A 52,665-nucleotide genomic window follows, 5' to 3' on the forward strand; every position below is an offset into this window, starting at 1 on the left:
GTCCCTATGAATGAGAGACTGCGAGGCAGCCTTCAGAAACACTGCCAACACTTGTGACCACTTATCTGTGAGAGTTGGGGGGTCATTTTGTCCTGTGTCACTAAAATCAAACACAGAAAGAAACGGATCTCCGAGGCTGACATAAGACTACCCCAGCCCCCAATTCAAACGTGTGTTCACTGCTCTTTTTAAAAATATTTTATTTATTTATTTGATAGAAAGCAAGCACAAGCAGGGGAGCAGCAGGCAGAGGGAGAAGGAGAAGCAGACTCCCTGCTGAGCAAAGAGTCTGACTCCGGGCTCCATGACCTGAGCTGAAGGCAGATGCTTAAGCGACTGAGCCACCCAGGCACCGTCACTGTTGTTCTTGATGGACTTTATGCTGAGATATTGAGAATGTGAACTTTAAAAATAAATTTATGTTTGGGGCGCCTGGGTGGTTCATTCGGTTAAGCAGCTGACTTCAGCTCAGGTCATGATCTCAGGGTCCTGGGATGGAGTCCTGCGTGTGGCTCTCTGCTCAGCAGGGAGTCTGCTTCTCCCTCTGTCCCTCCCCCGACTTGTCCTCTCTCTCTCTGTCAAATAGATCAATCTTCTAAAAATAATAATAATAAAGTTATGTTTAAGACATGACTTTTATCTTTGTAAAAATACATACTTGAGTTCCACCTGAAACTTGGTTTGAAAGAACCAACCCCATGGCTCCAAGTGGCCGGGCGGAATAAGGGAGAGAAGGCGGACTTCCGTGCAGGCAGAGGCAGGGACCTGTAGTCAGTTCTTGAGCTGTGCAACACCCTCAACAAGTGTGGTAGGCACATCCAGCTGGCACCTCCTTCCAGAACCACCCAGCCTGGGGACCTAAAATGTCTCATCTGCCACAACAGGCTTCACCCCGCTCCTGCTGAGCGGGGACTCACTTTCCTCACCCACCTGTCAGCCGAGAAGCAGAGTCTGGGGTCTGTCAGCCCCACCTCACGGCCCGAGGACACCAGTCCCCTTTAGGTAGCAGCCCTTCTCACTGCCCTCCCCTGCCCTGCACTCAGGGCCCTTCACCTAGTTCCTCCCCTGCTTAGCGTGAAAGCTATGCAGCTGGGAGGGAAGAAAGCTTGCTTTACATCTGGGGTTTCTGGACAATTCGCCACTTTCCCCTTTGCCTGGTAGCCCAGGTGAGCCTGGCCACTCCCCTACCCACAGGTATGGGAGCCTCTCTGGGAATTGAGGCCCTGGGCTGCGGTCAGCCTCCAGGGCCTGCTCACCCTCTCCCCCTACGCCCCCACACCGGGCCCCCAGCTGGGACACCAGACTGGGTTCAAACCCCACCATGGCCCCTTCCTGGCTGTGTGACTTTAGGCAACTTAAGCCTTAGTCTCTCCACCTGTCTAGCGACCAAGGAAGCCACTCCTGACATGCGGACAGGACTGACGCCAGGGTGTGCTGCACCTGGTACCAGCTGGCACATGGAGATGCCCGGTTACAGCTGCTGGCCATGTTCAGGCATGGGAGAGTGGTCTTCCAAAGCTCACTTCAAGGCCTGCCTCTGAACTCTGCCCCCACTGGTTGCATCTGGATCTCCCGACGCCCATCCATTGCCCAACACTGCCTCTGGGATGTCCTGAGGGCACTCCACACCCTTAAGCTGACTGGCCCTACTCCCCCACGCCCCAGTGTATGGTGGCTCCAGGCACCCCAGGCTCCTGTCAGTCATGAGCCCCACTGTGGCCCAGGCCACTCCCTCCTCCATCCAACCCCTTGGCAATGGTTGCGCTACCATCAGGAGTTTTCATAGGAGCTACCTGAAGAGCTGTATGAAACAGCCACAACGTCCAAGTAAATGACCCCAGGCCCTTGGCAGCAAGGGAGGCTGAGAGCACTGCACCAGGAGTCAGGAGGCAAGTGCTTTGTGACCCTAAGTAACCCCCTTCCTTCTGTTTAGAAAGAGGATCAGGGAGTGGACAATCCACCCCATCTATTACTATCAGGCCCTCAGGGCTTCATCCAAAGCGTATCAGGAGAATCCAGTCTCAGACCTGCCATGAGCCACACCAGCCCATGTCTGGCCTTCCAGTAGCTCTCCCTGTGGCCCCTGAGTTGGGGCTGTGGCTTCAGGAGCCCCAGGCCTTGGCCAGGTGGGATGGCGTCTCCAGAGGCCCTGAGTCCCCTTCATCAGGAGTGGAGTCTTGGTCCTAGCCCAGACAGGGACAGGGTCAAAGACTCTAGTTGGTCATTTCAGCTCTGGGAACCATAGGATGAAAATCCCAGGAATGACTTAATTCTATCTGAGCCACAGAGCCCAGTCTAGGCCTGTAGTAGAAGCTGGGCCCTGCAGGTGGCTGGAAGGAGCCAAGCCCTCCATAGCTTACACATAGCTTACAGGTCCATCAGCTTGAAGTCAGGGACTGCCATGCCCATTTCACAGATGTACCTGCAGCCCAGAGAGGGCAGGGCCCCTGCTCATCCTCACATACTCAAGAGGTGCTGGCTAGCCACATGACTCCACAGGGGCCAGGACCAGGCTCAGATCCATTCCCTGAGATCCTCTCTGAAGGCCACTGGAGATGGACTGTGCAAACCAGCCTCGCTTCCCCTCCCCTGATCGCAGTCCCATTCTCTAGCTGCTCCTGGTGCCAGGTCACCCTCTCCAGGGCCCACCCAGAGCACTATCCTAGTCTCTTCGCTGTTCAGGCCAGCTGTAGCCCATGTGAGACCTGTGGGTAAGGGGCCTGGGTAGCTTAGGTCTCCAGATGGAGGACAGTTCCCCACCCCATCCACCCTGCCTCTCAGAGCAGAGGTATTCAAGGCAATCTATCACACACCGCAAAATTCCTCCAGCACCTGCCCATTGCCAAAGCCACTTCCCTTTTTAAGCATGTTTTAAAGCAGCACCTCACTTCGGGTGCCGTAGTCTGAATTAGTTTCCTATCGCTTCAGTAACATATCACCACACATCGGGTGGCTGAAAACAACACAAATTTGACAGTTCTGGATGTCAGAAATCCAAAATTAGTTTTACTAGGTAAAAATCAAGGTATTGGCAGGATTCTAGTCTTTCTTGAGGCTCTAGGGGAGAATCCATTTCGTTGCCCTTGCCAGCGTCTAGCGGCTGTCTGCATTCCTTGGCTCCCGGCCCTTTTCTCCGGCTGTCTGGGACCTCTGCTACCTCGCATCTCCTCTAACGGACAGTCTGGCCCCACTCTTCTATGCACACTTGTTGATTACACTGAGCCCATTTGAATAACCCAGGCTAATCTTTCCATCTCAAGATCCTTAACTTAATCACACCCACAAAGTTCCTTTTGCCATGTAAGGTAACCCATTCAGAGGGTTGGGGGGGATTTAGGACACAGGCATCTTTGGGGCCATTTTTCAATCTGCCACAGGATGGGGAGGGTTGCTTTGCCAATGCCCAGCCCCTTCCAGCCCCATCCAGAGGGCTGACCCAGGATCAGGACTCTATTCGTGATGGTCGATCAGGCCGCTATTCAGGCCAAGATGCCGGCTGGGGGCTGGCTGGGGCCCAGAGCTCCAGGAAAGCTGGCGCCTGTCCCTAGGGCCGCCAAGGACAGCCTGTACTCCTGGCGCAGCGGCTGGGCACAGATCAGGTGCGCTCAAGCCCATTAGCGGCCGTGGCTCTCCCGGCACAGCTGTCTAGCTGGGGTGGGAGGCCGGGCCCTCGTGCCTTCTCCCTACTGGCCAGAATACGCAAACGCTGCCGTCAGATCAGACATGAGTGACACAGGAAGTCCCAGCTTCATTCTAGAAAACACATAGAGATGAGGGAGTTTTTCAAATGGATGGGGCAGAATGTTATTGGTATTGGCAGAAATGTGGGCTAGGGGCTGGTGGGGAGAACAGAGAGGTCAGGGCGGGTATTCTGGAGGAGGCGGCATTTCCGTTGGAGCCTGAAGGAGGGGATCATTTGGACTAGTGGAGGTGGGCAAGGCACTCCTGACAAAAGGCACAGCTGGTGAGGGAATGAGTTGTGTTTAGGGGATTAAGAGTTCTGCAGGGGGGTGCTGCGGTCTGGGGCAGCAGACTAAAGAATCCAAAGGTGGACAGGGAAGGACATGCTGGTCTGAAAACGTTAAAGCAGTTCTCCAAGCCTGTTCAGCAGTGGCACCCACTGTTATGATGCAAGCTTACTCAGAGCACTGATAGGGCCTTGAAAGGGTCTGCGGGGCCTTTCCCACAGCCATCCTCCCCCAACTCTTCAGACCTGGACTCTGCAGGACACGGCGACCACACTCAAGTCATGAGGAGACAGCCAAGGGTTTAGGGCTGGGATTGGCAGCAGTTAATGGCCCAGGATCCAGCTCCAGGTGGGTGGTGGGAAAGGGTTTGGGGGACACATTTCAACAGAGCAGCTAGATGGGCCCCCATGGAGAAACGCTGGGCAGCTAGGACAAGCATCCAACTGTGAGGCAGAGCCTGTTTCCTCAACTATCAGCAGAAGGGATGGAGCTGCTTTCCGAGAACATCAGTCAAGGACTCCTACGCCCCCGCCATGCTTAGGGCTTGGCTGAAGGAGGCTGGGTGGGCAGTAGGCACATCCCTCAAGACCTCAGGGGCCTGAAGAGCCTGGACTCTACCATCAGCTCTGTGACACATGTTAGAGGGGGCAATGCATCTCTTTCTCTGGCCCCAGGAAGGTGGGACAATATGGCAGGTGAGCCTGGCTTTCCCCAGGCAGAGCCATAGCCATTACGGCCTAGACCGCAGGGCGTTCAAGCCCTGTGAGGAAGGACAGGAGGGGCCTGACGGTTTTCTGGGAATGGTTGTCTCCAAAAGTGGCTCCCGCTTCAGTGACCCCAGCTGTCCCTACACTGTTACTCTCCTCACAATGTTCTCTTAAGGTGTCATATCCACATGTTGGCCAAGACCTTTCCTCAGTGATGGGTCTGAGGCCAGGAGGGTGAGACCATCAGGGAAGCCAGCACTGGCTGAGGAGTGGCCCAGGCTGTGGGACAAGGGGCAAAAGACTGCCGGTTCAGGGCACTTGCCCTGAGATGCTGCTCAAGACAGCAAGAGCAGAAGGGCACAGGCAGGAGGAAGAGGGCAATAGCGGTAAGGCCCGACACAGGCAGAGGTCTAAGAGCACAAGGGGCTCTGAAAGCCGGGAGCCTCACTCTGGCTGTGCCCTACAGCCCCCTCCCAGGTTCCTTCCAGCCAGCCATGACTGGGAGTCTCTGCTCCTCCTCAGAGGCCATGCAGCTGGGGCTGGGATACGGGGCAGGATACAGGAGCCCTGGGAGCCACCATGTGGCCCCTGCTAAGGCACATGTGAGCCTCAGCCACAGTATGTGTGTGTGTGTGTTGGGGGGGGGAATCATTCAAGCCAGGGAGGACCCCAGCAGTATAGACCCCCCAAAGACAGGTACCTAACGTCCCATCTCCACCTGGCTACCTCCCTGCACAGGGTATCAGGCAGGCCCCATCTTTTCCTGGGGAGGGCCTGGCAGAGAGCGAACCTTTGGATGCCAGCGACAGATGCCACCTGGCTGACTCTCACACGAGGCTGCTACCTTGTGCTGCCCCTGGAAAGAGGATAGCCAGCTTCTTGCAGGGAAGGGAGCTACCTGAGGTCCCAGTGGGAAGACAGCCCTAGAACCCAGCAGCCCGGCCCTAGCAAATGAGGCCGCCCACTAAACCACACTGCCTCTGGCTGCTGCGCCACCAGCTCAGGCCCTTGGAAGTGCTAGTGGGGTGAGCCAGTTCGGTATGCCACATTCCTCTGGACACAACGTGATGCACGGTCACACTAGTACCTGCCAACCTGGAGGTTTCCTGCTGCTACGGACAGGTGGGCTGGGCTTCTAGGCCTCCTGGCAGCCACAGGTCTGCACAGACAAGAGCTGGGGTGGAGGTCACAAGCGGGTGCCCACTCTTCCAGGCTTCTCGCTCTCCCCAGCCCCAACCAGGGACAGAGGGGCTATCTGAAACTCCAAGGCCAATTTGGAAGGAATGTTTTAGCCAGAAGCTACGAGAATAAAAAGTAAACATAAACCCTGCTCACTCCTCACTAACACAAGCCTTCCGTTAAATCAGTGTGGACATGTGATACCAGAACAGCGCAGCCCCCACCTACTCCCCTCCAGCAAGCAGGCAACCAGTTCTGAGCTGAAGCTCAGATGACGTTCCTGTGCTCAGAGCCTAGGCCCAGTCAGGGAAGTGTGTGGGAGCACACCCAGGGCAGTGGAGGACTAGTCAATCCCCAGGAGTGAGCTGCTCGGTGCCGAGCCTCCTGGCATCCAAGACCAGGAGGAGCACCCCTGTGCCTTTCTCCACACCATGCTCCCACACCCCCACTAGGTGGGAGACTCATGGCCAGACCTGCAGGAGGAGGCTCTTACCCCCAGCACTGCCTGGGAATGAGTGATCAGGCGACCCACAAATCACAGTAACAAAACATTAGATCACTACTTATTGGTCTCTTGACCTTTTATTGGCCCTATCTCCCAACATCCCCAAGGCAATTCCACCCACAGACACACTGAGTAACCTGCCCTTGGCCATACTGATGTGATGGAACCAGACCAGGAACTTGGATCTGCTCAGCTCTGGGCCAAACTATGGGTGCCCTGGTTCTCTGCCACCCCAGGAAGGACATCCTCACCCTCACTTCTACCTCCAAGTCTTCTAGAAATACAGAACATACAGAAATGTAGAATCACAGAACCATGAGAAATGTCGTAAGCGTCTGGGTTTTAGAAGGTACCATCACCTCCCTCCAAGTAGCATTCCAGGAAGAACGATCAGCCAGGCACTCTGACAGGCAGGGGCCCTGCCCAGGCATCCACAGGGCAGCCACACTGTGGCCCAGACCTCCGGATATGCAGGAACCGGGGCCTAAGGAAACAGGGGCAAGAGGCCAATTATTGCCTGGGTCCCAGGAGATGAACAGAAAGTGGAAACAGCACACTCTTCCTACAGCCAGAGCTGTGGATGTCCTGGGTAGAAAGATCAGTGTGGCAGTTGGGGTAAGGTGGGGTGGGGAGAGCTCACCTCCCACAGAAGTCCCTGCGCACAGCCGCAAGATCAAGGGATAGGTCAGGCCGGCTCTGAAGCCAGCTGCCAACAAGCTCTGGGTGTCTTGGGTCCACTTCTAAGAAGACGCTCCTACACAGGAGAGAAATGTGTCGGCTTAACCAGGCAGGGTTGGGACCTGTCCTTCTGCATTGCCTGGGCTGGGAGAGGTGGGGTAAGAATGTTAGGGCAGGCCCAGTACACACTGGAACAGACCCAGGAGACCCGCCCTATCCATACCCAGAGTCCTTCAGGAGCCAAGGTGCCAGGGCCAAGATCTGGGTAATGATGTCCATGCCCTCCTCCCCACCGTCCAGGGCTAGTGAGTCTTCATAGCTGAAGGGGAAACAGAGGGAGGTGAGCCTCTGAAGAGTGTGGAAGAGCTGAGCAGGGCCCTCCACAAAGGGGCCGTGTGGAACTTACACTCTCAGCTTCAGAAAACCTGAGGGCCCAGAAGAGGAGGCCCCCAGATGGCAGCTCTGAGTCTCCTACCTCCTACAGGCAGCACCCCACCAGGTAGTGCTGGGCTGCTCAGTGAACCCCACTGACTGATAGCAGGGTATGAGGGTCTCCCCACAAGAAGGCTGCTCCTATGCTTGCTCTGGGGAGGCCTGGAGCTGGCCCAGAATACTCCTGAGAACCTAAAAAAGAGGAATCAGCACCCTGACCCACATTACCACTGCCTTGTCCAAGGACTCCTGGGCTACCCCTGGTTCTCAGCCCCTGTTTGAGAATAGGATGGCTCAGTGCAAAGCTTGGGGTAGGGTCTTGGTCCCAGCTTTCATGCTAAGCCCCGCTTGACCTTGACCAGGCACCTTTCTTCTCCAGGCCTCAATCTTCTGTATAATGATGATATGCCCATCTGAGCACCTACTATGTACTCCTGATCACATCTGGTATGTGAGTCTGCTAGGTCCTCCCCATGGCCCTGCAAAGGTCTACTACTCCCCTTTCAAAGCTCAGAAATGAGGCTCAGAGATTATCCAGTAGTCTTCAGTGGGAAGGCAGAAGCTGAATCAAGCAGGTCTGTGGGCTCCAAAATGAGCCTCTCTTTCAACATCGCTGCCCCTTTCAGTTCCTTCTCCCTCTCTGTACCTCCCCAGGACAGTCACATCCCACTAGGCCCTCTCGGGCCCGGCCTCCCTCCCAACACACCCTGCACCTGCGGATCTCAGGGGCCAGCTGCTCCATGTCCTGGTGGAAGATGTAGGGAGGGTTGCTGACGACCAGGTCCACAGGGCCCCAGGACAGGAGGTGTGCCCAGCTCCCCTCTACAGTCAAAGGGAACACAAGCAGGGAATGGGTGGTAGCTCTACCTGCAACCATGTCCCTTGGGTAGTCCCCCTCCCCAAGCCAGACCCTGGGCCCATCTCTGGACCTGATAACCCAGGCTTGCAAATTAGTGCCCAGGGCCCCCAGCCAGTAGACTGCTCTGGAGCGTGTATATTCTGAGATGGCCCCTCCTCACCTAGAGTATCCCTGCCCTCTCTTCTTCCTGTCAAAAAACTCCTCAAAAACCTCCACCTTCAGGAAGCCCTCTCTGATTGCTTGCGCAAAGCAAGGGCCTCTGTCTTCTGCAGCCCCACTGGTCCTGTTGTCCACTGCCTCCTAGCCAACATGGACTGAGTATATGGAGGGCATAGCTGGTTTCCATCAGTCAATTCCTGGCAACTCTGTTTCCTGGTTCCGTCCAGGTGCCATGCACTACACCAGGTGTACCACACTCTAGGGAGGACGTATATAAGGCTCAAAGACCATGTGGATACGTAACACAGCCAGAATCAGAGCCAGAAGCCAAGGACACTCTGCAAAGGTGTGGCTGAGCCAAACCATTCCTGGGCCAGACAAGGGCAAGGCAGGCAAGTACATAAGTATTAAACTATTTTGTCCTAAAGGCTTTCTCTTGAGCTTCTGCTTATCTCCTGACAATAAACAAGCCCTAGTTAAAAACTCCTTAGTTATGGGGGGTTCAGAAAGTAAGAAAGACCCTATGGCCAGTCCCTGCATGGGTCAGGTCAATTCACGAGGCAACAGGGGCTTGCCTTGGTCTGAGAACCCCCGTGTGTGTGCATGTGTGCATGCACGTGGGCATGTATGAATGAATGGTGGGGAAGCCCTCCTTCCATCTCTGCAGAGCACCCATCTATCTCGCAGCACCTGTGCTTAGGGTCCCCACCCCAAGGAAGATCAGTAGGGAAGATACCTAAGGTTACATCGAGGGGGACGATCCGAATTCTGTCCAGCAACTGCAGCCTGGAGAGATGGGAAGTGGGGGTGAGTACAGGGGAGACTCCCGTCTGTGGCTACCAGGACTATGAGAATAAACCCTTCTTGCACTGATAGATCTCTGGTGTCCACTGTCCTTCATAACCCTGTGGGAACCACGCCAGGCCACCCGGCCCCACCGTCCCTTTCTTCAGAGTGGAAAGCAGGTATCAGTGAGTATGATATCTAAACAGGGATTGAGATCAGGCCTCAAAGTTGGACTTCCCCAAACCTGCCCCTTTGTCCCCCTGCCCACCTACCTCTGAGCATTCTCCTGGGTCAGGCAGATGGCAGCTTCTCCCTTATCCACCGCAATGACTCGGCTCTGCCCCAAGAACAAACGAAGGTTACGCAGGAGGCAAGGTGCCCAGAGAAGCCAAGCTTGGAGACCAGAACCCTCCTCCATCCCTCTACCAGAGAGAAAGGGAAATACCCAACAGCTGCTCCCTCTTTGTAGCCAGGGTGTGGCCAGAGAGAAGGGGACGGGAATCAGAGGCTGTGGCTGTGATGGGCTGGGGGCAGTCCCGTCCTCCCACATCTGGACATCTCCCCTCAAATGCTTCTAGCAGAGATGAGTGGGGGAGGGTCAGTGGGAGGGACAATGAGTGGCAGTCCCAGTCCATTCAGGATGGCGCACTGGGATACCAAGGGGGCTCACCTGGGGAAGCTGACTCAGCAGGCTGAGGGCAATAGCTCCCGATCCGCAGCCCACCTCCAGAATGAGGGGGCCACCTCGGGCTCCCACCGCACAGGGGCTCCGGGCCACCTCCTCCAGCACCCATTCAACCAGCTCCTATGAGACAGAGGGGTCGGAATCAGAGTTAGGGCCCCCCGGCCCCCCTGGGGGTCTTGGCACAGAAGCTCAAGCATGGTTAGCCTCTGTGTGAAGGTGGGGCATAGGGGTTGGGGGCGGCTGAAGCCACCTTCATGTCAGGCCATGGGCAGGTCACTCTGCCTCTCCCTGCTTCAGATTCCCCATCTGTAAAAGTGAGCAGCTGACAATAACCAGCCTCGTCGGGGTGGCACATTCATGAAACCACAGAACCACATTCCTGAAACACGGAACCCATTCCCAGTACGTGGTAAGTGTTAAATAAACCCCAGCTTGGCCCTTGACAGACAGCCTCCCGTTCTGGGCTCATGGCAATACTAAGAACCGTACCTGATGGTCCCTGGCCACTTCCTCTGTGCTTGGCCCTGCTTCCAGAGCTTTCTCTCCATTAATCTGTTGGAGCCTCACAACCAGCCACTGAGGAAGCCAAGGCCCCTCCTGGATCCCAACTTACAGCCCACGGTGGCTATTATCAGGAGCCGGAGTGTCCCCAGCTTCTCCGCAGAGCTGAACTTAGGACGGTCCCAGGGAGGTTCCCAGGCCAAAAGGACAGGGAATTCCCTTCACAGGGGTTAGGCACAGTACGGAAAACACAGTCCTCCCTGAGCTTCATATCTGAAGGGGCTACAGTATACACAGGGCATAGGGTAAGTGGGCACGATGTGATGGGAAGTGCCTGACTGCACCCACTTGGGGGCCGGGGGACACTTGTAGACAATGTCAGTTTGGGAACAAGAGGCTTTCAAGTTTTGTCCACCATCTGCCACCTGCAGGGACTGTGTATGGAAGCCAACAGGGGGTAGAGGTAAGAGTGGAAGGCTGCTGCCACCCAGAAGCCAACTGGTTCTAATGAGCAGTGGAGTGAGGGACCAAGTAGCCAGGCATGGAGCCGGGGAAGGGCAGTGTGCTTTCTTCTCAAAGGTAGCCCTTAGGAGAGTCACCCTAATTGGGACTCCTGGGATCCCAGGCATGGGCAGAGGGGTCAGTTTCCCTCATCTATAAAGAGGTCCACTCCCTCCAGAAAGGTTTCCTGACCCCCTGCCAGGCTCTCTCTCATGGATCTCCTCACCATGAGTCTGAAGTCTAGGATGAGGTTTACCTCTCCCACAAGACTGAAGTCTCCATGATGGGAAGACCAGGGATCTAACCCATCACAGTATGTCCCAGAGGCAAGCCCTGATCCTCAGGTGGCCTCTTGGCTGCTTCCCAAGGGTTTGGCAAGCTCTCAGCAGTTCTGGGAAGCCACCCTCTGAGTCTCAGACCCCCCACCAGGTCCCCTCAGATCTCCAACGTCAATAGTCAGGCTCAGTGGCTCCAGATCATTCAGACCCATTTTCCATAGAAGTTCCTCAGTGCTGAATCCCAAAAGGGATTTCATTCTTCCAAGTCCCCCAATCCCCAGAGCAGAGAGCTCACCTGGCTCCAGGGCAGCAAGTTCAAGGCAGGTAGAACTTGGCCAGTGGGTCCACCCTTTTCTGTTCCTCCCCTCTGCTCCCTCCAGGCCTGTACCAGTCACAGCTGGAGACTGGAAGGGCGCCTATGGCAATCTGGACCCTCCACATTGGGACTGACATAGCACAAGCAGCCTAGGGCTAGGGCGGGGACTGTGGTCTCAGCGCTGAGGCCATGTACTGAATGGTTGTTCAGATAGCTGGGACTTGTCAGGGCTGTGAGCCTCTCCTGGTTTCCTGGCCACAGACAGAGCTACTCTGGTTGGAAATGACCTCTTGGCTAGCCTCCTCAGAAACACCCTTGACCTGAGAGACACATACCATATATATGAACAACACCCCGGTGATGTTGTGACGCTGACAGACTGGGCCCCCACCGCCACCAGTGTCCTCTAACCCCTCCGTTACAGTCCAGACCACTTGAGAATCCTCTTGGCTATGGGACCACCTGGGGTCTAAGGGTAGAGACCACCCATAAAAGTCCAGAAACTCTCCTCCTCACCAAGTGAAGAGCCTCCAGCCTCTATCAGCCTGAAATCGGTGGCTCTTTAGGGGAGGCTGAAAGCCAACTGGTCAGAGACCCCAGGCACCTCTTCCAGGTAAGTAAGGGAAGAATCCAAAAGCATGATGGGATGGGGATTGGGGGGTGTGTGTGGGAAACAGGCAGCTTTTGGCTCTGCTAGAGCTACTGTCTCAACAGGACCCCATACCCTCTTAAGAGGTCGGCCCAGGCCTCAGGAGGACATGAGTGATGCCAGCACCCTCCATTAGGATGCTCTGGGTGGGAAGCCCAAGAAGGGTGGCATTGCCTCCCTTGAGTCAATCACAGACAAGGCACTGAGCCTCCTACACCCCCAAAGCCTCAACTCGCTAGGCTGGATAGGAATGGCTCACACTCCCAGCCTTGGCTTTCCCACCATACACACTGCCAGGCTGAGGACTGAGCCACTTTGCCACCCACAGGGAAAGCCCAACTCATTGGGCCACACACCACCTACAGTTTCACATTTCTGACTTCGGCCCCCGTTGTCAGAAATGGCCCTGCAATGGATGGAAAGAACACAGGCACCAAGATCTCTCCCCTGCCCCCATTCTCCCTACTCCCTGCCACAGGCCACGTCCTCTCAAGTTCTTGGTAAAGCACCCCCATGCGGCTTCACATTGGGGCAAACCTGGCAAGTTCTCAGAAACGTCTGTACAGTGAGGTGAGGACCTAGCCTCCCAACCACAGCCTCCCCCCGTCTTCCCTCCCCCGCTTACAGCAGAGCTGCTCTCCTGGCCCAGACCCACACAGGAATGGTGGGGGAGGCCCCATATGGGAGCCGGAAGTCCACACCGGACATTTAGAATTCTGGAGCATATGGCTGGTGCCAGGTCAGCTCTGAGGGGACTCAAAGGTCATCATGGTTGCCTCCTTCCCATGCCCTGACCCTTGGCAGCCTCAGGAGGCAGTAAGTGACCTCCCAGTCAAGGTCACAGGCTTGGGGAAGACACGGGGTGGCCTCCCAAGAGGCCTCAGGTGGCAGGCTACATCCTGCTCCCTGTTCCAGCTTGTCCAATCTCAGATGGTGTAGCCCCATGGGAGGTGTGGGGCCCGGACCCAGAGTCAGAAAGCCCAAAGGCTGCCCCCATGCTCCTCCCCTTGGCAGCCCTGTGACTTCAGGAAGTTCTCAGATTCCCTACTGTCCCTCCCAACATTGGGCTGTAAGGCGAGGACCTGGCTTCTCAACCACATGATGGGGAAGTGAATGGGGCCAGAGGGTTTCTCAGCTGGGGGGGAGAGGCTAAGAAGGTGAGGAGGGGCTCTGAGTCCCTGTTTGGGCGGGTAAATGAAGTCTCATCTTTCCCAAGAATGGTCGTATGCCTGAGTACCTTTTGAGAAACACCCCTCCTCAGAATTCGGTACCCTCCAGCTTGTCCATCAGCCCCCACACAGTTCCATCCACCTGCTCTGCTCTCTCTCGCTCCCTACAAGGTTAGGAGGAAGCCCAAGAAGGGCCACAGAAAGCATCTCTCCCAGAATAGGAGTGCCTCACCCAGGGACAGCATGCTGGGGCCACACAATCCCTAGTCCTAGTAATTTGAGAGACCACAGGTAATTACCTGACCAGACAGTAGATCTAAGAGGAACCCCAATTCACAGATCTCCTCCCTAGTCTGGAGGCCCAGCCCTCTTATCATCCAGGCCCAGAAAGTACACTGACTTGAGGTCACATAGCTGTACCAGGCTTCCGGGTGTCCAGCTGAAACTCTATCCACTTCACCCATGCCTCCTGACAAGGAGGAGGGCATTTTATTCCCCCATGGATTGGGTAGGCCAGGCCTGCATACTGGGGCAGTGGCCTGGGCCATGAGGACAGTCAAGGAGGCCAGCAGGAGACCCCTGCATTCTTGGCCCCACCTACCTAGCCAACCAGGAGACACCAGTAAGGAAGAGCAAGGACTCTGAGAACCAAACATGGGATCCCAGCGCCCCCTGGAGGAAGTCTGGGGCAAGACAGGTGCCCTAAATCCTGCTCTCATCTCCATCCTGCCCTGTCCTGGTGGCACACCTACCTCTGTTTCCGGGCGAGGGATGAACACTGGGGGGGCCATCTTCAGACAGAGCCCTTGAAAGTCCCACTCCCCGAGGATGTACTGCACAGGCATCCTGCAGAGGGGGCAGCTGGGTGATCAGTGACAGAGCCCGGACCAACAGGACCATGACTGAGTTGAGAGATACCACTGGGGAATACCAAAAATGTCAGGTAGGGTCATGCCTCCTGTGCCCCAGGACTCTGAGCCAAGCCAAGGCCTTCCCTCCCTCCTTTCTTCCTTTCTACTCACGTGCTCTCCCTCTCATCAAAACCTCATACCAACAATCCTTAGATACTCCCCAGTCCTTAGATACTTTCCTCCTTCCTGACCATGAATTAATCGGGCTATTCGCCACATAGAGCCCTCAAGTCTGGCCCATGGGTACTCACCTTTGCAGTCGGAGGCTACTCAGCTCATGGACGCACTGTAGCTGCCGAGGGGTCAGGGGCTGGGTGCAAAGTACTGGTCTCAGGCTCTGAAACTGCCCCACAGAGAATGTGAGTATCTGGCTCCCTGATCTAGGGGCCTGACCCAGGTTTATGTGGACACTGTGGGCCCAACACTGGCCATCTCGGTCATCCCTGATCCCCTACTGCCTGATACATACTATAACAGTTCATTAGATGAATAAATTATCTACCTAAGACATTCCTTCAGAAAATTCCCATCACTCTCAGCTCAGCACTCTCTGTGGGGCAGATAAGCCTGGCTGTTATTCCCCAGGGTTCTCCCACCCTGCTCTTCTCCCCTCTTGACAACACTGCACTTAACTGTTTTGGCTCCAAGGACATGAGCCACGATGTACTCACTGGATGCCTGGGCCTCAGGGATGCCCCTCTTCTCAAAGATGGCAGTCCAGTGGCTGACCAGCTCTGTGGCATTCAACGACCCAGCTAGAGGCAGATGGGGTTGCCATGAGCTGAAGGGCCAGCCCCTGGTGCCTCCCCTCCTCCCGGGGCCAGACAGAAAGGCCCAGAGAATTCGGCCCCCAAGCTCCATTCTCTGGGAAAGACTCTCCTCAGAGTTCCCAGTTCCCTTAATCTTCCTCGTGATGTCAGCTGCTAAAGACAAGCACAGGCTCCAACCAGGTGGAGATGGTCACGGGCTCTGGCTCCTCAAGGTGACTCTGGTCCGGATGTGACTGCCACCTTGGGAGAGGAAGGAGAACCAGGAGAGCAGTTGAGCATTGTGTGACCCACTCCCCTCTGACCTGCTGCCTGAGAGAGGATATGCTCTTGCTCTGCTACCTCCTTAACTCCATTTTGGACCCTCGCCCACCTTTTTGATTCTTCTTGTCTTGACCAGTTATGTTTTCTTCATGTTTTTAGCTGAAGTGGGCTGAATGCAAAGCTCAGTCCCTGGCGATGCGTCTGGGCCCAGGCTTGAGGGTTGAACAGATCTGTTCCATCTCAGCGTGTGTGACCTTGGGAAAAATCATCATTTCTAAGTTCTAGCGTCCTCCTCCATGAAATGGGGAAAATAACACCGACTCTACAGCAAGCAGTACATTAGACAATGAATATCAAGTGCCTGGGAGTCAGCTCAACACACAGAAGGGACTCTGTGTTACATGATCTTAACTAACATTACAAGACAGAGGAGGCTGCCTTTGCTTGGGGGCTTTGCTTTTGACATGCTGTGACTGATCTGTATGCTAAAACTCTCCCTCCCCACCCCCATTTGACCTCATAATCCTAAAGGTCAGCATAAATTGCCCGGTAAAAAAAAAAAAAAAAAAAAAACTGACAATTTTTGTTAACTTTATATTTAAGTTGTCACAAACAAGGTTTAACAGAAGGTTTAAAGTAGTCCCTTTAAAATGTCCCTTCGCACAGATCAAGGTCCAAACCAGCATGTACTGAGCACCGGCTAGGTGTCACATCTTCAAAGACAAGCTGGGAGGGAAAGGAGGCTCCAAGAGGAAAGGGACTTGCCTAAAATCACCTACCCAGACCTGCCTAAAATCACCTAGCTAGACCTGTCTGTCCCAGGCAGGACACAAACCCAGGTCCTCCGGACTCGAGGCGGCTCTGTCCACAAGCCAGGGGCGCAGCTTCCCACTCAGCTCTGCAAAGCATCGTTAATGCCCCAAGCTAGGTCGCCTCTCCCCAAGCGCGTTTCCTCATCTACATAACGCGGGGTGGGGGGCGGGGGTCTCGGGGGTGTTGCAGGCCAGGAGACCCCCTCCCGGTTCCCATTTCTCCTCATACCAGCCTGAAGAGTCACCCCGCCAGCCCGCCGAACTGCAGACACCGACCGGATACGCGTGACCCGCGGTGCGCTCCCTCGGACGCCCTGCTTCCGGGGTCGGCGCATCTGAGAAAGGGCTCGGGCGGACCGCTCCCACACCCAGTTCCAGGGTTCCTAGAGCTCCTGGGTTCCACTCGGGAAGAGCCTGCGGGCTTCCCAGCGGGCTGCTGGGTAGGCTGTGAAAGCCGAGCTGGTTACGCCCGCAGCCCCACGGGCGGGGGAGTGCGTGGATGTGTGGAAGGTTGTTCCCTGGGAGCCAGGATCCTCGATTCTTCCTGAAGGTCACGGAAGGGACATGGCTCCAGCCCGCGACGACTACTCGGAGCTGGCTTTTGGGTGCCCGGCCGCATTGGTGTGTTGTCAGTCTGAGCGGGGGCGTGTCACCAGCCGGCTCGGAGGTTGAGAATTGGGGCGCGAGATCCAGGGGCGTGGTCTAGCGTAGCCTCTAGGCCGGCCAAGCAGCACGTGGAAGGATTCCAGTGTTCGGCGGGTAGCAATTTGGGGGCGGCGCCCGGTGTCCAGGACTTGGCCGAGGAAGTGGCCCGAGCCGCGATGGGGGCCAGGTAGTCACCGGACCCCAGGACCCCTCTTGACCTTTTGCTCCCGGGTTTTAGGGTTTAGAGCAGGGGGCTCGAAACTGGACACAGGAGAACTGGGTTCGAATTCTGACTATTGCCAGATCACTCTGTGGGCCTCAGTTGCTCCTCGTACAAAATTCGTAGCAGTGTCCCACAAAGTGTGGCCTGCCGATGCCCTCCCTCACCAGAATCTACTGTTAACTAATAATCAGCTATGCAGTTTCCCGGACTCAGTCCCAGACTCGGTCCCATACCAGGGGGAGCCGCGGGGGATCTGCGTTCGTAACCAAAGCTTCAGGGGTGATCCCCGTAAATTCCTTTGAAAACCCTAGGATTAGAAGGTATCTGAAGGTATCCCCTGAGATGATCATGCCGTAGCTGGAGGCTGTTGTGAGGGGTATATGTAGTCTTACCTGTGTCAGGCTGCTCAATAATAATAGCTCTCCAATAATACCAACAGCTCCCAACTTCTCTGCACTAAGCTACCCCATTTCAAGCCCAGGGTGGGTGTAGTTCACCAAGAGCCCTCTCAGTAGAGCCCATCTGAACAGGAAGCCGAGCCCCAGGGAGAGGAACATCTCGCTAGGTCACAAAGCAGTAAAGGGGCGAGCCAGAGTTCAACGCAAGTCCAAAGACTCCCAGTCCAGTGCTCTCCTGGAGCGTCCAGCGTCCGGCTGCATTTTGGGAGAACGAATCTATCTCCGCGGAGGTGGAGCTCCGCCCGAGTTCTGGTGCAGGAAGGGCTTGGCCACCCACGGCCCTCTACCCGACTTCGGCGTAGGCCACGGGTAGTGAGGGGTGGTCTCCAAGAACCGAGACCCTGTGTCCGGCTCCTGCTGGGGGCGGAGCCAGATCCAGCGACAGGCGAGCGGGCCAGTGCCGGGGCAGGCTGTGGGCCTGACAGCCAATCGGGAGCCGGGGGCGCGGGAAGCGGGCAGGGAGGCGAGGCACTGGAGCGTGGGAGACCCGCGGGGCTACTCGCCTCCGCCCCCCCCCCCCCCCCGCGGTGGGTCCAGGCCCTGCCTGTCCCGGCCCCTGCTGGCTGAGCCGGCGCTCGCGACTGCGGGCGGTAAGCTGTAACGGGCCCAGCCCGCGGCTCCGGGCGCCCTCGGAGGGCAGACCCGGGGTCGGACCCGCTGCCCCCCGCCCTGGCCTCCTGCCGATCGCCACCACCCCTAGCCTCTCCGGCTGAGCTCGGCGCCCCAGAGAGGATTAAGTAAGTGCTGAGGTCGCAGCTTCTGTGCAAGAATGGAGGAATCACCGAGTCGCAGAGGCGGGGATGGGGGTTGGAGCGGGGAGGACTGAGGAACCTGGCAGAGAACGGTATGCGTGTTCTCCGGAGGTCGCGGTGCCAACCCATCTCACCCGTTTCCTTCTCTTGCCTTTTGGACCCTCTGGCAGTCCCAGGCAATGATGAGCAGGGCCTTTTCTCTGCTTTGGACCGAGGAGTAAACAGAGCCTAGAGCAAGAGTTAAGGGTCTGGTCCAAGGTCATGTCTGGGGTCAGAGGCAGAGCCACGGAAGAACCTGGGACTGCTGACGCGTTCAGCCTAGCTGGGGAGAGAGAGGGCAGAGAAGGATGAGCCCCCATATCCCTCTGCCAACCTTGCCCCTTCCTAAGGAGCCATCAGTGTGTACACGCCTCACACACACCCATGCACCTGCACAGGGAGACACCCCACATAACATCTATTGGCTAGCACAGGGATGTATGTGTGCAGCCATGAGCCGTGTACCCCCTCTCCCTAGGCCGGGTCTTCTGCAGTGTCGCTGGGACCCCTTCCCACCTTGCCTTACTCAGGGCCTCTGGCCTGGGAAGGCGTAAGCCACACCCTGGTCTGGGCACACCTCTCATTCTCTGTTCCCAAGGGAGGAGGGAGGAGAGGAGAAGCAACTCAGAATGGGAGCTCCATCACTGCATCTGAGTATATGCTTCCTGCTTACCTTGTTTTTCCTTGTCCCTGCCAGCCCCTGGCTCTCCTGTGGGAGAGCCTGCAGAGAAGCCCTGGCAAGGGACCTGACATTAAGCTCTCTCCCCTTTCTGCCTTCTGGTCTCTCAACACCTGTCACCCACCGCCGGGCTCCCCCCCCCCCCCCCGCTGCAAACACAGCCTGGATCACACGGTGGGCTAGGTCGAGGGGCTCCTATGGCTCCCCCTTTCCCGAGTGGGTTGGCTGGGGGGAAAGTTGATATACTGGGTGCTTACTGTGGGTAGGGGTTACACTGAGCTAAGTCTTTTCTAAGAACTAGTTCATTCTGACATTTCAGTGACTTTATGACCCTGTGAGGCTGTGAAGGGGGGCGTATTTTTTGTTTTTTGTTTGTTTGTTTTTAATCTTGATCTTAGACTCAGAAGAACTGAGACCCAGAGAGGTGGAGTGATGTGCCAAGGGTCATCTGACTCTTGGGCAAGTGTATCCCTCCAGGAAAGGAAAAAGCTGCAGTATTTTTTTGTCTCCAAGCAGGAGGTGAGGGTTATGGGGGGCAGTAGGTGAGGAGGTGGGAAATGCAGGGAGTAGGGTTGTAAGGGTGGGTATTATGCAGGGGAGAGACTTTTTCTTTCAAACTTCCCAACTACCTTTCATATCTTCCAAGTATGATCACTATAATTATTATACCCTCAAAGAAGGGACATTTTTACATGGGACCTAAACTTAAGTAAAGCATATGTCCTAATGTCCCCTGAACTTGCCCTTGCCCTCAAACTTTTATTTCCCCAGTACTTTCAGGTACTTGATGTCACCAGTGATTTGTGTCCTAAGCCTCATGTTTTCATTCCTTCTCTTCCAGCACCCAGGGCACCAGGGAGCTCCCTTTCTCCCTGGAGGTGGCAACCAGAAAGTATAGCAGGGGCCACGGGCTGGGACACTGCTGATGTCAGGAGCAAGTTTGCAGGCCGAGTGACCACAGGCAACCTCTCAGCCAGGGCCCTCTCAGCATCGACATGGACTCCAGGATCCCGTCTGCCGGGGGCTGGCTCAGCAGCCACCCACCCACGTCGGAGCCTGACCTGGAGCCTGCCACAGAGGGGCCAGCCTCCGAGACCACCACTCTCAGTACAGAAGCTACCAGCTTTAATGACACCAGAATCCCTGATGTGGCTGGTGGCACAGCTGGCGTGGGCACAATGCTTCTGTCCTTTGGGATCATCACAGTGATTGGCCTGGCTGTGGCCGTGGTAAGAGCTGGGAGGCTGGGGCTGACCCAGGTGGCTGTCATTTGGAGGAGGGCGGGGTATGGGGGTGTCAGTGTTTTGATTTTAAGGACTCTAATCAGAAGATAACTGTCTGTTAATGATATCACAGTCTCCCTCTTCTTCAGAGATGTGTCTGGGGGCCCAGAGACCACAGGGGCTGCCTCCAACTGGAAAAACCAGAGAGGGTTCTGAGGATGCCTGGCGTCTTGAGCTGGGCTGTGAGGACCACGGAGGACTTGGGGAGGAGGGTGTTCCAGGTGGAGGATCCTGATAGGCAAAAGTCTGGAGGCAGGCAGGAGGGTCTGTGAGCAGCAAGCAGGACAGTGAGGCAAGTGTGGGGGAGGGATGAATAGGAGTAGAGGCCTAAAGGTGATGGGAACAGATCACAGACCAAGGTGTGGGTAGGCATGGCAGGCTGCTGGTGGCCTTCATTCACTTGGCAGGTATTTCCTAGGCCCCTGCCCTGGACCGAGCCTTCAGGTCCCCAGGGACTAGGGAGACGAAGGCCTGCCGGGTGGTTCTTATGGGAATAAGAGACAGATAAAACCAACGATGCCAAGCGAAACCCAGGGGGACTGAGTTGGGGGATTGGGCAGGAGGACTCTCTGGACTGGGTGGTCAGGGACAGACTGAAGAGACAACATTAGAGCTGAGACCCCGAAGTGGAGGCCTGGCCCCAGTACCACAGGAAGGGACAGACTGGTGCAGACGTCAGGACGGAGGTGGACTGGGCTGAAGACTGAAGGTGTTCCCTGATAGGGGATATGATGTTTCCAGGTCTGGTGTCTGTCCCCGCAGATATGGGCCCTGCCTCTAATATGCCACACGGACACTCAGAATGTCACTGAGGGACTGGTGGAGATGGTGCTGGCTAAGACCAGGAAGGGGGGAGGGGCACCTGAGCTCCCCCAGGGGCCTGAAAATGGTGGCATCCCAACCACCGCCCCTCGCAGGCTCTGATGGCCGGCCTTAGGCTCAGGACCACATTGCTCTGGCAAATAGGGCTGCGGATGGTCCATCCGTGATCTGGCTGGAGCTGCTTTTCAACCAAGGTTGCCATATGGGCCCTGTGGGCTCCGGATCACTGCCAGGGAACAAGGGATGGCCGGCAAGCAGGCCAGGATGCAGCACACAGCGCGAGCAGCCTCCCGGGTGGGGGGGGGGGGCGAGGCGGAGTGCCAGTGCTTCCCCACAACACTCATGTGGCAGTGAAGCAAACCATAACAGCCTCACCTTGGGGAAAAAGTGGGATCTGGAATCTGCCCTTGGAACTCTAGGCCCAAGATTGTGTCCCAGGAACTTGGGGGGCCTCCCTGATGCTTCCTTTTGGAGGAACATTCAGAGGGCCAGGGTGGAGAGTCTTAGCCAAACCAGGGAAGTAGGAAGATTATGGGGCAAAGGCAGTGGAGGGCAGGAAACAGCTCCTGGGCATTAGGGGATAGGTCCAGAGGTGCTCCCTGAAGGCTGCTCCATCTCCCGCTGTGCCAGCTGCCAGCAGGGCCAGGCTGGACCAGGAGGAGCAAATCAGTGCCAGGCTGTGTGCCTCATATAGACTGAGTGGTATAGGTGGGCTTCCTGGTGGAGGTAGGACTGCAGCTAGATGGTGAGACGTGGGTAGGTTTGGAAAGGAAGGTATGTGGGAGGGTGATTTTGGTAGCTGGGGCAGAGGGAGCAGCAAGGGCAAGGCTGGAGATTGGATAAAGGCTCTGTCCTCTTGTGAAGATCCCTCTGTAGGACAGGACCACAGGGCTGGGAGGAGAGCTTGGGGCCAGGCCAGAGTGGAAGAAGTAGAGGGAGTCCAGGTGCTGGGGCTAGAGCCACTAGTTCAGGGCAGGTAGGGCCTGGGGTCTGAGACCCAGAACTCCTCCAGCATCCCACCCACAGGACAGCAAGGGTGTCCTCCACATGTGACCTCCTGGAGGGGATGGAGAGCAAGGGACTCTTTGGGTTCTTTTCAGGCCTTTGGGGTTTCCCAGGAAACAAGCAGCAGGAGGAACTCTGGGCCAGGCTGGAAACCAAACCAGATTCAAGCTGTGAATGAGGCATAAAGGGTTTAAGAGCCACAGAAGGTTAGGGACAGAGTCTAGGGACACAGCTCTCCCCCAGGCAGAAGTGGTCATGCTGCTGTCGGTCAGAGATGACCAGTTTAGGCAACAGCCAGATGATGGCGGAGTCCCTGGTGTCCCTGCCCTGGTGGTCAGCCCCTTCTTCCTCCCTCTCAGCACTTAGTACAGGGCTGTCCTGCTCCATCCTGGAGCTCTTGGATCTTGTGTTTCCTCAGGCTGCCTAGACCTTTATCTTCAAATCTTTACAATGGGGGTTAGGACCCAGGGGCCTTCCTACCTTCCTCCAGCATCTGGGTTCTGGCATTTAGTCTGGGCTTCTGTCCAGGGGACTCAAGCTCTCCTCCCCACCCCGTCCACTGAAGGCTATCAGCCGCCCACAGAAACCCCAAAAGCCCAGCCCAGAGTCTTGCCTTGAGCACTGCCCTGCAGAGTCGAGCCACTACCTATCCCCTGTTCTCTTTCCCCATACATGGCTCTGGGCCTGGGGGGGAGTTGAGAGGAAGGGGGGTTGCTAAACTCTTCCCCTCCCCCTTGAAGAGTCCAGGGCAGGTGCTGAGTGGCTGGAGCTGTGGTCTGTAGTGGCAGACAGAGTGCGAGCCTGCTCCCCACGTCACAGCCCAGGCACCGTGGGCATCTGACACGCATCAAAAGGAGGAGCAAATGCAGGATGTGTGTGTCCCTGGGAGGGAATCCCGGAGAACTTGGAGACCCATGGTTCTCCTGTTCATTGGCCTCAGCTTGTCCCTTGTCCCAAGGAACTGTCAGTTAATCAGGGGCTCCTCGCCTGGCCACCTGACACTGCTCCTTCTCTTGCAGGTTTTGTACATCAGGAAGAAGAAGAGGTAACTCCCCAGTTGCTGTGTGGGGCTGGACCCCGGGGTGGGGGGTGGGAAGAGAGGGCCCCACCACCATCAGGGCCCCTCTCCCTTGTCCGGGAGCCGGGTCCTTTCCTGCCCACTGAAGGCTGGGGATGATGACTTGGCCTCTGGGAACACCAAGTCACCTACGCCCCACTGCCCCCAGCTCCAGGTCACTGACTCCCCTCCCCTGTCTGGTGCCCAGAGGCTGTGGCTTACACAAGGGCCTGGCCTAGGCAGTCCCCATGGGCCCCACAGGTGACACCTCTCTGGGCCACGGCCCCATCTGGTCCCAGGAGTGAATAACCATCCATCTGAGGGGTGGAGATGGTATCCACCATCTTGGATGAACTTGGATGGTATCCAAGTTCCAAAAATGCAAAAAATGGCTTTTCGTTTTATCCCAGGGGAAATCCGAACACCTCCCCGCCCCCGCCCCCAGTGTAGCTGTGTGCTCAGGCTTAGTCGCTCAGCAGGCAGGGCCTAGAGGGCTGGCAGGATGGGAAGGGCCTGCCGTGCCCCCAGCAGCCTCTGCCCCCACCCACAGGCTGGAGAAGCTCCGCCACCAGCTCATGCCCATGTACAACTTCGACCCCACGGAGGAGCAGGATGAACTGGAGCAGGAGCTGCTGGAGCACGGGCGGGACGCTGCCTCCGTGCAGGCCGCTGCCTCTGCGCAGGCCGCACAGGGCAAGGTGGGCACTCCAGGCTCCCCCGGCCAGCCTGCTGGCTGTGCGTGACTCTGCCACCCCGCCCTCCCTCCCTCCTCATGCAGCTTTCCAGCACCTGCCATGTGGTCAGGTGGCAGCTAGCCGGTATATGGGTTTTGTCAAGTTTGTTTAGAAACTGGTAGGATTTCTCCGTGGCCACCCACACACTGACTGCACAAGGCCAGGGCAGCCCTGGGAGCCAGCCCAGTTCTGCCCCTGCCAGCCTAGTGACCTTGGTAGCCCCCTTGGCCTCTCTGAGCCCCTGCTTTCTCATCCACAAATGAAAATCCCAATTCTTGCCCTGTGTGCCCCCATGTCTGGGCTAGGAAAGCAGGAGAGGACTGATGGGAGAGATTGCTGTGGGCTAAGAGCCTGGTGCCTTTGCCCCCCTGAGGGGCCGTGTTTCCTGAGTGGGTTGTGGGGGTCAGATTCTGGAACAGGGGCACCTCTGAGTAGACTAGTGGGTCCTAGTATCAGGCAGACCCCAGGCAGATGGTGACCCCAGCCAAACTTGCCTCTTAACATCCAAAGGGTTGGGTACTTGCATGATCACCCAGCCAGAGCCACTGGCTGATTGCCACCACTCCCCCCCAAATCCCCGAGGGCACCATGAGGAGGCCTGGCCTCTCCTTGACCCATGAAACCCCTTTGCGTTTCTCCTTGCCTTGACCCCACAGCTTTGTGGGGGCATCTGGCCCTGTCAGAGGCAGAACGAGGGGAATAGACTCAAGAAGAGTCCACACTGCGGCTCCAGAGAACCCCTGGTCTTGCCGCCAATTCTATGGCCGCTGATCGGGACACATTCCCCATTTGGGGTATTTGAGATATCAGGCTGAAAACCTTGGTCCACCTAGCCCGTGGGACAACTGACAATTTGACAGGTGTTTCCTGGGCGCCTCCCTTGGGCCAGCCAGGGTGCTAGGGCTGGGAGGGGTGCAGAGGTGAGCCCCCTTCTGCTGGGAGAGAGGAGTGCATGCATAATTCATCCACCCTCTAGGCCCACAGAGTAAGTGCCTGCTGGCAAGCTTGTGATGGCTGGGGGGGTGGGGGAGGAGTCATCTGAGCCAGATGGTATTTCCACGCTGAACTTGCAAGGAGAGCATTCCAAGCAGAAGGCATAGTTGTGCCAAGCACAAACAGGCAAACCAGGAAGCAAGGGTAAAAGTAACCGGACCAGAGAGTACATGGCCTTGGTCGAGGTCCTTAATGCCCTTGACTGTCTCTCTGCAGACCACGTTCCCCTCTCAGGGCCCACTGCAGAGGCCCAGCCGGCTGGTGTTCACTGACGTGGCCAATGCCATCCATGCGTGAGTGGCCTGAGGACCGGCCTGGACCTCTGATGAAGACATCTGCCATCATGCCCCTCGAGCTGCCTGCTCCTGATTGTTAAGACCCACTCTCAGGACCTGCCCTGCTGAGGCCCAGCTGTTCCAAGGACCCACCTGCTGGCTCTCCAGGCTCTTAGAGAGGGCCCTGGCCAGGCTGGACATCTGGCTACTGAGGTCTCCTGATCTGAGGGCCCTGGCATAGGGGACAGCCCTCCTGTCAGGAAGGTTGAGAGCCACTGCTGGCTTGCTTGTGTCCTGCCCAGACCCCTCACCCCATGGTCTGCTCCTCTAATGTGGAGGATGTGGGGGGAGACATGGGATAGGAGAGGAGGTGGAGGAGAGTAGGGAGGGGCTCCCCTTTGTCAGGGAGAGACCTGTCTTTGGAATCCGCAGCATCCTCTAGAATAGGGAGGGGCAATCAACCAGGTCTTGGGGACAGGGTGTGGTGACACCCGGGGAGAAGCCCAAGGATGAACCAGAACTGCCTGGTGGGCAAGGACACCGGGAAGAGGACTGCTCCTACCCAACCCATCTTTATTTTGGACATTCAGGAGGCCTCCCAGCCACCCTCCCTGTCAGCCAGCTATTGACTGGGAAAGGTGGAGGGAGATCAGGGAGTAGGTGTAGAGGGCCCTGAGCGGGTCCAGGAATGTGTTCACATGCAGGCATATGTCTGTCCTGCACAGGGTAGGAGGGAGACCCTCTGTATTGGCTCCACCATCCAGTCCACCCCACCCCTTTCTGTGTGCGGGAGCACAGGATAGGCCACTCTCTCTGCCTTCAGCGTTCAGGGACTGAAAGGAGAGGGAAGCCAAGGTGAAGGTCATGCTGCCCACTGCGTCTCTTCGCTGGCTCTACAAGCCAGGTAACCTGCTTCTGAAAACCGTTCCCTGTCCTGGTTTATATTGGGGATCTAGGGTTGTGGGAGAGGCTACTGGACTGAGGGCAGTGGTTCCAGGCTGTGGGCTATCTGGGAACCTTCTGACTGCCTGAAACAGGGTGGGGATAGCCCCACACAAAACAGTTTTCCTAGTTTTTGATAGCACAGCCCACCCACCCGACACCCCTCAGGAATTCTTCAACCAGTTTGGGGCATCTAGGCAAGGCATGGGACCAAGCCAGACCCCAGAAGCTGGACGATCTTCTCCACTGGGCATGCATGCACACACGAGCATGCAGAAAAGCATGCCCACCCCCCTACCCCGGTGCCCAGCTTCGCCACCACTGCTGTCCCCACTGATTGGAAGGGCACACGGGGGAAGCAGCACAGACCTTCTGTTGGGCAAATACCACATGTCAGGAGGGGAGGGCCAAGGAGACCTGTGCAGGGAAGATTTGGGATGTATTCCCTCCTCTTGGTGCTATAAATACATTAGCACTTGAACCAACTGGAGGGCTGTGGGTGATCTCGGGTGCACAGACGCTGTAAGGGAACTCGGGCACCTCCGTGTGAGAGCATTAAAGATGTCATTAAGATGTTTACACAGAGTGTGAGCCTGTGACGCTTGGGGTGTGAAACCCCAGGAGGGACAGGATTGTTTAGGGGCTGTGGGGGGCCTGGAAACAGCTGGGCTGGTTTTCCTTGATCTGTCTGATGAAATACCTCTGGCCCTGAGTTTGGGCTGCTCTGGGGCCTCGTGTCTCAAATGTGGAATTGCTTCGTGTCTCAAATGTGGGGTCACAATGCCTGTCGTCCCCTGAGGTGGAGAGGCCAAGTGGACAGGACCTTGTGGGGCCTGAGGAAGGAGGGGGCTTGAGCCCCAAGGTCCAGGGGGAGGTGGAATGCTTCACTGTCCATAGGAATTGGGTCTGGAAGACAAAAGGGAACAAAATAATGGAGTCTTTCCTGGAGCATAAGGGAGCAGGGGCCTGGGTAGGGGCAGGAAGCGTTAAAGGTTATTTGTATGGAAACCACCGACAGGGTTCAGAAGGGTTTGGGGAGAATGATTCCAGGGTGACCAACTGTCCTGCTTCTCCCAGGACTGCCCAGTTTTTAGCACGGGAAATCCCATAATCCAGGACTCTAAGTGACATCCAGATTCTCCCCTAAAGAGCTGAGCCTTCAGGCCAGCATAGGAAACAAGGACAGGGTGAGCACCCCAGTTCTATGGTGGAGGGCTGGGCTGGAAACCAGGCTGTGGCACAGGGCTTTCGGTAAAGGTGAGGCCCCAAAGCCTCCATGGGCCACCCACACTGGGTCAGACAGCTGGGCATGTCAGTGATGACCCTGGGCTTGCAGAGGGAGTTCCCTCCCCCAGCAGACTAACAGAAGGTTCCCTAAGAACCATGGGGCAAGAGGGGAAGGGGTGGGTGGTCTCTGTGCTCCCATCTTGTTGAGTAACCCCTCAATCCAAGAATGTAGGAGCTACAGAAGACCCAATGTCTGAGGGACCCTAAAAAAAATGGGACCTGCAGAGTAAGGCCAGCACCTAGGGACTAGGGCCAATGTGGAGGCTCCAGAAGGACCCCGTCCCCATTCTCTCCTCATGCTCCTTTCCCATGGGTAGGCCTAGCTAGGTGGTGGGCAGGGCAACTTTTTGTAGGTGATGGGGCCACTGCCTCATCCTTGTCCCCTCACAGACCCCCTCCTCTTCCCTCCTCCCCACCTTCTCCTTGCTAGCTCTCTTTCCCAGCCCCGGAGAAGAACCAAATTCCCAGCCAGTTCCCAGGTCTCCCACAGAGCATGGGATCAACAGTTATCAGGGTGAAAGGATCCGGTTGACATGTCCTTGTGACTGTGGGCCTGGCATGCTGACCAGCGCGTCCTTTACTGCCCTCAGCCAGGCCGACATGGTGAGACAGTCACCTGCCCGCCCTTACTGCTCCTGAAATCGGCTGCTAACGGAGGCCCTTGGGAAACGCCCCCGGGGGGCACACACACATCCATCAGCGAAATCCCTATTCATGACTAGCAACCCGGGGTTTGGGGCAGAAGCGACACCAGCTTGCAGTGGGGGCTGTCAGGGTGGACGTGGATGGGCGCCTTCAGAGGAAGCCATCTTGTTTAATGAAGTGAAGTGTCAACTTCCAGCCTAAGCGAATACAGTAATCCCGTTGCCTGGCTGCCGGCAGATGCCAGGGACGCCTGCGGAATGTGAAGGAAGGGCTCGTGGAGGCGAGCCCGGAAACTCCAGTAGAGCAGCCTGACCTTGTAGTGGATTCCTTCCAGAAACATTACTGAACCCAGCTCTGTGGTCCTGTCAGTGAACCAGTCTGTTGGTTGGTGTCTGCATCTCTGTTTGAGACAGAAGGAGGCAAGTGTCAAAGAGGAAAGAAGGATGAATGTGTGAGTATGTGATGTGTGTATATACACACACTGTATGTCTATATCTTTATAGCTACGTCTTTATGCAAAAAAAGACTGGGACAGGGGCACCTGGGTGGCTCACTCGTTAAGCGTCTGCCTTCGGCTCAGGTGATAATCCCAGGGTCCCGGGATCCAGCCCCATGTCGGGCTCCCTGCTCGGTGGATAGCCTGCTTCTCCCTCACCCTCTGCAGCTCCCCCTGCTTGTGTTCCCTCTCTCGCTGTGTCTCTCTCTGTCAAATAAATAAATAAAAATCTTTAAAAGTAAAAAACAAAACAAAACAAAAGAAGATAGGGACAAGGTCCAGGTGTGCCTGGGGGGCAGTCAGAGCCCGAGGCCAGATGACCCCAGCCCGTCCTGTCCGGTATCACCCCTCAGCAGTCTTCAATGTGGAGGGTCTTAGCTGAGGGTATTCGAGGGAACCCCAGGAGCTGCTGGGTTGGCATCCCACCTGCCCCTGGGTCCGCCCTGAGCACCTCTGTCGCCCCCACCTCAAAGCCCCTTTGGCAATGGCCTCCACCCCCACGCATCACTCTGGTCACTTGGATTCTGCGCGTGGAAGCTCAGGGCAGGTATGCGGGAGCCAGAGGAAGGTGAGCAAGTGTGCAGGGGGAAGGGGCAAGAAGGAGGAAACCCCAGAGTCTAGAGGCTCACTCAGCCCAGGAGGGTGTCTGTGTGAGGAACAGAGGAGGAGATGGGGCAGACACCTGTCTGGGAAGGGGGTTCCTTTTCCCAGCCCCGGGCTGGAGAAATGCAATAAGGGTCAGAGACCACCCACCTCAGCTTTGGACAGTCCATTTCTTTCACAGGGTTCAGCTTGAAAGGTAACTCTCTGGGTGCCTGGCCGGATTCATGAAGGTGGTAGGCCTGGGGTTCCTGTGTGGGCCGGGGCTCAGGGGAGGGAGAAGCTCAGAGTGGTTCTCGCTAGGGACCAACATGCATCATGTCAGATGCCCACCATGGCCGGGGAAGGTGGGCTGTCTCACTCCCATTTCATCTATGAGGACATTGTGCCTGAGCCGCGAGGGGAGAACAGCCCAGGGCTCTGTGTTCAGCTGGTGCAGGGCATATCAGGGCCTGGGTTTGAACTGGGCAGCCTGGGCACAGGGTCCACAACTCGTGTCACCCAGGCAGCCCTCGACATGGAGTCTTTGGGAAGAGCGACACTGCCTGTGCCCACCAGGGGTGGGCCTAAGTGCTCCAAACCCCCACCTCCCTGCTCCTTTAGCCTGGCAGGAGGCTGGGCATGTCGCCAGACCCCTTACACACATGCCTCTCAGGGGAAAGGGCCCCAGATTCAGCCTAGCTTTCTTAGGCAAGGGCTAGGCCTGGTTGACTTCGGAGGCTTTGTGGCAGCCTGGATCCTGGCCCCATGTGCTCTGGGTGTACATGTGTGGTATTGGGGGGGCGCACCCACAGCCTTGCCCGCCAGCCCTCTGTTCTCCTGATACTTGGTCACTGGGGGCCAGCATCTCCCCTCTGGGGCTGCCCAGGCCCTGCAGGGCACTGTCAAGGAGGCCCCAGTCTCCTAGTCTCTCACACCTTTGTGGATCAAGGGTGTCCACTTACTGGGGCTTCCCCAGTGTCTCCTGAGTGAGGCCCAGCCAATCCCCTCAACTTTTATCCCCAGCTGCACCCTGGGGTCTGGCCTGGGAGAATGTAGAGAGAGGACAATGGCAGATGTCCCAGCCATTGGGGCTGACAGGCCTCCTGTCCTCTAGCCACTGGTTGAATGGGAGAGGAATGAGGTGTTCTCCCTGACATTCCCAGTACACGTCCTTTGGAGGCCTGGAGGCCTGGGTTAGGAGGGGCAGTCCGCTCTACTTCCTGGGGTGCAGCAAGAGATGAAAGGGCTTAGGGTAATAACAATGCCAGTGATAATAACAGTAATATTAAATAATAATGACATGTGATCTAAGGGGCTCACGCCATGGGCATGACACAGTGGACCACTCATGGGGGGAGGGTGGGGTCAGACATCCCTGTGCCAGCAGGACTGCCATTCAGCTCACATGTATCCACGGCCCGACAATGGCTGGAATCTGGTCTTCGTAACAATTACCCTGGGTGGGCATGATCCTACACAATCTCACTTTATTTCTCGTGTCCGTGGTGAGGGCCGACCATCACTCATCTTACAGGGGAAGAGATCAGCACCCAGAGACTGAGGTTATCAGGCTCAGGGCCAGGGGCTCCGCTCTTCTTCCACACCATTCCAGAAAGGAGTCTCAGACAAACCCTAAAAACAGGAGGGTGATGGAACCTGACAAGGCACCCAGAAGGCCCTGCCCACTTGGGCCCCCATCTGCTTCCTAGGCTCCAATGCCAGCCCGTGCTGTGACTGGCTGATGGCCGCAGGCATTGCAAGGGGCCTTCCTATGTGACTGCTGGGTAACCACCCCCACCAGGTCACATGTCTGGTGCTCACCACCCCCATCCCCCCGGTTCTCCTCAGACCCCATCCCTGAATCCCATCCCCGCACCAGCCTCTCCCCTGTTTGGTGTGGAGGCCCGCCCTCATACTGTAAGCCCCATGTCAGGGGCTCGTCTGACAAGCCAGGACTAGGGTGATGTGAACGGGAGCCCCTCACTCAGGGGCTGATGTGGCACTTGCACCAAGCTGAGTGTGAGCACCTCCAGCAATCTGTGCCCCGGGGTGCCTCACCCGCCTCATTCTAGTCCTGGCCCTGCGACTGAGGCCCCTCTGGTCAGGGCCCAGCAGGCAGACACTGATCCCCCCACCCAACTCCCCTCCTAGCAGCCTGGAGGCCCCGGTAGGCCATGCATCGAGGGTGAGGGCCTGTGGCCTGGCTGGAGCTCCCGGAGAGGCTCCTCACTGGGAGAAGGCTGAGGACACCAGATTGTGAGAGATTTAAGGGACTTAGGAGCAGCTCCATAACAGGTCAGTAAGGTGGCACTCAACAAGGTGAAACCTTGGCCGAAGGAGGAGGGCAGGACTCCCTCTGTAAGTCCCCATGGGTGGGTCTGACCCAGAGTCTGTGTGTGTGTGTGTGAGAACCTCCTGGGACACCCGCAGGCAGAATCAGAACCCATATAGTCCCCCAGCAGCCCCAGAGCCTGGGCCCCATTTGTGCCCTCATATTACAGAGGGAGAAACTGAGGCATAGAACAGTAGGGTTGCTCGGCATGAGGGAGGGCCTGGATTCATCACAGATGGCCAACCCCTGAGCTCACACCCAGCACTCCCAAAGAAGGAAAGAATGTTCTCTGAAGACAGAGCTGCCCCCTCCTCTGGCCCCTCATTCATTCCCTTCAAATGCCACCCAACTCCCCTGCCTCCCAACTCCCCTACCGGGCCTTCTGCTAGACTCTGGAGCTGAGAACCCCTCCCTACCCAAGGGGCTCGCTGTGGGAAAGAACCACCTGGTGTGGGTGCCAGAACAGTGACTCTGACAGCAACAACAACCTCCTCCCCAGGGAGTGACAAAGACGCAGGCTGGGTGACAGGTAATCCCTTCCGACTGGGGGCGCAGCAAGGCCAGGCTTCGCTGGGCTGGACCTTCTCCCAGGCTTGGACACACAGGCGGGGGGATGTTTCAGGCTGGGCCAGGTGCGGGGATCAAGGGGCTTCCTCACAGCCGGGGCGCTAGGGATGGGAGGCTCAGCAGGTGACCCCGCACGCATGGAGGGCCCACACTGTGCGTGGCCGACCCTGCGTGTCACGCCCATGCCGCCTGCCTCTCTCCGCAGAGGGAACCCCTTGTCCTCCGCACTGGTGCTGGTAGAAGAGTGGCTCCGTCGGACACTGCTCTGCACGAATCCCCGGACGGTGGTGCTGCTGAATGCCCCGCCCAGACCCACTGCGCTCAGCTTCATTTCCTCCAGAGGGGCTGTTCGCTCCCCAAAGGGGGGGACCTTCCCGGGCCTGAGCGGGTGGCGCCCGCTCCATTTCCCTCCCAGAGACGAGGGCGCTCAGTTCGGAGCCCAATGTGACCACCAGGTGGCGGTGCAGGCTCAGATGACGGGACGGTGGGGCAGGGGGAGGTCGGAGGACGTGAGGAGTTGGGGGGGGGCGGTGCTCAGAGTGAAATTTGGCCTTGAGGCGTTTTTTCAGGACTCTGGACGGCTGGCGCCCAGAAGCTGTGTGCTTCCTCCCTGCCAGGAAGAGGTCTGGGCTGGGGCCTGGTCAAGGAAAGGGTTGACAGCTGTGGCCTGAGCTTCCAGAATGGAGCCCCGTTCATAGTAGGTGCTCGCGGGTATTTAACGAGTGGAGGATTGATTAGTGGTTCCTGCCTCACGGGGAATGAAATGAGTTAATATATAAAAAGCGCATGCAGAGTCTTCAATAAATGTGTGTAGTTATTTGCGCTTTTATCAGGAAAGATGTTTCTTCCCAGAGCCTGGGCTCCAGAGGACCCACCCATCTTGGGTTTAGGGGCCTAGGTTGTGGGCCCCACCCCAGGAACTAGTCAGATTTGCCCAGCAGGGGATAAAAACTGAAGCCCAAGACCTCACCATTCCATGCAGCCGTCCTGTGGATATTTGGGGACAGCAGGGAGCTGTGCCAACCACTGAGGGTGGTAGAATGCCTGGGCCCCCTTTGCCTTCACCAGGAGGGTTCCCTGGGGAGGAGAGAAAGCCAGCCTTCTGTCCCTGACAGGGCTGGCCCGCTGGCAGGCTCAGCTGGCTGGAAGTTGGGCAGGGGTGAAGCTGGGGGGACAGACCCTTTGGTGGTCATGGCCCAACCGCAGAGATCAGCAGATTACTCCCTACAGGAACTTTCTCACTGCCCTCTGTGCCTATCCTGACCTCCACTCTAAATGCCCATCCCGTCTTTACCTCAAATCCTAGCTTCTAAAGAGGATAAACATCTCTCTCTTCCCCCGACCATGGAGCTTTTCTCCCCCTGAACTCCTATGAGATCAATCAGCTGTCTGTCCCACTTGCACCTGAGTTTCAGGAAGGTTGAGTGATTTGTCTTAGGTCACACAGGGTTTAAACCCAGATCTGGGGTCAACCTCTGAATGGATCTGGTTTGTTCCTGCGTCCCTCATGGCGGGGATCCGTTCCGGTCCAGGACTGGGGCTGACTGCTGGGTCTACAGTGAGAGGCCCTCTCCTTTTAGCTCTGGTATCCCCATGAGTGAGCACATGAGATGGGGCATTTGCTGCTGGCAGCAGCCAAGCTGTGTGGCTGGGGAGGGCGGGAGGAGCCATCTCCTCCCCATACATCATCTCCAACAAGGCAGATAGCAGGAAACAAGCAGCTCCTGCAATGTGATTACTGGCGGTCAAGTGCAGCAGGCCGACTGACTCTGCGGAGGAATTGGCGATACCACTGGTCCCGGATCCTCCTGCAGCCGTGAAGGGGAGAACTGACTCATGGCGAGTCCACTCTGCCTTCCCCTGTGGGCATGGCTGCCAGGGGTCCCAGAGACCCCGGCCCAGGGACTCTGGGACAACTGGACTCACCCAAATGCCCCTCGCTGCTTGAATGAGCTGGTCTGAATTCCAGCTCAACCACTGTGCAACTCCAGACAAATCTCTGACCCTCTTGCCTCAGTTTCCTCATCTGTAAAGTGAGGCTGGTCCTCCCTATTTGATAAAATTCGAAGTTCATATTTGTAGAGGGCCTGGAACAGTGCCTGACACATAGGAAACACTAGGTAAATAAATAACACACTGAAGATCTAAAGGATGGTGGTGATGGGGCAAGGGTGGGGGTGGTGTATGGGGGCGGGGCTTGGCAGGAGTGGGAGGAGTCTCATAAGCTCAGGCTTCCAGCAGCCCTGGGGTCCACAGGTCCACTTGGTCCAGGTCACACCTCCTAAGGTCTTGCCCTCCAAACCCTCCTGAGTCACCCAGGTTCTAAGTTGCCTCTCCCACAGTGCCTATGGCCCCACCTAGCCCCACTTCTCCGAACCTGACCTGACTTGGGGCCTCCCTGGAACACAGCTCAGCATCTGGGATCTGGCCTGGGAGCGACAAGTGGGAGCAGCTAAAGGCAGGCAAGAAGGAGAGGGCAGAGCCTGAGCTCGGGGGCCAGAGAGCTTTCTGACTGGTCTCTAAGAAACCACCTTGCATGTTTTTCCAATGGGACAGATGTGATCCCTCCTGGTTCCTGACAGGTCCTGAAAAACAGAGGATGAGAAAGGCTGCTTGGCCACTCCCCAGTCACTCCTAACACAAGAGCCACAGCTGTGCTCAGAGCCCAGGAGGTCTGGGGGTCTGCAGGCTGCCAGAGAGGGGCTGGCCCCTTGTTCCACCATGTTCTCTGCCCAGCTGCGGAATGCCAACTGCCTTCCTAGTCCCCAGGGCAGAAACTGGGGCCCTCCTTCAACCTGCAGGCCCCAAGACCAGGTACAGCTCACCCTCGCCAACCCACTGCCAGTTTTACAAGTATGCCCACACAGACTACCTGGTCATCTTCCCTGGGCCTCCCAGCCACCCCAACTAGGCTCCCAGCCATGCCTATTGCCATACTGCCCCTGTGGCCCTTCCATCCTCCATTCATGGGCCAGCAAGGTTTCCAGTGAACTCTGGAACTCTCCAGTCCAGCCCCCAAGGCCCTCAGCCTGCTGTCTCCCCTGCCCAGCCATCCGGTCAGCCCTCGGCCCTCTAGCCCCAAGCCTGGGCTGGGGTTATGCCCTGCCCTGCCCCTGGCTGGACCTTGGCCCTGGAGGGCAGTAGCCTCCCTCCCTGCCCTCCTCCCAGCTCTCTGGCAATTACCCGAGTGATTAATTTGGTAATTAATTTGGTAATTAATCATGTTTTGGCTGCTCAAGATGCTTTTCTTCCGCTGGCCTGGCCTGGAATATAGATCTGCTTGGCTTTAGTTTCCTGGGAAGGGGGGCTGAGCCCTGATGGCAGGAGGGATGGAATTCACTCTGAGTCCCTAGCCTGTCTCCCCCCCGCCCCCCGGGACCGTGCCAGGCACACCAGGGCTGCTTATAAAGGTGGCCCAGATGAGACTGAGCTGAGAAAGAGAGAGGCCCAGGTTCCGCCTCTGGGGAGGCCCTGGGAGTGCTCTAGGAGGCTCTTTATCCCTGCTTCTCAGACCGACTCTTTCCAGTCACAGAGAGCTCACTATCCCTTGGGAACCCCACCCCCAGCTCAGCCTTCATTCTGCCTCCTTCTCTGGGCTTCTGGGGGTGCGGAGTAAGGGATGCAGAGCTCCTGAGAGAGCCATGGTCCTGGTCCTCAAGGAGCTCCCAGCCTCTCAAAGCCTCCAGACAGAGCAGCTCCCCCCATTGGCTGGAGAAACAAGATGGCCTCCTGACAGAGGCACCATGGTAGGACTAGGTGGTCCAGGAGACACTGAGTTCCGGCGCTCGGCGGGGTTTGGGGTGAGTCCCACACAGGGGGCCCTGCCCTTGCTGTGGGCTCCAGTGGGGCTAGCTACCAGACGTGTGGCCCACCAGATGCACCACCAGGACGGGGTCCCTGTGGAGCCAGCCCCGTGGCATTGATTGAAATGGCCCTCTGCCAATTAGGATTTTTTAAAGAAATGTATAATGATTCCTAATTGGCACCCTCATTAGGAGCCAATTAAACACTTAAGCATTTCTTACAAGTTTAACACATTAATAAGGCAGCTCATTACATGTTAACGAGATTTATTTCTCATATTTATTATATTGTTTCACCACCACTGACAGCAGAGTTATTTTTAAAAACATGACTTCTGGTTTGCACACAGTCCTCTTCCTCACCCAGTCTTGACAGACAGCCTGTCCTACCAGCTCTCCCCTGAGTCTTGGTCTCCAGTCCTCCTGGGTGTTCCCTGGCCTCTTTTGGTCCAGCCTCCCATAGGTGAGTCAAGCAGGGCACCTTCTTTCCAGAGTCTGGAATGACCAGAGCTGGGTCCCACAACAGAACCCAGACTTGGAAGGGTTTCAGAGGCTGAGAGCCGTGCGGAACCTCTGTCCATTTGGCCAAACTCTGCATTCTGGGAGCACTGGTGGGGCTCAGGGAAAAGCTCCCCTCATTTCAGCCTCCTGGCAGAGCCCAGCCTAGCAGCAGGCACTACAATGGGGGCTGACACTGTGAGGGCAGGAGCATAGCAGCCAGAAGAGGACAAGGAGGTCCTTTGAGGCTGTCCCCTCAGGTAGGAGGAGTGTTGCAGGAAACTTATGCAGAGACCAGGAGCCTGGGAGAGATTGGGAGGTACAGAGGACTGGCAGCAGGCAGGAACAAATCCTTGGGGATTGGCTCCCATCCAGAGAGCGACGGGGGGGGGGGGGGTCGGGGGGGGGGGAGGACTGAGTGTGAACAGCAAGGGACGTGACCAGACTTCTGTTTAGAAAAACCAAAAGGGGGATGGTCTGAGAGAGTCCAAGGGAATAAACACGACCTCCCCCCTCCCACCTGCTACATTCCTGGTGGCCTCCCTTTGGTCAGACCCAAAACCAGTAGGTGGAGCCAGAGAGATGACCTCAGTATGCCTCAGCTTCGTGGGAACAGGCTGGGAAGACGGGCTGAGAGGTCTGGAGGGCACCGCAGTGTTCCAGAACACTCACCCTCCTTTTAAAAAAACCTGAGGCTAGCATCCAGGACATATACTACCCCTTGTCCTTGCATGCCTACATGAGACACTGCCCGACCCTCATCTGTCCTGATAATTGCATCATCTGTGCAAGGAGGATGCTTCTGATTCACTCAGCCAGGCTCCTGGGGTGGGCTGTTTCCAACCGATTACTCTTAGAAACATCACACAGTGAACATCCTGGGGTATAATTTCACATGCGTGTGAGGGCATCTGTAGGATAAATTCCTAGAAGTGGGCAGTGCTAGGTCAATGGACCTGTGCATTTTTAATTTTGATAGATATTGCCAAGTTGCTTTCATGGAGGTTATACAGTTTCCACTCTAGGAAGCAGCTACAAGTTTCTGCCTCCCCCATGTTCTCCAGAAATGCGGGAATGCAAACCGCCAAACCGCCAAAGAAATGCGCAGTGACCTTTCATGGCTTTGCCTACTTAATTTGCATTTGTCTCAGAGGAGTGAGGTTGAGCTTGGTTTCAGTGGTTGAGTCTTTTGGATTCCCTTTTGTGTGAACTGTATATTCATCTCCTTTGCCCATTTTTCAGTGGGATTGCTGATCTTTTCCTTCTAGATTACAGGAGCCCCTCACATATTATAGAAGTTTATGACTTTTTCCTTGGTTTGTTGTTTGTCTTTAAACTTCTATTTTTTTCACGTGGAAATGTTTGATTTTTTTATGTCGTCAAATGTATCCATTTTTTTTTTCCTCTGGTGACTTTTCTGGGGTTTGTTATTGTTGTTGTTATACTTAGAAAGCCATATCAAATTAAAACTATGCAAAAAATCCCCTTGTTTTCTTCTGGAAATGTGTTCTTCATTTTTGGTTCCTCTAGCTTTGATCCAGCTAGAATTGGTGTTTGTTTTAAGGTGTTTTAAGGTGTGAGGTAGGGATCCAAGTTAAATCATCACCCAGTGATTTCAGCACATCTTTTTTTGGAGGTTTTGGAGGTTATTCTTTGATGAGTTACTGAGATTTGGGAAATGTGCCACTGGGGAAATAGCATGGCCTGTGGGCTGAAGGACGGACAGGGGCAAATGGTGTCAGGAGACCAGCCCCAGTAGGACTGGGTGGCAAGGTGAGATAAATCCCTTGGAGGTTAAGAAAAGGGAGAGGGAAGCCCACATTAGGAGGCTACCTTTGATTTCTGCCTGGACTCCAGAAACTGTCATTTTGGGTACCCAGTTTTAACTTTGCCTGTCACACCATAATTCTGTCAGTCAATTTTGTGACCTTGACATAACCTTGATGCAGGCAGAGTGGGGAATTAAGGGATAGCAGGAAGGGAAATCTGTCCCTTCCTGAGGACTCTTTGAGGGGCCAGTTGGCCAAGACCTAAGGGTCCTGAGCAAGCCTCCCCAGTTCTAGAACAGGGAGGGGGATTATTACAACACAAGTGAGGGACTGCAGGGTGCTGAGGAGAGCCTCATGGGACTCACTCTAGGTCCTGCGAATAAAGAACCAGCTGCTTTTGAGAGTAAGGCAAGGAAGAACAGGCAAGCCTCGGCTGGGCTGCACCCACCTCCCTGCTCCCCCTTCTCCCTCTAGGCGGCTATTCCTCCCCTTCTCCTTTGTCACCAAGACCCATTAGCTGTGATCCTGGATGTCATTCTGGCCCCCTGTCCTCCCTTAACACAGTGGAGGCCAGATGGGCCATCCCTGATGCCAGATCTGCTTTGAAGGCACTCTGGAAAGTTCTAGTGGTACGTGTCTGATGGCATCCGGGATTTCTCTGCGCCTCAAGGCAAGTAAAGGCCCAGGTTCCATGCCAGGATGCTAGTGGGGGGGTGGGAGGAAGAGTGAAGATCCTACCCCCCTGTGCTTCTGCCCCCAACCCTGAGGAGTGTCCCTCCCTCTACCTCCTCCGGGAATTGGAATAGCAGGTGTTTTACCTCTTTCAGACACTTGGTGGCAGCAGTGGAAGCCATAGTGTGCTTTAGTCCTTCCTTTCTCTTTGGAGCTGTAGACTTGACCTCCAAAGAGACCCTGAGGTTATCTGGTGGCCCTGGATCTCCAAGAAGCTGAAGCAATAGGGGGTCACATCTTCTTCAAGGCACAGAAGCCCCTTCCATCTCAGAGGAATGAGGGGCCTGTGGCCCTGACTCCTCTCTCAGCACCACTCCCATAGGGGCTGCTGCGGCAGTAGCTGGGTGTGGGGGAAGAGAAACTGGGAGCTCCTTGATGGAGGCAGTGGGTCTCAGGAGCTTGGCTACCTGACACACCCACAGCCACGTCCTGACCACTCCCACTGATGCCCAGCCAGTAACCAGAGAGGACCCTTCCTGAAGCCAAGCCTGAGGACCCTGGAAATGTGGAAGGAGAAGGAAGAGGGTGGGGGTCAGTGCAGGGAGAGGAGCTAGGACTGCTGGATAAGGTCCCACTGCCCCCTGCTTGGTCCCCTGTCCAGAATTCAGCACCAGAATGGCATTGCCTATCCATGGGCTGAGGCTGAACTGGGCCCGGGAGCCCCTCCCCCACCACCCCACTCCTGGTCCCAGCACATCTCCCTTCTTTCCACTAAAGGATGAGGGACACTGTCTTGGAGGGCTTCTGGATTCTTCCAGCATCTCATCCCCCACTGCCTTGTCCCCCTCCCCAAGCCCTGCATCATTCAGGCTGTACCAGCCTCCTCGTCAACCACTCCACCTCCAGATGCCCCTCGTTTATCTCCATCATGTTGGATGAGAAGGTGACCAGACTTGGTGCCAATCTCCACACACACCCTCTCTTCGTCCCAGCCGAGGGGCCTAATCCAGGCAGGGCACCTGCAGCAGAAGCGTTCCAGATGGGGAAATGACAAGAAGCAAAGGTCTAGAGGTCTGAGGGTCCCACATAGAGGCCTAAGGTCCACGCACGGACCAGTAGGGAAAACAGCTGAAGCCTCGGCTCTTTGGAAGGGCTTGGTGAGGTGATAGCTCCTTTGGGCTCCCCAATACCTGGGAAAGACAGATGATAAACAGACCAACCAATAAACAAGGTATTTGTAGGCTCTGAAAGAGACAAAACAGGACTGTATGGAAATAAAAAGTGGAGGGGGAGCTTCGGATGGGCACTCAAGGAGGGGAAGGCACCAGAAGCACTGGGTTGACATCCAAATGTCAAGAGTTGCTGGCCACGTGTGCACCTGGGGCAGGAAGATTCCAGATGGGGAAAATGACAACAGCAAAAGCAAAGGTCTAGAGGTTTCTTCGAGAAATAGCCAAGAGATGCCAGGGCAAGGGAGGGTCTGGCCTCACTGGGTGAAATGTTTACAGCAGGCCAGAAAGGATACCACGGACAGGCATGAGAAGAAATGAATAGACGAATGAATGAATGAACAAATGAAGCCTGGGGCCGGGCCCTCCAGCAGCCCAGCCCTTGACCTGGGGTCTTTGTGAGGAGGGGTTTGATCTACTTGACAAATATGTCCAGGAAAACCTGCCACTCCCTGCCCAACAGGGCTTCAGCTTCCACACCTGTGACAGGGTAGGGCCAGCCTCTCCACTCACCCAGGCTCTCAGCCCCCAGCAGAGGTGGCCTAGGCAGGCTGTGAACAGCTGGGTCCCTGCTCCATGGGCAGTTCCACTACAGGAGGCCTCCCCGACTTCCTAGCCCAGCCGTTAGTCATCTGTAGGCCCAAGGCCACCTTCCCCAGCCCTGACCCCCACCCAGACAGGGACCCTTTATTTCCATTAGCTGCTCCCAGCAGCCAGGCCCTGGGCTAACAGGTCCTATCTCTACCCCTTGGGGCTGACACTCGGCAGCCCTTCCCTAACTCCTAGTCTCATCAGCTGGACTCCCCCAGGGAGGAGGTCACACAGCTAAGTTCCTGCACAGTTCTACAGGGGCCTGGAGAAGGAATCCCTTCCCACCAAACCCTTGGGAAATCCAGCTTCTAAGAGCTCAAGATTCATCCACTCCAGACATCTGTGAGTGCCCATTACATGCCCACATGAGTTGGGTACTGGGTTCAGCACAAGGAACAAGGCAGGGGTCCCAGCCTCACCCACACAGAGCTGTGTCCCCCTGGCCAGGAAGGACTTGGTTGCCAGGCCCAGCCTGATGACCAATGCAAACTCAAGGAGCTTGGAACTCCAGGGGCCCATAGGTCTCCACAAGGGACCTGCTTCATCCTGCCTCGGGATGAATGTCCCCAGAATCTAGCTCTGGGAATGACAGCCTGCCAGCCAGGGCTCTTACCCCCCACCCACAGGTACTGGGCCCCAGCCCAACTGGGATGGGCCTGTCTCCGCCTGCCCCAGGTGAGGGCCCACAGGCACCAAGCAGAGGATGGGAATCCAAGAAACTGTGCGTGGCCATTAGTAAGGACACAGCTGCATCGGACAAAGGTGTGAAGGGGAGCCAAGGTCCATCAGGGGTGGGACATCTCCTCTTGCCTACATGGCTGACACCCATGCCTGTGAGGGGGTGAGCATACCAGGTTGGCCCAGGGTGGATGGGCCATAACCATGAGTTCTTTGATTGGAGGTGATAGGGTTCGGGGCAGACCACCCGAAAACATGGCATTTTGGCTTACTGATTTCTTGAATTAAAGTTACTTAAGAAGCAGCTTGAGCAGGGACACTCTAACCCTCCTCTGTCCCTCGGAAAGCAGGAATAAATCTCTCACATGAAGGCTACCCTCCCTGTACCAGGAGGTAGAGAGACATCCTTATCACCAGAAATGGGGGATTCAGCATAAACAAACCTCGTTACTTCTTTACCAACTTACTACCCCTGGCCCAAACTTCTTTGTCTTGTCACTTCTTCACAAATGTATTATTTCTTTATCCAAAACGTATAAAAGCTGGCTGCTCTGGTCACTTCTTTGAGTTTCCTATTTTATGAGTTCGTATACTTAGGAAATGAAATGTTTTTCTCCTGTTAGTCTGTCTTATGTCAATATAATTATTAGGCCAGTCAAAGAATCCAGAGGGGAGGAAGGGAAAGTTTTCCTCCCCTGCAGGGGAGGGCCCTGAGCTCAGGGGATCTACCCCAAACCCCCCTCACCCCCCACCCCCACCCCCAGCCCAGCCCAGGTCCAGAGGTCTGCTTGGACAGCTCACTGTGTAGCAGAGATGAGTGGGGGTGGGGCTTTTCTCATTGCTCCCCAAGGGCACAGGGGCCCTCTGAAGTAAGATCTCTCTTTTCTTTCATCCCTTCTCATAAGGCAGCCTCCCTTCTTCCAGAATTTCCACCCACAGGCCCAGGACAGGCCCTTGGAGCCCCTAATCCCTGCGCTCCCATCAGCTGAGTCTTTCTCCCCAACCTTATCTATCTCCTGCAGCCACCGCGGGCTCCCCTGTGGCCAGCCTTCCCCTCCCTCCAGCCTCCCTGCAGGTCAGGTTGTGCATCCTCCTCCGTCCTCCTCTTCCTCTCCTCCCCTCCCGCTTCCTCTCCTCTCTTCACTTTCCTCCTTCCTCCCCTCCCACTCCTCCTCCTCCCTCCCTGTCAGCCTCCTCACCCTCTTCTCTATCTCTCCTCCCTTCTCCCTCTTTCTCTGCCACTCCCCCTCCTCCTCCTTTCCCTGCCACCATGTCCTTCCTCCCTTGGGGAGAGAAAGGAGTTGGGGGAGGACAAGGTGAGGGGGTTGGACAGTGGCCACTGTACTCACTCATCCAAGGTCAGCCTTCCAGGGCAAGTGCTGGACAAAGACCTCTTTGGTCACTTCCCTTCAAAGGGGAGAAACACCTAACAGCACCCCACAAAGGAGATGCGGGGGTGGGGTGCTGCTGTGGAGATAAGAGGGCAGGGATACAAAGGTGAGCTTTGCCTGGGAGGGGTTGCATCCCACCCCCAAGCAGCCTAGATGTGCTCCCTGGAATCTGGAATCCAATCGGCAGGAAATCCTCAGGAAGAAGCTTTGTCCTCCAGAAAGAATACCATGCATTGAAAACCGTGCACGCAGGGGTGCATGGGACCACCACACATCTTTCTTCCTCTTGGCCTCAGGGCTTCAATCTTCCTATCTGTCTAGAAGGTGTTGGATATCAGCCAAATTGATCATATGACTTGACCCAGGGTCAGTTCCTGCCTCTGCCACTTCCTACCTGTGAGCTCCCCTATAAGTAACTTAAACTCTCAAGGACTCGCTTTGCCCATGAATACAATGGGGTCATGAGGCACCCCTCTGCCACAGGCCCTTGGGTTGCCTGGCATGTAGACATTGCCCACAGGAGGCAAGACCAGGGAGTATCATGGCGGAACGTGGCAAGATGAACCTAGGTTAGCAGTAAGCAGAAGGGACAAGGGAGTCCACACCCAACCCCCACCCTGGGGTTCCTACTTGGCCCAGAGAGCAGATGCAACTGGGATTTATTCCTGGCCTTGCAAAAACAGTCAAGGAATGCTCAAAGACAGGGTGAAGCAGGGCAGAGTGATTTGGGAAGGGCGTTCCCCAAGGAACTCTCTGCTTGTTGGAAGGGGAGGGGGGACATGGAAGGTGTGCAGGCAGGGGCAGGATGGCTAGGATGGTGACGAGAACCAAAGGAAACAGCAACAGTGGCATGAAAGCTCCCACACAGCAGGTGCTCGGGGAGGACTCATCTGCTGACTTCTGCCTTCTCCAGGATGTCTTCCTGGTCACCGCTCCTCCTTCCCCAGAGCTTGGGCTCAGCTTAGGGCTGGCAGAGTCCAGGTGCTGCCCAGTGCTGATCTGAGAGAAGAGGGGAGATTGTGTGTTAGTGGGAAGCCTGGCCCAGCCCTGCCCACCCTGTCAGACTCAGAGAGCAGTCCCTGCAGCATGGAACCCCCAAAGCGACCAACAGACACAAAGAAGGACTGATGGACAGAGATGGAATGCCCCCAGTGTGTCCAGGGATACCTTGAGGGGGTGTGGCTGCTGTGGTCCACTGTGGCTTGATCATGGAGGCCTTGAATGCCAGGCCCAGGAGAGACACCGATGACAGCGATAACAGCTGTTGGTTGCAGCTGGAAGCACAGTATGCGCGCGCGCGTGTGTGTGTGTGTGTGTGTTGTGTGTCCACAAATGCATGGGTGGGTGGGTGTGTGTGCTCCTCTCCTCCCCCCTGGCCTCTCTGGGAGGCACATCTGTACTCTGGTGCTCCCAGGTGGGCAGGCAGGTGCCCACTTGGGCCCCGAGACGTCCCGGCTCTCTGCCTGCCCACCACCTCAGCCACCTCTGCCAATAGGCCACGTGGGCAATGAACACATCAGGCAATTAAACAGCAGATCAATTCAACTTAACTTCTTAGAGGAGAGCAGCTGTACTCAGCAGAGGGAGGACAAGGCTGCAGGAGAGAGAGGCTGCACAGGGAGGGAATGGGAGCTGGCAGTGCAAAGTGGAGGGGATGGGTGGGTGTTGGGGGTGAGAGGGGATATCAGAGACAGCTACAATGCACCTCCTCTGGAGAGGAGAACAGAAGCCAAGGGGAGGGGAAAGGAGCTATGACCAAGGTCACTGACCAAAGGGACCAGTACAGGACTGGGTGGTGGCCGAGAGAATAAGAAGGATGGAAAGGAGACCCAAGGCAGTCAGAGGACGAGCTTGTGCCCTCTCAGCTGCCTAGGGGTCCCCTCCTGGTGGGGTAGGGGCTGATGGTAAGAATACACATATTATCCAGCTTGCAGGAGGCTTTAGGACCTGCTTTGTTGGCAATGCTGGTCCCGGCTCTGCCAGTGGTCCTGGGAGGCCCCTTTGACTGATCACATCTTGCACACAGGAGAATTGGCCCCATGTGTGAAAGTGCCTACCCCTGGAAAGACATGCATTCATTCGTTCATTCATTCAATGATGCGCACTGAGCACCCACTAAGCACCAGGCTTGGGGTGTGGCTAGGCAGACACCAAGAGGAGTCAAGGTAAATGCAGGTAAACATACTACAGCAGGGGAGAAGACAGGACAGAAGGAGACTGGCTCAGGGAAGGGGGCACAGATGGCTCCCTCAGGTGGGTGATCTCTGAGCTAAGGTAGGATAGGAGCAGTTAACCAGGGAAAGGAGTGGGTATTGGGAAAAGACAGGAAGGAAAGGACTCGGGCTTTGGGGACAGCAGGGGCATGGGCAGAGGGCCAATGAGCACCCCTCCAATATGGCACTGTGTCTATCTATGGGGACCAGGGGCCAGGGTCAGGGCATGTGGGTGGCTGGAGCAGTCAGTGCAGTGGGAGTGGGAGGGAGACGCTTAGGCTGGTCATGAGAGCAACAGGGCACTGGGAATGGTTTCAAGCTGAGGTGGGATGGGAAGGCACGTCTGGAGTTTGGATGATCCAAGCCAGAGGCCCTGTAGGAGGTGCAGGGCTGGGAGGAGGGATGGATTGGTTGTGGGTGGGAGCAGCGTGCCTGGGGATTGACCTCAAGCTCAGCAGAGGAGGTACCTCACAGAGTGACTCGGGTCAGGGATCAGGATCCAGAAGGACAGCATATATGTTAGGACCCAAGGGTGAGAACAAGGCCACAGGCAAGGATGGGCTCAGAGAGAAGGTATGAGACCAGCAGTGGGAACAGAGCCCTGGGACAGGCATGACCTGGGGACAGCGGGAAGAAGACATGTCTAAAGGAACGGAGACAGTATCTCCAAGGGGCAGGAGGGGAGGTGGCTGCATGATGTGGAAAGCAGTCGCTGACAAGCCACATGCTGGTGAGGGGCTGCTGTGAGCATGTCTGAATCAGTAGGGGGCCATCAAGGCCTCGGAGCTGCATATGGCAGCCTTGGGACCGAGAAAGTAGAGATCACAGTGTGGACACCAAGGGAAGAGGTTAGGGGAGATGAGTAGACAGACAGGCAGACAGCTGGGGGCATGTGTGGGAACGGGGGTGGTTCGGGAGGGGGGAAATGGCTGTGGGAGGTCTGGGAGGAGGGCGGGAAGAGGGGTTGGTGGAAGGGTAACCACGATAACCTGAGGAACAGAGCATCGGGCACCTTAGCATGAATGTGAATGTGTGATCTTAGCTGAGCCCCTACCTCAGTTTCCCCATATGTAACATGAGGGGGCTCCCCCTCCCTCATAGGCACTAGAGATCCTGTGGTGAGTAAGAAGCCTGGTTCCTGCCTCTGGGCTCACAGCCTAGAGGCGACCAGTCAAGAAGAGAATCACCACCCTCCCAGGAATGGGAAGGAAAGGGAAATTAGGGCAGGGCATAGGCCCAGCAGAGGCCAGATCCACTCAGGTGCTCACTCCCAGTAATCTCTGGGGAATCCCTGACCCCATCATGCTCTCTCCATGGGTTGGAGAAAAGTACATATTCGCCCCCACCTCCTTGCCTTGGCACAGGCCTGGACAATCAGCTTCCTCCATCTTCAGGACCATAGTGACTTTCTGGGATGGGAAGGTGACCAACTTGACCCTGAGGCTTCTGCTGGCGGTACAGAAATGAGGTATTGTGAGGGGGCAGGACTGGAAAGTCCTAGAGGAACATGGAGTTCATACTCAGAGAAGTACAAGATAGAGAGGCTGTGTCCGGTACTAATGTTTGAGCACTTATATCTAGCCATGCCCAAAGCTCGAAGATCTGGACTTTTCAGTTACTTGTGCCAGTAAATTCCATTTTGTTCTTGCAGTAACGTGAGTCAAGGTTTCTGCCTCCCAATAATGACCTAAAGGGAGAAAGTACCCCCTGTGCTTGGTCAGGCCAACCGAGGGGGGCGGAATTTCTCAGTGGAAAGAATAACACGAGCAAAGGCCCTGGGTTGAAAAAAGCTTGACACTATTGAGGAATTGAAAGAAGCTGCCAGGGCAGGGAGTCCAAGAGTGGAGATGAATGGAGACCAAGGAGCTGCTGGAGCTGCCATCTTGGCAAGAGCTAAGAGGGTCTACGGACTAAACCCATGGGTGATTGAACTGAGAAAGAAGGGATGGTGGGTCCAGTGAAGAGGGAAAGGAGACTAGCCAGCAAGGCTTTCCGTTTAGGGCTCAGGAGAGAATCTGGAAGATCCTAGGAAGACTGGAGCCTTGAAGAGACCAACCCCAGAAAGGGAAAAGGGACCCAAAGGAACCAAAGGAAAAGCCAGACACAGGGCAGGGGGAGGGCAGGGGGGTTCTGGAGAGGTAGGCCACCTTATCCACTGTGTGCGATCTATCTAGTGGCCTTGCCCTGAGCCATTTCCACCAGGCGAACGGGGAGTGAATGGGGATGGGAAGAGGGTGGATGAGGCCACTGCCCCCTAGGCAGGGCAGAGGACATCAGAGAGGCTCAACAAGCACCCTCTGGGCGTCAGGTCCAAAGACTGAGGGGTGCCTCCCCCCTCCTCCAGGAGTGCCTCAACAAAGGCTGGGGACAGGGGACACAGGACCGGTCATGAGGAGCCAGGAAATTAGAAGCGGGGCATGCAGAGACTCAGCGGAGCAAGTCTAGTTGAGAGCTGAGTGGGGGTGAAGGGGAATAATCCAACACAGTCAGGAGACCAACAAGAGAGGGGGTGAGGTGGACAGCCTAATGGCAGGACCCAAGAGACACCAGGAGCCAAGGCAAAATCCAGAAGGAGCCTTGGTCTTCTCCTCTCTTGGGGAGAGGGGCTGGCTCTGGGGGCCCCTAGGACTAGGGGGCAGAACCAGGCCCCGTCCCAATCAAAGCTCTTCCTGGCCCCGCCCTACCCCACCGGGTGGCTAAAAATAAAAGCAACGATAATTTCCCTAAATGAAACCTCCACTTAAACACTTAAAAAGCAATAAAAACTCAATTTTCTTTCTCTCAATTATTTTACTTATTCCATTTTCCAAAAGGTTCACCCTGTTATGAAGATGTATTTTTCCCCATCAGCGGCGGCGTTCTCCGCCATTACTCAAACTGACTCAGCCTCCCTCTGCCAGGAGGGTCGCCTGGTCTCCGCGGCAACGGGTGCGTGCTGGGGAGGACTGTGACTTCGCCACCAATGCATTGTGGGGGGGACACCGAGGGAGTGATATCTGCCACTTCGGGCCCCCCCCCACCGTGCCTCGGTTTCCCAGGTTCGTGGCCCTGCCCTCCCGCACTGTCTGCAGGCCTCCCTGCCTCCTAGCGTCCCCACCAGCCAGGGCCCTCTGTCCCCTGGCTTCCCTGGTCAGGCTCCTCGGAGGCAGTGGGGAGGGAGACCAAGTGCCACCGACCTCAGACAGCACGCGGCTGGTTCAGGGGAGCCGGCCCAGTGCTTCATCACGCAGTCCTGACACCGTAAAAATTAGGTTTCCCGATGTCATTAGTGCCTTGTGATCAGCTTCATTTGTATCTTGCCTGCCCTGTTGCCTCGTCTCTGCTAATTGTTTTACTCACTCCTTCCATTTTTAAACTGCTGTCTTGTTGGCTTTTAATTTTTAATTATTGCTGTCGACCCTTCCTTCCTAATTGGTCCAGGCCCCCAATGAGGCTCTCCCGGTGCTGTGGCGGCCGCTGGCTCCCTGAGGGAGGCTGTTGCTGGCCCACACCTGCCCCCGTCAGCCCCGGGTGGTCCCAGCCTTGCCCTGGAGGCCAGCCACACACCTGGATACTGGAGCAGGTGTGGCAAAGGCATCTTGATCTGGGTCTGTCCTCCAAACACACAATGGGCACTGACTGCGCAGTGTTATGGGTGCAGTGATCCTTGGGGAGTATGAATAACCCAACCCGCCCTAGAACTGCCTTGGTCCCATTGTGGGCTTGCCTGGGCAGGGGCGTGGAGGGGCATGCAACCCTTGCCACCCCACCCCTACTTTCCTGGACCTCCCAGGTTTACACACCAGCCTCCTCCCCAAGTGCCCCAAAGCCCTGAAGTCATGTTTAGCCTCATCTTGGAGCCCTTGCTCACACAGGTATTCCAGCCTGGGATCCCTTCCTCTTCTTGGCTCTGCTGACTCTTTTTCAGTGCTCTCTGTCTGTTCATTGGTCTGTCCATTGTGAACCCATCTATCTGTGCATCTGTCTATCCATCCATCTCTCTGCCTGTATGCCTGTTTGTCAGCTTGTCGGTGGGTCTCTTGGTCTGACTGCTTGCCTTTCAGTCTGCCCAAACCCCTCTTCGCATCTGCCCTAGCCTCATTCCTTCCCTTGGTGTTTGTCTCCTGAGACTTCTGGTTTTCCCTTCTCCACGAGGCACAGCCCCATGGGGGCCACTCTGACATTTCTCTCACTCACAAACAAGCCAGAGCCAAACTTCCTGAAGTTTCAGAATGGAACCTGACCTTCCCCAGCCTGTGTCACACATGTTCTTGCCTCTAGATCTTTCTTTCCCAGCAGGCATCCCTTCCATGTGTGCCCGCTCTACTTCTTGATCCATCCAGTGACTGTGGACTCCCCGAACCTAGAGTCAACGGGCCTGCTCTCTTCTGGGTCTGCCTCTCTTTTGCTGTGTAGCTTCAGCAAGATCCTTCCCCTCTCTGAATTGCGACTGTTCTCATCTGTAAAATGGGAACAAACAGTAGTTTTTGCAGGTACTCTCAGGGAGCTGTTGGGAAGCTCACAGGCATTCTGGATGGACATGTAACCACATAACTAGTGGGCAGGGAGAGGCCAGGGGCCCAGTTTTTAACCTATCCCTGGGACTCTCACCCAGGCCCACCTTTCCTCTCTCTGAGCCCCTTTACCTTCTCCACAAATGGAGTCTTTACTAGGTTTCAGGAGCTGGGCTGTCTCATGCCATTTGATCCCCAGCACAGCCCTATAAAGTAGGGACCATCAGCAGGCCCGGAGAGGAAAGGAATATGCCTAAGTGCCCACAGTTAATACTAGCAGAGTAGAGGGGCACCTGAGTGGCACAGTTGGTTAAGCATCCAACTCTTGGTTTTGGCTCAGGTTGTGATCTCAGAGTCATGAGATCTAGCCCCATATTGGGCTCCACACTCAACACACAGAATCTGCTTGAGAGATTCTCTCTCCCTCTCACTCTGCCCCTCCTTCTTGTGCACGCACTCATTCTCTCTCTAAAAAGAATAAATAAATAAATCTTTAAAAAAAAAAAAAAAAGGACATTAACAACAGTAGAATTTAATCCCAGAGCTGTGGCAGCTCATCTTGCGGGGGAGCGGAGGGTTAGTGGGTGCTGGTGAGCCTGGTCCTCCTGAGGGTTGGGGTGGGCAACACCATCTTGGCCAGCAGTATTAGTTCACCTGAACACTGGACCCATGTTCCGGATAGAGACACCAAGGGCCAGAGAGGGAAGGCACTTGCCAAAGTCGCATGTGAATCCTGATCTAGCAGGGGTTGGGCAGGGGGGCCCATCTGCCAAGCTCTTCAGCTCCCTGGTGGCAAGGAGATGGGCCCCTAATATGCAAGGGGAGGGTTTGCATGGCCGGCTGGTCTGGGGAATGCTGTGGTCACAGGTGACCTCACACTCCCTTGTCCTTCCTCCCTACCCTGGTTTGTTTGCTTCTTCAGTGTGGGGAAGGGGAGGGCAGGGCCAGGATGGAAAGGAAATTTTATTGAGCAAATACATTGTGCCAGGCACAGGGCTGGGCAACACTTAATTCCCGAAGCCACACTGTTCAGGGAGCTCTTACTGTCCTGCTTTGTGGACTTCCAGCCTGATGCTTACAGGGGGTGGTGACCCATCCAGGGCCTATCCCTGGGCCTCTGACGTCCTCACTCCCCTGCGAGAGCCACCTCTGACAGAGAATTCCCTCTGCTCCAGCCTCTTCTGAGGACAAAGCAGTGTGGGGTTTGTCTTTAGAGCCCCTGGAGCCGGGACCTTGCTGATCAGGCTCACCCTCCTCCCTGTCAAGCCTCCAAGTCACAGGCCTGACTCAGAGCAGACGTTCTGACATGTCTGGTGGTGACCCGAATGCTTGAAGATAAGAAGGAATGAACGTCCCAGCCCCACTTGGCCACTACTGAATGTAGCCCCAGGCGCTCAATGGACCCCTCATCCGGCAGCTAATGGGATCGCCTGAGGAAAAGTTGGGAGGTGACTGAACAGGTCGCCTTCCTGGACAGTACCACTGCCACCACCCCCTGGCAGCAGCCCTGGGGACTGGGGTTCTTCGTCTGCTCTGCGGCCCTACGTGCCCCCGCACCCGTCCCGGTGTCCTCAGACACTGGATTCTTGCGGGCACTGGGCAGCGGTGCAGGGGAGGCCGGGTGGCTCAGGGGAGGGTAGTGCCCCCTGAGCAGATGCACATGCGCGGTGCCGCCGCCGCCGCCGCCGCCGCCGCCGCGCCCCCCGCCGCCGCCCTCGCCCCAAACGCGCGCGCGAGAAAAGCAAACAAAGACGTATTGGTTTCTGCTCTATTAGAGGCGCAGGAGGGGGGAAATCAATGTTTAGTAAATGGGAAAAGAGAAAATCGTTCAGGAAAGACAGTCTATTTCCAAGCTGGAGAGGGGTTCGTAAACAGCACAGGCCATTGCGGAGAAAGCCCCGCGGGCCATCAGACTCCCCGAGCGGAGGAATGTGCACTTAGCGAGCCCCAGTGCCGGCGCTGACCCAGAGCCCAGCGCCCTGACAGCCCGTGCGCGGGGCTCTGCAGCCAGGCTGACGGTGGGGAAATGGCCTGGTGTCCTCCTCTTAAAAGTCACACCCAGGCGCCTCGGGTGGTCGCGCTGTTCCCCCTTGCTCCTTTCCCTGGGTCCCCATTGCCTGGATTGCAGCTGAGCCCCCTCCTGGCCTGCAGAGGCCTGCGGGGGTGGGGCCCTGACAGATGCTTTGTCCCGGCTCAGGGTGGACAGTCTCCTGCCTCTCTTCACCCTGACTGCCTGGGAGTTGTGTTTTGTTTGTTTGTTTGTTTTGTTTGTTGTTGTTGTTGTTTGCTTGTTTTTCCCAGAAAGGTCGGTGCTGGCTTCCTGGAAGAAGAGCATTTGAGCTGGGCCTTGAATCATACAGAGGAGTTCTCCAAGTTAAGAAGGAAAAGAATGGTGATCTGGGGTGGGGAACAGCCAGTTTATGCAAAGACCAGGGGTACCTGAGACGTGGCCACAGGCTCTATGGGGGAGGAATGCAGGCAGGGAGAGGGGAACTTTTGTTTCAGAGGGGTTATAGCTGAGGGAAGAAGAGGCTGGGAACAGAGAAGTAGAATTGAGTGGGGGCTGGCATCCAGGTCATTGGAGAGGCTCAACCCATCCCCGGGTCAGGCTGCATTGGCCCCAAAAGGCCTAGAAAAAATACAGCATCAAAGAAGGATCACCTGAACCTCTGGGAGGCTACAGATGGGAAACAGGTGCTCAGTAGTTCCTCCCCTGGCCCCACGTGGGCGGCTAGACAGTTAGAAGCCCCGATTTGGGATGGCTGGCCTGCTGCCCCGCCTCTCCATCCCCACTTGGCCCCTCATGGCTGGTGTTTAGATGTTCCAGAGAGCAGGGAGTGTGGGTCAGAGCCTTTGTCCTCTCCATTCATCAAAACCCAGCGGGCTACATTGGGAAGTATTGAATTTTAGCTTAAGATGGATGGCACGGCTGGAGTCTCCTTTACAAATGAATTATACTCTGTTTACCATTGGTACATGTGTGTGAGCACGTGTGAATACTAGATGGGAATGTGGATTTGAGGGGCACACTCTCACGGGTGGGCACACATGTGTAGGAGTCTGTGCATGGAGAGGAAGTGGTGGCTGGGGTGCAGGCAACTCTTGCAAAAAAATTTGATAGAGAAATTATCCTCAAGAGTGGGGCCAGGGCCAGAGATGCAGGAAGGAGACAGCCTCTTATTATTACCATCACTCTTTTTTTTTTTTTAAGATTTTATTTATTTATTTATTTGACGGTCAGAGATCACAAGTAGGCAGAGAGGCAGGCAGAGAGAGAGGGAAGCAGGTTCCCTGCCAAGCAGAGAGCCCGATGTAGGGCTCAATCCCAGGACCCTGAGATCATGACCTGAGCTGAAGGCAGAGACTTAACCCACTGAGCCACCCAG

General features: G+C 56.2%; 2 protein-coding genes across 6 annotated transcripts; one reads left to right on the forward strand and one right to left on the reverse strand.

The window, feature by feature from the left end:
- Positions 1-6,406: 6,406 nt before the first annotated feature.
- HEMK1 (HemK methyltransferase 1, mitochondrial release factors N(5)-glutamine) lies at positions 6,407-16,431 on the reverse strand. 4 transcript variants are annotated; one of them, XM_080810724.1, is made up of 12 exons: positions 16,356-16,431; positions 15,424-15,568; positions 14,917-15,293; positions 14,535-14,626; positions 14,125-14,218; positions 9,944-10,078; positions 9,546-9,610; positions 9,224-9,273; positions 8,183-8,291; positions 7,261-7,356; positions 7,000-7,113; positions 6,407-6,843 (listed from the first exon to the last, which is right to left on the reverse strand). In XM_080810724.1, the coding sequence occupies exons 3-12, from the start codon at positions 15,142-15,144 to the stop codon at positions 6,750-6,752; spliced, it is 1,077 nt and encodes a 358-aa protein (XP_080666850.1). In that variant the 5' UTR covers positions 15,145-15,293; positions 15,424-15,568; positions 16,356-16,431; the 3' UTR covers positions 6,407-6,749. The 4 variants fall into 4 exon arrangements, with proteins under 4 accessions (XP_080666850.1, XP_080666852.1, XP_080666853.1 ...); XM_080810726.1 differs by having other exon boundaries at positions 14,955-15,293; positions 16,356-16,429; XM_080810727.1 differs by having other exon boundaries at positions 14,125-14,292; positions 14,955-15,293; positions 16,356-16,413.
- Positions 16,432-17,909: 1,478 nt separating this feature from the next.
- On the forward strand, positions 17,910-26,611 carry LOC308348834 (uncharacterized protein C3orf18). Of its 2 annotated transcripts, XM_080813224.1 has the most exons (6): positions 17,910-18,189; positions 19,321-19,441; positions 19,764-20,151; positions 23,052-23,077; positions 23,640-23,787; positions 25,033-26,611. In XM_080813224.1, exons 3-6 carry the CDS (start codon positions 19,918-19,920, stop codon positions 25,111-25,113), a joined length of 489 nt encoding a protein of 162 aa, XP_080669350.1. In that variant the 5' UTR covers positions 17,910-18,189; positions 19,321-19,441; positions 19,764-19,917; the 3' UTR covers positions 25,114-26,611. The 2 variants fall into 2 exon arrangements, with proteins under 2 accessions (XP_080669350.1, XP_080669351.1); XM_080813225.1 differs by lacking the exon at positions 19,321-19,441 and having other exon boundaries at positions 18,018-18,189.
- The last annotated feature ends 26,054 nt before the right edge of the window (positions 26,612-52,665 follow it).

Source organism: Martes martes (assembly GCF_963455335.1).
Source record: "Martes martes genome assembly, chromosome: 1".
Lineage (NCBI taxonomy): Eukaryota > Metazoa > Chordata > Mammalia > Carnivora > Mustelidae > Martes > Martes martes.

What these genes read in the sequence shown, in the direction of transcription:
- HEMK1 (XM_080810724.1), bottom strand. Translation starts at nt 15,144, where the DNA reads ATGGAGCTTGGGGGCCGAATTCTCTGGGCCTTTCTGTCTGGCCCCGGG. An exon ending in CCCCCTCGATGTAACCTTAG is followed by an intron (nt 8,292 to 9,223) that starts GTATCTTCCCTA and finishes CTTTGACTGTAG; the next exon opens with AGGGGAGCTGGGCACACCTC. An exon ending in TGGCTCCTGAAGGACTCTGG is followed by an intron (nt 7,114 to 7,260) that starts GTATGGATAGGG and finishes TCTCCTGTGTAG; the next exon opens with GAGCGTCTTCTTAGAAGTGG.
- LOC308348834 (XM_080813224.1), top strand. Translation starts at nt 19,918, where the DNA reads ATGGACTCCAGGATCCCGTCTGCCGGGGGCTGGCTCAGCAGCCACCCA. An exon ending in TACATCAGGAAGAAGAAGAG is followed by an intron (nt 23,078 to 23,639) that starts GTAACTCCCCAG and finishes CCCCACCCACAG; the next exon opens with GCTGGAGAAGCTCCGCCACC. An exon ending in CGCAGGCCGCACAGGGCAAG is followed by an intron (nt 23,788 to 25,032) that starts GTGGGCACTCCA and finishes GTCTCTCTGCAG; the next exon opens with ACCACGTTCCCCTCTCAGGG.